The sequence below is a fragment of the Wolffia australiana genome, chromosome 6 (genome assembly GCF_029677425.1).
Source record: "Wolffia australiana isolate 7733 chromosome 6, ASM2967742v1".
Lineage (NCBI taxonomy): Eukaryota > Viridiplantae > Streptophyta > Magnoliopsida > Alismatales > Araceae > Wolffia > Wolffia australiana.
In genome coordinates this window covers 11,988,708-12,060,796 of record NC_135840.1, presented here as the reverse complement: position 1 = coordinate 12,060,796, position 72,089 = coordinate 11,988,708, and the positions used below count along the sequence as shown (strand labels likewise).

The window sequence follows — 72,089 nt, the reverse complement described above, 5'->3', positions numbered from 1 at the left end:
CACTCATCTCCATGACGGATTGGAAATCTGTACATAACGGGTATCTTATTAATGGTTCGACTATCAATACAGGTGCCAACTCCCATCCTTTTTGGGACCTAACAGTGCAGGGACGGTGCATAGGCTAAGGCTCTCTTGGATAAATCCCTTGTCCAATAGTTCTTGGACATGACGTTGAAGTCCTTATATTGTGTGAGATCCATACGATGTGAGGAATATTTGGAAAGGATGAACCGAAATAAAATCAATTGCATGCTGAATATCACGCATACAGGGTAGGGTGTTGGGTTAATCCTCGGGAAAGACGCTCTCAAATTCAGCTAGTAATTTAGAGACCTCCAATGGTGGTGGAGTGGATTTTTCTGGAGAATGATCAGGGATCATGGCTAGACAGATGGACAGCTCACTATCTAAGTCCTTTTGAAATTTGCGCCCGTTGAGGATACATAGACCTAATGACATAGATTTCGGTGTAGGTTTCTTAGGATTTCGGGTATAAGGATGCCATGTGATTTTCTTAACCTTATAAATGAACGAACAAGTGTTACTCCTATAAAAAATATGTACAACATTATCATAAAGCCAAGGACAGCCAAATATAATGCTTCCAACCTCCATGGGTAACACATCACACAATACCTCTTCCATGTATGATTGTACTTTGAGAGGAATGAGGTATTGATTCTTCACATGGATTGATGTATCATCGATCCGTAATACATCATAGGGATCAATCAATGGTAACCCTAAACGTGAAGTCATAATATCGAATATAGCATTGATACAACTGCCACTATCTATGTTCATTTTGCACATCTTATCACCGATCTTAAAATAAGTGTAAAATATGGACGTCCTTAATGTAGAGTCATCAGTAGATGGTTGAGTCAGGGTGCAGCGAACAAAACCCCTAACTGAACTAGATAGATCGCGTTGTGGGACGGATGGTGGGCAGTCAGTGATACCAAAGATACTCACCAAACCATCTTCATGCACGAATTCATCTACTGCATAGTTCTCGACCCTATATGCTTCCTCATCGATAGGTTGTTCTTCCAAGGTCGGCTCACCCTCGATGGACTCATGTCCTATGTGCAAGGCCCGAGTGGGGCACTAGGAGGCTCTATGACCACTTCCCTGACACATAAAGCATGTTAAGCCAGACGGGTCGATTTGTGCTAGGTTAGATTGCGGTGGGGCCAATGTAGTAGAGCCAAGGGAGGAAGTGGTACAACTGTTGGGTTGTAGCGTAGTAGAGGATTGTGGTGTAGGGGCAGGAACACGGTGCTCAGCGGGAATGCGATTCAAAGTGGGCACTGGTGCTGGGAGAGCGAGAGGCGGGGTACGTGAAGCGGATCTGTAAGAGTAGGAGGGATAGGCACGATCGGTAAGGGTGGGGTGGCCACTAACTATAGGAGTGTTATATAGAGTTTGGCAGAGCTCAAGATCCTCTATAATCTGCTAGGCCTGCTCAAGTGTGGCAGCCTTCCGAACAAGTAACTCCATCTCCAAATATGGATTAAGTCCTGTTCTAGATCGGGGTATCACAACTCGGGGATTCTCCTGAACTCGACACCTCATGTAAATCTCTTCAAATTGGGTAATGTAATCAGAAATGGGGCGTCCACCCTGTTGTAACTTATGCCAATGATCCTTGGAGATTATCTAAATAAGCAATAGGGACATATTTCTCATGTGATTTGTCTTTCATTTGGGACCACGAGTCTATTGGTGCCTCATGTCGATTATTGATTGAAAATTTAAGGTTCTCCCAAAATTTTTTGCCTTGATCCCCTAACTTCATTTTGGCATATTGAACTTTCTGCCACTCAAGCATATTATACCATTTGAAATAAGTGTTGAGCTTAGACTCCCAATCAAAATATTCCTTAGGGTCCCTAGACCCCTCATAATATGGGACATCGACTTTGACACTCCTTTGAATCTGATGACAATGATTGTCGTGATCTGGATGATGGTAATCACGAGGTGGTACCCGATCCTTGGGAGGATAGGGATTGTCTGGTTCAAGACGATTCCCATTCCAACCTCTGTGGCTATCTTCAAGCGGATAGGGATAATTCCGTGGGGGATGATTCCTATCAAAACATGGGATCCTATCCTCTGTCGGAAAGTAATCATCACGAGGAGGATGATTTCTATCTTGTACCAGGTTTCTATCCTTAGGCGGATAGGGATCATCCCTCAGAGGACGATTCCTATCACGGCCCAGGGCTCTATTCTCAGATGGATAGAAATCATCTCGATGTTCCTATCGTGGCCTGGTGTTCTAACCTTAAGAAGATTCAGATTGTCTTACTCTGGATGATTCTGATTATGACCCCCTGATCTGTTCTCGGGTCGATATGGATCAGCATGTTCTTGATGATTTCTATCGTACTCTCAAGGTCTAGGCTCAGGCAGGTACGGATCATTGTGATCACGACGATTCCTATCACGATCGCGATTCTCTAATTGGTAAGTTAGCTCTCTAACTGTATCAATAAAATGGGTTAGACGGTTGTCCATGTTGGTTAGTCGTGCGTTTACATCACCAAAACTGTTCTGGATGGCGTCTAACATGCGGTTGACATCCCCACATGATGAGGATGGTGTAACAGGTGGAGACTAGTCTTCGATAGGGATAGAGACCTCACGATTGCCTAGGGAAGGTTCTGCCATTGTGGCGAAAATATGTTTGCCTGAACAAAGATGCAAGCAAATGAAATGAAGATGGTTGATGTCTACAAATTCAAAGTGGGTAGGCTAACACCAGTTAGGCTCTGATAGCAATTTGATGCAGGATGACTATGATGTAGGACGACTAGGGGCTACAGATGCAGGATGATGAGGGGAAACTGGGTACTAGGACGATCTAAGTTTGGGGTAGGATAAAACAGACAACGAATCACACGATCGAATCCAAGGATTTAAACCCGGTGAAAATATTGATGATGCAGCCCCTTTCCTCATCGTGGGCGGAAGTATTATCTTACAACCACCACGGTGAAACAAAGCACCAAGGTCAAAAAATTTGAACGAACGATCACTAGAAGATTCAAAGGGCTATTCAGTCAAATCGCTTCAAGATTCAAAATCCAAAACTAATTTGACGGTGGTGGATAAACACTCGAAGAATAGTGGATGAAGAACACGATCACCAAAGAGTGCAGAAAGTACCTCAATACCAGACTAGTGCGTCGTGACGATGCAGGAAATTCTAAACGTGTCGTTAGCGGGGCAATTGACGTACGGTTTGCCATGGTGTTGCGGATCCAACTGCGCGGTCACTTGGCGGGGGGTCAACAGGGAGTCGCCCCCTTGCAGGGCTCTAGGCAGCGCCCCGAAACCTAAACAGTATATGAGGCGTGCACTTGCTGAACAAAGGATCTGAAGCACGGGATGCTGAATATGGGGGTTGCGTGGGCGGGGGGCTGAGATTGCGCGGGTGTGAGTGTGCGCGAACGGCAGCCGGGAGCGCATAGGCACGAGCAGCGGACGTGTGCACTCGAGCATGGTTGATGGCCGGGAGCACATGATAAATCCAAAATGATAGTAATATACATGTGCAATTCTAGCTAATTTATCTACTTCTTTATCTTTATCTGCATATATTATTAACAATTATGTTTAGTTGTGAAATATCATGAAATAAAATCCCCGTTTTCTAATTTTTGAGTTAATTATTGTCATTTTTGGGACTAGCCCCATGTAACTCAATGAGTTAAGTGGAATGAATCTCACTCTCTTCTTAGTTTTCGTGGAAGATGCAGGAATTAGGTGAAACTTTCATGAATAAAGGGGATAATTAAATGAAGTAGAAGCTATTTGGCCCAAAGGAGCAGGCCCAGCCATGACGTTGGGCCAAGAAAGAAGGCCCAAATCACGACAGCTAGCTGTAGGCTAAAGCCCCACTAACAAAGCTCCATTAAGCCCACTATGAGAGGTATCTTGGGCCAAAGAAAGGAGGGCAAGGGGAATGTCCAGTCATGATTATTTATGAGCATTTAATGTGCTTGGATGCTGATTGGAGGACACCCTTGACGTGGATCCAAGCAAGCGAGAAAGATACAGCCATTCAATCCATAAATCCTCGAAGGGTGGAGACTTAAAGATAGCATTTTTAATGCTAATTAAGGAAAGAAGTCTTGAACGTCCCTGGGGTATTTAAAAGGTCTCAGTGCTGATTGGAGGACCATAATGGATATGGATCATAACTCAGAAAGGAATATCTTGCCATCTGTTGTATTTAAAATCCAATGGCTCTCAATTGCTCTCCCCTTCACCCTATTGTAATATTCATCTTGTGATTTAATCCAAAGTAATGTTTGGTGGCTTAAGTGCAATTGAGTCATAGATCCATCCACCTTAGTGAGTACCAGGCTGACAAGGATGCCTCCAGGGCTGAAGAAGCTCGTGGAAAGGAGCATAAGAAGTCCCTTAGGCATTGGAGGGTGTGACCAAGAGGTTATCTTCTTATTTCTCCTTTTTCACTCTTACTTGTTCGTTTTTTTTTTTAATTAGTCTTGGAGAAGCTACCTAATATCCAGACGGTTCCAACGCATCCAACCACGCTCAAAAGTTCATTCTAGAACTCATTCTAGAGTGAAGTTAGTGCAGGCCATTGTTCTCTCTCCTCCGCCAAGCCACTTTCCCCATTTAGCATCCGAACCTAGCCATATTTTGACTAAGTCCAGAGCGCCAGGCTGTTTCATTTCCTAATTTATTTTGGCCTAAAACTAATCCTTATAAATCCCAAAAATTTATTTTTTGCTTACTAATATTTTTATAAAATATTTTAATTATATTTTAAATTTCATTATATTTGTGCTTTAGTTTCTATTTTTATTAGTTATTTATCTTTTTAGGTAGTAAACCCGCTTCTAAAATACATAAAAAATTATAACTAAAGTACAAATTCATTAGGAAAAACCGTTGCTCCCTGTGGATCGACCCTTACTTTCCCTAGTAAGGTTATTATAAATTTGTGTTGTTTTAATTCTCATAAACCACCAACACTAATTAGTGAAGTTAAATCATCACTAGTTACATCAAAAATCTGAATCATCGGCACAGAGACGTAAGCTGTAGCCTTCGGCACTCGGGCACAGGTGGCGGCCAGGAGCGGCGAGCATGGATGGTAGCCAGGCCAGGCGTGCGCAACCAGGTGCGCTTGGGCACAGGTGACAGCCGAGATCGTGCAGGTGCGTAAAAAAGGCCTGTGCGCCTGGGCGTGGTGGATGTGTGCGATCGGGCGTGTGCCTGGGTGATTCTTGCGGATGGCACAAGAAGGGACATAGGCGGAGGCGTGGGCTGGAGGCTGAAGGTCTTCCCTCAACAGGGGCGGCGGCAGTAGGATGCGGTGGTGGCTCAAGAGGGACGACAGCTAGGGCAAAACTTTCTTCTAGAGAAGAAACTTCAATTCAAAAAAAAATCACTTAGTGTTTTCTTACAACTTTGGCCTATATATAGGCCTTGGATGAAAGAGAAGATAAGAGAAAATGGACGATGTGTCAACATGTCACATCAAAGGGCAGTTCTGGAGCTGGTGTTGACGACGTGTCAAGACACGGGATGTCTCGTGTGGAGGTGGAGGCATGTCTGGTTCCAATGCGCAGTTGTGATCGCCACCAAATAGCGTGCAGGCTTTGCAAGCTCTTTTGTCTACTCACGAGATACTGAAGTCTAGATCAGGAGACTCGTTAGTTTTAAGTGGTATGAGCAAGGAGAAAGATCTAGATGTTATTTATGCAATTCAAGCAAGCCATGATTACCATATTACAATAGCACTCTTTATTCAATCTAGGACATGTGTTGGTCTTTCCATGCACAAAACATTTTTTTTGTATATTCATTCGTGATGATAATGAGTGCTCTAATTTTTGGCCTTTTTAATTCAATACTAGTAATTGATACCACCACTTCCCCAGAATAATGCCCAGAGATTGTGGATATTGATAAGCCGAAAATAGGGGTAAAAATTATGAATTTTTAGGCCTTGTCGTTGTGAATTTTGGCTTAAACAATAAAATTTATAAAAACTCTACTTAAGATGTATAGTGATAAGTATGAGTGTCGTCCAAGGGAAGCGAGTAAGAAATTCAATTTGATGATCTTTTTGGTGTTTTAATCCTAATTTGAGTGAATTTAATCTTCAATGAGGATCAAGTCACCCTAATTAGATGAGAATTTAGAAAGGGGGGTAGAAGAGGTGAGATGAGTAGAAGAATTATGGACTCTAAATCGGCTTCTTTGATCCTAATGAAAGGATCCAAGAGGTCAATTAGAGAGGTTAAAAGGGAATTTTTAAATTGAGTTTGGTTTGTTTTTGCAACTTTGGTAATTCAGAACTGAAATGGGTAATTCAATCTCCTAAGAATTTAATTTTTTTAGAGTTTTTCTTTGGTAATGCAACTGAATGCCTGGGTAAATCCCTCAATTTTTCCTCTCAATCCTAATTAGGGCTTGTACATGCCGCTCAAGCCAGGCAATTTAGAAGTTCAGATTAGAATCGAGAAGAAGAAACAAACAACTTAATCAATTTCATTCAAAATGCATCAAAGTTCAAATATAACGAAGGGAAAAAGTACCAGATAACTTGATCCAGGGTGGGACTCCTCTCTGTCTTGCAGCTGTGAAAGAGAACCATCAAGAATGACCCCCTCCTTCTCGAAATTTGGCTTTTATACCTAGGTAAAATGGAACAAATGACCATTTTATCCTTAATGAGTAATTAGTCTATATCTATCAACAAGCTTGCTCTTGATGATCCAACCGTACAGATAGAAAGAGGGGATCAAGACAAACAAATCCATAAAAAATCATCTCAATCGGACTTTTGGATCAAAAGTTATGAATAAATGAAGTTAAACCAATGTTAACCATTGGATTAATTCATTTATTAATTAATTTATTTTTTTTAACCGCAGGCTGACGTGTCGCCCGTCTATTGGAGGCGACTTTTCAAATTCCTCAGGCGGGTTCTCTCTCCTTGCGCCACGTACCCCCCTGGCAAAAATAAGAAAACAAACAAAAATTCAAAAAAGTTCATTTTTTATACGTTTGGATACGCACGTAACGTGCGTTTATTCATTACTCAGTCCATTTCTACTTCGCCACGTCACCGCCCGTGCGTGCGCGTTGTACGCGCAGAGCAGGCGGTGAACTTACCTCTTGCAGCTGATGTGTGCGCGACGCCGTTGGATTCTCATCGACCGGCCCTCATAGCTCCACGTTGACACCGGACTTATCCTTTCGCCCTTTTTTTCATCGAACCCTTTAATAAAACGTGAATTTGCAAATGGACGCCCCCCAAAAATATTTATAACTATACCCCTTTTCGCATCCTCTCTCCTCCGCTTTTCTCTGAAATATTATAACAATTAATAATACATTTGCAATTAAACCCTGAACTATTTTAAATTGGATCTTTACGCCTCCAGTGGCGACCGAGAGCTGTTTTCAGGGTCTTTTTACAACAAAAGTTTGCAAAAAGGCCCTTGAAAGTTCAAAAATAGTAAAAATACTTTTTTTCTGTTATAATATACCTTTTTTTCTTAGAATAAATGCATTTCCTCTTCAAATAAATCTCAGAAAAATCCTAAAAATTCGTAAAAAATTCTAGAAAATTCTAGAAAATTCACTGATTCATTCCCATGCTGATAAATGTCAAAATAAAATATTAATTATGCCATTTTCATTCAAAAATAGTTATTTTGAGCTTCAATAATTCCTTTAAAATTCATATAATTAACAGAAAATTTGGGAATAATCAGAAATTACTTGAAAACACTATTTACATGTAAATATATGATAACAACCCCATTTTAAGCTGTTTAAATGCATAAAATTGTGCTAATAACATGAGATAAAGACCGAATTTAGGGTGTTATCAGATTTCGATTAAGGAATGTAGTGTCAAGATTCATATCATAATGTATCTTGATTAACAAACAGCAACAAGAATAGAAAATATATTTCAGAAAGGTGGCAAGTAAACGACAATATTCGACTCAAACAGATTCCCTCTGGCTCATGGCTCGCAATGCTTCCGCATTCAGTCACTTGACCACTGGTTCTTGACAAATCTCTATGTCTTATTCTTCCTGCTCGATGAAGCTATTAAAGAACATTCCCACGTACAACCCCGCACATGTCCATAACAGCCCTTTTTGTCTTTCTATCATTCTTTGATACTTACTTGTGAAAAATGCATCAATATTCTCCCCCTCTATTAAGTTTGTTCTCAAGCTTGAAGTTTGGAAAATGTTTCTGCAATCAATCAACTTGCTCCCAATTGGCTTCATCATGAGAAAGGTTTGACCACTTAACTAATAACTCAGGTCCCCAAGAAGTCACCCTTGTTTGAAAAATGTCCTCTTGGTAGACTTCATGGAGGATAGTATATGGGCTGAAAAAGTTTGGACCAATTTTTTCAAAAGGCATCCTAGCTAACGATTTTATATGATAAGGCCTAATCTTTAAGTACTTTTTGTCGCCCTCTTGGAAGTGTTCATTGCATCTGTGCTTATCAGTCTGCAACTTCATTCTCGTCTGAGATTTATTTAGATAGGCTTTCAAAATAGTAAGGATGTTGTCACGTTCTACCAATAGATTATGAATAGAATCCACCGGTGTTGGAGGTGACCCACAACAAAGTAAATTAGGAGATTCTCGGCCATAAACTGCTTTAAATGGTGTCATTCCAATTGATGTGTTATATGATGTGTCGTAATGATATTCTGCCCTATGCAACCAATTTTGCCACCTGTTGGAATTTCCTAAAGAGAAACAATGAAGATAACACTCTAACCCTTTGTTTGTGACTTCAGTTTGTCCATCCGTTTTTGGATGATAAGATGAACTATACTTTAACTGTGTATCCTATAGACGATGAAGTTCCTTTCAGAAAAAGGCTGGTAAATAAATTGCTTAAATGGTCCACAATGACTAGACTCGTGTAGTAGACATTTGAAGTAGGCAATTCTTCTATGAAATACATTGATATATCCTCCCATAATTTTGGTCGGAATAACTAATGGTTGTAACAACCCAGCTGGAGAAGGTTAGATGATTTGTTCGTCTGAAAAATGGGGCATTGAGTCACATATATTTTTATGGTTTTTTGCATTCCCTGCAAAAAAAAAGTAGTTGAAAAATGTGCTTGAAGGTGCGTAGATTCCCTGCAAACTGGGAATCGGGAAATTCCCTTATGACTACTGGCATTAGAAAGAATCTTGCCTTTGTAATATAATAAGTATTGGTTTATGGCGTACTTAGGGTAGGAACTAAGCTCCACTTTGACAATATTTTTAATATTGTTCTACTTGGTATCATTCCTTATTTGTTCATCGATCATGGGCTTGTCCTTCTAATTAAGTACTGTAACTGATGCACAAAACTCTTTGTCAACCCCAACTGATCTCAACAAGGAATCAGCTACAATATTGTTTTTCCCTGCCTTATTATATAATTAAAAATTGATTTGAAAAAACTTGGCCAAAAACTTGTGATAGTGTAAAGGAATATCCTTTTGCTCTGTTAAAACTTAAAGGCTGAACTGGTCTTTAAAAATAAATAATTTCTGGAATATTAGATAGTGTTTTATTTTTGAACTTCCCATACTACTGTTAATAAGTCTCGTTCATAGGCTGATTTAAAACGGGAATTTGGAGATCAGAATTGGCTATAATAAGCAATAGGTTGGGATTTTTGGAGCAACACTGCCCCAACTGAATAACTTGAAGCGTTGGTCTCAACCATTGAGGGAAAAGAAAAATCTGGCAGGCGCAATATTGGTGTGGAGGTTATTTCTGTCTTTAATTCTTGAAATGCCTTTTCAGCTTATTCATTCCAAATAAAATAATTATTTTCAAACAAAGTAGTTAATGGTTGAGCAATGGCTGCACAGCGATAAACAAATCGCCTGTAATATTTACATAAGCCCAAAATTCCCCTCAACTGCTTGACTGTAGTGGGGATTTTCCACATTGTAATAACTTCACTTTTACTTGGATCAGTTGACACCCCTTGCGTAGAAATACAATGTCCCAAATATTCAATGTGTGTTTGTCCAAATTGACTCTTCTTGGGTTAATCTGTAATCTTTTTCTTCCAATAATTCGCATATAGTGGCCAGATGTTTTTCATGACTTCTCATATCAGTGCTGAATATTAATAAGTAATCAAAACAAAAAACCAAAACAAAATTCCTCATATGCTGCTTGAATATGGAATTCATTAAAATTTGAAACGTGGACAACGCGTTGAATAAACAAAAAGGCATCACATTGAACTCCAAGGCCCCTTGATGTTTTTTGAAATAATTTTCATGGATATCTCTTAGTGTTTTATCCACCTCTATAATTGAATGGCATGAATGTATTTATATGGATATCCCTTCTTATCGCATTTACAAACTGCCTCTATATAAATTCTTCATTTGATAGCATTTTTATTTTTCCTATACCATTTTTCATTAAAAAGTCTTCTGAAACCTGAACCAATCAGGTGTTGGAAGAAGTACCTTGTAAATGATTATTTTGACCAAATAGCTATGTAGCCATGGGCAATCGGTTGTGAGTAATAATAGATCCCGATGAAGTAGATGCTTAAGCCTTTTCTTTAGTATCCATCACTTGTTGATTAGACTTCCCTTCGAACAAAAAATCCATAATCTCTTAAATATGCTGAGTCCTGTATTTATGAAGCTCAACTCTAATTTCTGGTTTCAAAACTCTCCAATAGGCAGTTTCATGGACATTTGACGATAAATGCGATGAGAAGGCAGCTTACTCTTCAAATTGAGCTCTTTAATAAAAAATAATGCTTGTATGTTGGAAATTCATCAATTGCTCACATAGAAATTTAAAATAAAATATATATCAGAATTCAAAAAATTACCAGAAACCTAATGAATGACGAAAACTGAAATTTTCTTTAGTGCAAAGAAACCGCCCTTGCGCTGGTCCCTCCATATGTAATGACACCAGCTGTAACTTCTCCGAATATGAAACTCTATTTACCTTAAAGATTCATTCAACATAATTAAGCCATGCTTGGGGATGCACACCATTGAAATGTGATAAATCAGATTTGTGAAAATTTGACATGCTCTCCACCATTGTATGTTGATTCAAAGTAATATACTCAAATTTCTATACCATCTGCTGTAGTTTCTGCGTAAATTTGTTGGCCGCACTACTTGGGCAATGTTGCAAGTTTTTTGTAACCATATAAATCATCATTATTTTTAAGAAACAATTCAGATTGTACTATGTGAACTGTCAAATACCAACTCAGATCTCAGAGATCTATGAAATTTCTAATCCAACGGAATTTGTGAATTGATCTATCATATCATTTTCCTCTTTTCGTCATATTTGTAGAGAATTTGGCTTTTCTCGTGTTGAGATAAATATACTTGTAAACTTTATCATTTTCTTCCTTATGATGTTTGATATAACCCTTTTTTTCAAGTTGATCTATTCCTCGGGAAGGCCTACTCATATTGGGGTCATGTCGATTATGTTGTTGTTGTCTATGCCCAAGTTATCTATACAGATCCAAATGATTTCCGTTTATACCTTGGGAAGGTATACCATTTTTTCTCTACTGTTATTAGATCTCTTATGAACAAACTATTATAATTTTCTCAACAAAGTTAACCTGGATTATGGATTTGACATTAACACTTGTAAAGAGATAATTTTGACATCGGCATTTATATTTTTCATAGAATCATTTGAAACTAGCTTCAAGCTTAAAAAAGTATTTCAAGGTTTAGGTTCATGCAATCTACAGTTAGTCTAGTTGATTGCTGTTTATTCTACTTAATTGTTATATGTACCTCTAGGCCCCAAGTTTTGGTCATGTCCCATGTTTTCATCCCAAAACTTTGATGCGACCTTTGTATGGCATATCTTCTTTGATCTAATCCTAAGAGTGGTCAGCATATATAAATACACATTGATTCTTCTAATGTCTCAACAATCCAATGAGAGGGGGACTAGGCTGATGAGACTAAAAGGATAAATATTCACAGCGTTTGGAAGAAGGGAAATGAGTAGGGAGCAGGGACAGCTTGGGATTGTGTGTTGGGGGGAAGGGGGAGGGGGTTGCACCTCCACTCCACATAGAGAGAGAGATGTGATTTTATTCAGCCAATGAAAATCTTGTAAATCATTCCTTCAACCTGAGATTAAGTGCTTAAGAGGTCCCCTAGTCGACAGTGGGAACCTATTAGATGGTCGGGCGCCATCTATGGGCTGTGTAAGATTTATGAATGCTGCCTTTTTTTCGTTGAACCTTTCGTCGAGCCACATGTCCTTGGAGTAGAAATTTTTTTATCAAATCGATACATTTGCTTGAATCCGTATTGGATATTTTTGTGACATTTCTTGCAGCGCAAACTAGAAAATCTTTCATGACTTGAGTAGTTCTTCCTGCAATCCAACGGTGTCTTCCTTGATTGTCTCCAGATGAGTCTCTTAATGACTCCTAGCTATCTTTCCAATGGAATATCAATATTTCAAAATAGTGAACAAACCTGCCTTGGAGAGACAGATTGTTAATTCAGCAGCCTCCATACTGGGAGGTTCTACTGCCTGCCATTTCTGAGTTGAGCCCAGAACACTTGCATACTGGTTCAGAGATCACATTTGTTGGACATAAGGTTAATTGGTAATTTGTAATAAGCATTCCCACTCGATATCCTTCATTGTAACCTGAGGTGGTGTTTTCCTCTTCCATCATCTCAGCTCCCACGCCCAATCGATTTCTTCTGCCCCTTGATTCTCTTGCCTCTTGTGTTCACTTTGTTCTGACCCAACAGATTTATACATTTACAATAGGTGTGCAAGAACTGAATGATGCACTTGCGCACATACAATAGTGTCAGCCAAGGTGTCTATTATGTCATTGGATCAATCCAATAACAAAGGATCCCATTGATTTTATCCCATCAAGCGGGTAATTCTTTGCTGGATTGGCTGATCGTACTGATCAAATTTGACAGATCTATCTGATATCTACCCCATTCATTGGACATTATTTTTATGTCACTTCCACACCATATCTCATTGCGTGTGTATTTTATCAGGCCCTAATATTTTGGATTAGATCAAGGGACAAAGAATAACTGGTCGACAAGCTGGATGAGATTGATGAGTTCCTCTCGAGACCTAGTGACATCAAAGAAGTCATCAACCACAATAGTGAGGACCCCACTTTTAGCACATGACAATCTGGCATCAGCCATTTGAGGCTCCTACATGGTTCCAGCAGCAGAAAAGTAGCAATACAACAACTTCTGTCGAGTGCCCTTAAGCTGATCAATTATGTTTTCTTTAATCCATGTATTGACGTAAAGAAAGGCGTCACAATCTGATAGCAATACAGAAAGAGACCATATAGTAGATCTGCTCAGACATCACCTCTTAAGTTGCTCAAGTTCTTTCTAGTATATGTTCCGGCTACCATCAAACTCTTCGACCAAAAACACTAGGATATCCTTAGTAAGATCATTATGCAACCTTTGATAATGCATTATTAAAAACGATTAGTTATAAACCAAAGCTATTTTTGAATAAAAAATTATATCACTTACCAACGATGGAAATTTTGTCTCTAGATTGATACGTTTTCAACAGTGTAATATTTCGTCTATGAACATGACGATTTAAAGTGGCAAAAGGAGAGTTTTTTATCGCAAATTCCACCTAAAGACTGTCATAAATGAAAATATAAAATCAGATGACACAAGAAAAGAGTCAAGAAAAGTGCTTCCAATCCATGATAACGATGATGGCGATGATGATGGCGATGAATTGTCTTTGTCTTTGTTGTACGTCCAAACTATCCCATGAAAAACTCATCATCCTCTTACCATCGTCTAGTCATTGTCTCATCCTTGCCATGCCATTTGTCTTGTATCAGCAAAAACTTGATGATGATGATGAATTATTCATCGTGGGCCAGCCCTATCAACAAATATCACTGACATCCTCTTACTTACCTCTTTATGATTTCTGTTTTCTCCATATTTTGTTATCTCTTTAGAAAGAAAATTGCTAGCACGGATGCCCAGATCCTTTAGGGAAAGCTTTCCAGAAAATGTAAGCTGGGCAGCCTTGTACAGCTCTAGAACTGCCTGGGATTTTTGCTGAAATCCATCCATTGAATCATGGAAGTACTTGACCATATGAGCCATTGGACCTGGATTTGATCAGATGTTCTGGGGAAAAGCAGAATCTAAAATCAAAAAAAGCCATTATTAATAAAAACATACTAGCGGACACTCTATATCTGTGCTTTGGAGTAGACAGAACGCCAAAGCATAAGTCGTGAGGCTTGATGTTTGTCCCGTCCATCTGTTGTTCAATTTTGGGGATGTCGTACATGATAAGGATAATGTGTTGTTAAATTTTGCGAATCCAGGTACAAAATAAGAGGGGATATGAAATGATTCCCGATACTCCTAGGGATCAGCTTCATCTTTCAGCCATTAGGCTCATGTATGTCTTCCCTTCCAAATTTTCCTTTAAATGCCACGGCCCTTCCCTTAGGAGGGCAGACAGAAAGCTATCTTAGTGGCTGTTCGTGTCTTTTCTCCCCTCTATGTCCAAGTCCTGTCCCCCCTACGATCTACATCCTCGTGATCGTCTCTTTTTCACAACATCTTCTAGTGGCTTATCTCTGGTTTATCCATCCCTTCTCTATTGAGGCCTCTTCCCTGAACATCTCCCTTGACCCGTAACCCATTGATTACATTCCAAATGAGGTTTTAGGTATTGGAATTACACAAAGATGATACATCCTACTGGGAACATATCAATTGGTATCGGAGAAAATTTGAATTATTTATACCATAATCTAGAGATGGTGGAATTTCCCAAAAAAGAAAAAAAATTCTGATATTTGTGAACCTCTCCAACTCTATTTCTCACAGCAAAATACCTCTCTCCAGTTCCACGTGGCCCACAGGTAGATGTAGACCCATGTCCATGGCTAATTTCATCATGAGAGGAAAAATTATATAAAATCCAATAGGGGGCACAAGTTTGTCATCCCTGATTGCAAACCAACCAGAAGGAATATACTGGATTCCTGCATGGAGAATCATGTGCCATAAGCGAAGTGATTTTTTTGAAGGGGTTGATCAAGAACCTGGAGCCATACCTTTATCACTCATTTGCTCTCCAAGGTTCCATTTTTTAAGAGTACTCACACATGCTAGAGTCAAAGAAAGAGCATATTTATCAGGAAAGGATGATGATCATGAGAACCCCATGAGCCATCCATTTGCTGATTCTTTTGAATACAGTCAATACACTAAGGAAATACTGGAATCTTCCTTGAAGATTCCGTAGGGGTCAACATAGCCACCCAGGCAGTGTCATAACCTGAGACAGAAATCTCACCACTCTAGAGGCTATCTTAATGGCTGTTCGCTAGCAATTGGTATCAGAGCCAAGTATAATTATTTATATCATAATCCAGAGATGGTGGAGTTTCCCAAAAACGAAAAAAGAAATATTTATGCTGTTTGTGAACCTTTCCAACTCCATTTCTCGCAGCAGTAGAACTCTCTCCAGCTCCACTTGGCCCAGAGGTAGATGCAAACCCATGTCCATTGCTAATTTTATCATGCCAGGAAAAGTTATATAAAATCCAACAGGGTCTCAAGTTTGTCATCCCAGATTGCAGACCAATTAGACTGGATATACTGGATTCCTATAGAGAGAAGCATGTGCCGTAAGAGAAATGATTTTTTTAAGGGGCTGATCAAGAATCTAGCACAATACCGTGATCTATCATTTGCTCTCCACATTTTTCAAGAGTAACCACACATGCCAGAGCTGAAGAAAGAGCATATTTTATAAGAAAAGGATGATGATCGTGAGAAACCCATGAGCCATCCAGTTGCTGATTCTTTAGAATACAGTCAATGCACTATGGAAACAGTGGAATCTTCTTTGATGATTCGGTAGAGGTCAGCATAGCCATCCAGGCAGTGTCATAACCTGAGACAGAAATCTCACCACTCTGGAGGCCCCTCTTGATTCTTCCAATCTTTCTCTGAAGAGCCTAAAAATAATTCTAATAAATTAATAGTGTCACAAAAAAACTATGATAAAGCAAAGTTGTATGTCTCGTAGGAGGGTATCAGGAGAAAACATTGAACTTACTGAAGAGGCAGTGCCTTCGCTCTTACTCATTGATACAGATGGTGCAGCCACTAGAAACAGAAAAAAAAACATATGTGAGTTATTCTCAAGGACAAGAGTATAAAACTCTTCAAGCATATCATCTAACAAGAAGCAACAGCAGGAGTGAGAAGCTTATAGATGAATCATCCAAATAAATTCTAACAAATGTTCTTCCAAATGAATTGGCTTCATGGATCCAAAAATTAAACCGGATAATCTTTCATTGTCATCCATCAGCAAGAACCCAATCAGAGTCAAGGGAGGTAAAATTAGGTTGATGGGTACCCTTAAAATAAGAAAAACAATTAAAATCCATCCAATTAGACTTTATAGAACTTATTCAAAAACTGTTCAGGTTTAGTAATACGAAAATTAAACAGGCTAATCTATCATCATCATCCATCAGCAAGAACTTAATCTGAGTCAAGGAAGATAATACTAAGTTGATAAGTAACACTAAAATGAAAAGAAAACAATTTAAATCCCTCCAATTAGATTCTAAACAATTTTTTCAAAAACTAATCAGCTTTAACAATCCATAAATTAAATGGGATAATTCTATCATCATACATCAACGAGAACCAAATATGATTCAAGGAAGACAAAATTATGTTGATAAGTACTATTAAAATGAAAAAAACAATTAAAATACTTCAAACAATAAAAAAAAATTATTCAAAAACAAATCAGCTTCAATGATCCAAAGATTAAACGAGATACTTTAATCAACATCATCCGTCGGCGAGAATTCAACCAAAGTCAAGGAAGATAAAAGTAAGTTGACAGTACCATTAAAATGAAAAAACAATTAAAATCCTTCCGATTAGATTGCCAATAATTTGCTCAAAAACTAATCAGTTTCTACAATCCAAAAATCAAATGGGATAATATATCATCGTCATCCGCAATCGAGAACTGAACCAAACTCAAGGAAGATAAAATTCAGTTTATGAATAGCATTAAAATAAAGAAACAGTTAAAATCATGCCCATTAGATTCTAAAGGATTTATTCACAAACTAATCAACTTCAGCGATCCAGATATTAAACGGGATATTTTTAATGAATGTGATTCCTCAGCAAGAATCGAACCAAACTCATACGATATTAAATTAAGTTCATAAGTACATTAAAATGAAATAAAAATTACAATCCATCCAATTAGATATTAAAGAATTTATTGAAAAACTAATCAGCTTCAACCATCCAAACATTAATTTGGAAAATCTATCATCTTCATCCATTAGTGGGAACCCATTCAAAGTTAAAAAAAGATAAAATTTGGTTGATAAGAACCATTAAAATAAAAAGGAGTTAAAATCCATTCAATTAGACTTTGTTAAGAATTTATTCAAAAACTAGTAAGCTTCAACAATCCTATGACTAAACGAGATAATTCTATCATCAGCATCCATCAGAAAGAACCCAATCAAACTCAAGGAAGATAAATTTAAGTTGATAGGTACCATTAAAATAAAAAACAATTAAAATGTTTTCAATTAGATTTCAACGAACTTATTCAAAAACTAATTAGTTTCATGGATCAAAAAATTAAACCAGATAATCTATCATTGTCATCCGTCAGCGAGAACACACTAAAACCCAATCTGAGTCAATGAAGATAAAATAAAGTTTATAAGTAACACTAAAATTAAAAAAATTAAAATCCTTCTGATTAGATTCTAATGAATTTATTCAAAAAATAATCAGATGCAACAATCCAAAAGTTAAACAGGAAAATCTATCATTGTCATCCATCAGTCAGCACCCAATCAGATTTAAGGAAGATACAGTTTAGTTGATAAGTACCCTTAAAAAATCCTTCCAATTAGATTCCAAAGAATTTATTCAAAAACTAATCAGCATTACTGATAAAAAAATAGTCTGGAAACTCTTTCATCGTCACCCATCAGCGATCGCCCAATCAGATTCAAGGATGATAAAATTAAGTTGATAAGTAACCTCATAATAAAAACACAATTAAAATCTTCCAATTAGATTCTAAAGAATTTATTCAAAAGTAATTAAATTCAATGATCCAAACCTTAAACGGGAAAATCTATCATCGCCATCCATCAATGAGAACCCAATCAAAGTCAAGAAAGATAAAATTATGTTGATAAGTACCATTAAAATAAAAAACAATTAAATCCTTCTGATTATATTATAAAGAATTTTTTTAACAATTAATCAGGTTTAACGATCGAAAAATTAAAACGGAATAATCTATCATCATCATCCATCAGGGAGAACCCAATCAGAGTCAAGGAAGGTAAATGTAAATTTGATGTAGGATGACGCCGTAGTTGTCGTCCTGAGGGGGGTATCAGCGAGGGCGATGCTCGGATACCAAGGGAGATGATACGTGGACATCGTCAAAGATGTCATCCATCGGTGTGGATCTGTTTAGACGCCACTATGTGATGCGATGGAAATGCTAGGTGACAGTATGTGCAGGCCCCGACTCGTCGGGTACGCTTGGCTCTGTGCTCTGGGGTGGGCAATCGATCACGGTGACGGTGACCTTCTGACCCTCATCGGAGCAACGAAGGAGTCAACGGCACCAAGCGGATTAAATCCGTCGGTGCTCTCATGTAACGGACGGGCTCCGCCCGTACCTAGGATAGACGCTCAATGGACTCTCTCGTGTCCGTGTATACTCTCACCTACTCTATCCCGAGTGTAGTGGAGTGCAATCAAAGGACATATATGACAACGCGCAGGCTAGAGGAGTGAGGTACCTCTTGGCGACGTCGTCCTGGAGTCGTATGCCTGTCGATGCAGAGTGCCGGTGAATGGGGTCGGTGGAGCTGTGCCGGTTGCGGCACGACGTCACTCGATTGGTGGCATGGCGCAGCTCAAGAGTGGTGACACTAGAGCAAAGCTGGAAGGAGTGAGGCGACGCGGCGTGGATCATGGTGCGCGGCTGCCAAAGTGAACAGCAGTGGTGATCGGCGCACGATGTGACGTGCGAGGTGCGGCGCACACCGTTGGCATCAAGGAGTGCGAGTGAAGATGGCACGGACAGCACCGTAGTGTGAAAATGGCTCATCGCCGGTGCGAGTGACGGCGACAACGAATATGGCTTGATGCGGCATCTCGAGCGTTGGCGTGGGCGACGGCAGCACGGACGGCGGCCTATGGTTGAAGCACGGGGCACGACGTACAGGCCTGCGGAGGTCCGGCGTTGGTGGGAATCCGACGATGGCACAGATCGGCCTTGGGCGGCCGCTGGCGGCCGTGGATGGCCGAGAGCGGCTGCAGCTGCACCCTCGACTACGGCTGGCACAGCGACGGGTTGCAACTACGACTACGGCTAATCCCTCGTCTGGCGCTGGCGCAGCCGCGACTTGCAGCTGCGGCTATGGTCATGGCCGATGACGACTGTGGCTTGCGGTAACAGCTGTTTACGGCTGCGGTTGCGATCAGCTGTGGCTGCGACTGGCGAAGACCGCGGGTTGTGGTTGCGGCAGCGATTAGCTGTGGTCGCGATCGGCTACGGCCATGGGTTGTAGCCGTGATCGGCGGTGGTTATGGCTCGGGCGACGGAGGGGTGACCGCCCTAGGGTTCCACTAACAGGATACGGCGGCTACAGCGGCCCCAAGGTCACCACTAGTGGCCGGTGACTGGATCTCGGGCGACGGCAGCGCGGGGCTAACGACGTCATCGCAGGCATGGGCTAGGGCTTGTTGGCAGAGTGCTGACGAAATGGGACTCAGCAGAATAGGAGACGAGCGCGGCTGTCGGCCCCATTCTCGTTCTGCCCTTCTCTCTCTCACTCTCTTTTTTTTCCTTTTTTTTCTTCCTTTTTTTCTTCTTCCTCTCACGAGAGAACAGAACAGGAATCTTTTCTTTCCAAAAATTCAAAGTCTATCTATCTTTTTAGGGCATCCTTTCCTTCCCTTATGTAGGGAGGGTGATGGGCCCTAAGGAGGGACCAAAAGAGGGGGGAACCCAATAGGAAAGGGGCCCCCTCTTAAGATCACTAAGACAAATGTCTTAAAACAAAACAAAAGGAAGAGGGTTCGAAGGGGAAAAGACAAAACAAAAAGGGCCTTTGCGAGGATAATGGCCCGACAAAATCGAAACTATCTAGATACCTTTGCCCTCGCCTTGGCGGGGCGATCTGGCGAGGTTCGAGCCGGCAGTGTAGCCACGATGGCGGGGGCTTTGGCATCATCCTTGATGGAGCGGGGTCTCGTGCTCCATCAACATTGATGTGTCATTAAAATAATAAAACAATTAAAATCCTTCCAATTAGATTCTAAAGAATTTACTCAAAAAATAATCAGGTTCAACAATCAAAAATTAAACGGGATATCTTGATCAACTTCATCCATCAGCGAGAGGCGAACCAAAGCTAAAGAAGATAAAATTAGCTTGATTGATAACCACCCTTAAAAAAAAAAACAATTAATTTTTTTAAATAAAATGCTAAAAACAATTCAAAAACTAATCAGCTTAAATTATCCGAAGATTAAATGGAAAAATATATAATCGCCATCCATCTGTGAAAACCCAGTCAAAGTCAAAGAAGATAACTTTAAGTAGATACATACCATTAAAATAAAAAAACAATTAAAATATTTCAAATTAGATTTTTTAAAAAAATTGAAAAACTAATCAGCTTCAATGGGAAATTTTAATCTACATCATCCATCTGCGGGAATTGAATCAAACTCAAGGAAGAAAAAATTGAGATGATAAGTACAATTAAAATAAAAAAACAGAGGAAAAATAATCACTATGCAACGAGAAAATTAAAACGGATGGGAGATTGCAAAGAAGGCGAGGAGTAGATAGACAATCTTGCCTGAAGAAAGCATGCCAACACGCGGCTTCCTCCTCACCAAATGCCATGGATTGATCAGAGAAGCGATTAGTGAGAAAGCTATTACTCTCTAGGGGGAAGGACACGACACAACTTTTATAAAGAAAAAATATGCGCCTAATTAATCAACAGGAAAAATCCAAAAAATAATTTCTCTCAAGCGATAACCACAAATTTTTATAGAAATCCCGCCTGAAGAAGGCACGCCGACATGCGGTTTCATCTTCACCAAATGCCTTGAATTGGTCGGAGAAGCAATTAGTGAGAAAGCCATTACTCTCCAGCAGAAAGAACACGACACAGCTTTTATAGTGAAAAAGAACGTGCACCAAACTAATCTTAAGGACAAATCCACAAAATAACTTCTCTTGAGGGATAACCTCAAATTCTTTATAAAAAAATTTAAAAAGCATTCTTACTAAAAAATATGAAGAAAATGTGAATTGCAAGATTTCAAGCGTAGTTCATGGCGTGAGCAGGAGCTCCTCTGGCCATGAAGAATGCTTCTCGATCCAGCCTACTTCGAACTACGATTCTAACGGGGATGTGCTACTTCAATTCTTTGTTTGTTTATTTGATGGGAAATGCTTCCCTTTCTCTCCTCTCTCTCCCTCTCTCTCTTCCCTTTCTTTTCTCTTCTTCTCTCTCGTGTTCATTTTTCTCTCTCCTCATTCAACTTCTTTCTTTGACTTCGCTTCTCCACCTCTTCTCTTTCTTTCTATCCATTCTCTCACCCTCTTAACTGCCCACTATTGTTGACTATTCAACCATTCTCTCCCCTCTCTAACCCTCTCTCTCTCCCTCTCTCTCTCTCCCTCTCTCTTTCTCTCTCTTCTACAACTTCCGAATTAACTTTTCTCCATCATCTCTCCCTCAACTTTCCCCCCAACTTCCTCTAAGTGAACCACTATTATTTCCACCGCTTTCTCTTAAACCACCACTTCAAATTGACAGTTTATTTTCTTTGTAACTACATGTTTTCTTTTCAATTAAAAGGGCCATGAGCATGCTTGAATGGACAATTTTGCTTGAGAATTATTGTGAATTTTTGTTCTGTGAGAAAAGAGTGATTCCTTGGTGATTACTTCTGGCAATAACGGCAATGGACAACGGATCGACAACGGAATGAGTACGTGGCTTGTTTTCTTTAACATCTTCAACTCTTCTTGGGTTTCTCCTTTCTCTTTCTCCATACTTTATCCTCCCCATCACTTACCGATCATCTTATCTCTACCATCCCTATCATTGAATACTTTCCTTCAGATTAACCCATCATCTTCACCTAGTTCAACTTGTCCTCCATTTTCACTTTACCAATTCCCACACCTTATCCCATCCAATTCATCCGACTTCACATTTCGCTTTCACTCCTTTCACTTTACCCATCAGTATTCTCTAGTGCCGATCAAATCACACACTTCCATTTATCCGTCTTCCCACACATTCCCTATATTCATTCGCATCACCCGTGGAGCTGCAGATCAACGTAAATCAAGGCCATTCAACATCAAGATATTCAAGCTATTGGCTCCCATCTCTCAGGTACCTTGAGACACCTTAACGTTTCAGATATTTATGGTTCATGATAACTATTAATTTTCTCTAATGAAAGTTACTTTATAATTTCCATTGTTAAGCTTTAGACGACCACTTAAAACACCATACTTCCATTGGTTATTAAATTATAATATTATCAACGTGCCTAACAGAACCCCTGCTCCATTTACGAAGTTCCTTCCTATAAGATTAAACCGAATTTGGACCACCCTTAAGGACAAATAATTCACATTATATTTGTATTATTTACTAAATTCACGAATCAAATTTTGTGTCCCGCATCAGTATTTCTTCCATTTATTCATATTCATTGTATGGTGTATAGCTGTTCCCTCGTCCAAAGAATCCCCATAATTTCTCGTAAGTGAGATATTTTTCCACACCAACTCACGATTAAATATTCTTCCAACAACATTCCCAACGGCAATCTGCTCCTTCAATTCGTCCTTTCTGTATTTCTTCCACGTCTTCAGATTCATCGTATGTCTTTTCCTCCCTCTGTCTTCCAAAGAATCCCCATAATTTCTCGTCAACGAGATGTTCTTTCACACCAACGCCCAATGGGGCCTTCTTCCGACTAAACTTTCGATGGTGATCTGCTGCTTGAATCATTCGTTCGCACATTTCTTTCAATTTTCAGATTCATCGTATGTCATTTCCACTTCTTTACTTGTTCTTCCACACCAACAGCCTACGTTGAAATTAGGAATTTTGCGGCAAAAAAACTGTTTGAGACGAAGCGCGAGAATGCAGGTAATTTTGTGATGATCTTCAACTTTTATGCATAGGGAGAGAATTGGACGCAAGTGGGTACAATTATAGAAACCGTAAGAGGTTAGAACTTGCGAAAGAACACGGGCAGTAGCTTGATTGATCGTGAGTTGTTAAGATTTATGAATTCTCGGAAGATTTTCTGAGCCAAATGGGCCTAGAAAGAGTTAAGCCTAAAATGGGACCGATGGACCAGTCTAACAAAGATTCTGAGTTAAATGTAATTGTTTGATCACTTCAGAAAGAATATTTTATTTATTTGACAAACTTAGGTTGGATGGATAAATGAAATTTATACCCTTATAGATGAGATATGTAGATTTTTAACGAGATTTCGATACATATTTGTAGATTGTGTAATTTGGATATTGTGATAGAAACCATCATTATATAAAACCATCACAGTGGGAGAAAAATGCAATTGAAAGATGGTGGTTGATAATTGAGATTGTATAGGTAATTTATGAATAATTAAAATATAGATAATGTGAGACTTATATTGAGATAGTATTTCAAAATATCCAGACAAAAAATAACTCTTTTAAGTTACAATATTTGAGTGGAAAGATCAAATTTTGAATCAAATTTCTAATTAGGACTGAAATTAGTGTAGGATATTTTATTTTTGATGTGTAACTTCAAAAGAAACTAATAAAAGGACTAAAACAATATAGTAAGATTTTCATATTGAGATAGAACTGATAGACATCAAATATAGTAGAATTATGTTTTGGATATGAAACTAGACTAAATAATTTCACTACTTTTTTCCTAATAAGCTGAGCACAATAATGGATTTATATATGGCCTGCAAACCAATCTCACATTTTGTATCTTGTTCAGAAATCGTTAATAAAAATCATAGTTATTATTATGCACACTCAACTCATATACTGAAGTTGAAGGATAGGTCGAATCACAAGTGAATTATGCTGAGATGAAGTATGGAGAGTATTTATCCCTAAATCATATTTTATGCATTCTAATTTATCGGATATGTTAGAAGGACATCCAAATATATGTAGAACAAGATAATATATGCTTATTCTGATTTGTGTGAAGACACTACGGACAGACAGTGGATGCTCTCTAGGGAAATAATTCATTAAATTGATTTGCATGAATCATTCGATGGTTTTGTATCTAACTGTTGACCATGTTTATTCATGTCATGGTAGAGAAATTTTTCTTTATGCCTAAGATATCAAAGACATTTTTTGGATGCATAGTTTTATTTTGAAAATGACATACCATTCTTCAACTATTAGATTTCGAATAGTCTAATCTTGGATGAAACAATCAGATTTGGAAATCACAACATGGAGTTAGTTGGACAAGAGCAAACCAAGTTCACCATTTTATGGTGGACAAACCAATCACGTAGGATAAGATCCAAGGATTAAACCAGAACAGGACGAGAGAAAGTTTTTAAATATTTATCTATAACTTTTTAGTTATAGATTAAACATCATTCCCAGTTATGCTTCCCACCTTCCAATCCCATTTATGCTTCATGCCAACTCTCTGCTACTCTGGCCCCCCTTCCTTCTCCATCCTAGGAGGAGGAGCTCATATGGTGTTGACAACGGTGAAGGTTCCATGAGACTCAGAGAGCTAGAGGGCATGGCCAAACTGGTCATTCTAGTTGTAGAAGAGCATCGAAAGGTTTGGCTTGATGATAGCAATAGTGCTGGTTAGACCCATATCAGATGTTTGCTTTTAGCTTAGCATCGGGAGTGAGCTGGTTGTTAGGGGTGGGCAATGTGAGGACAGTGCAATTGGGCTTGAAGATTGCATCATGCTTGTCGTAATCATTGGCGTGCACTCACTTGATGTTGTAGAGATCTTCTCCGGAGATGGTTCAAAGAACTCATCACAAGGTCTTCGTCTATGAAATGCTTTTTCCTACTCTTTTCACCCCAATTATTAACAATGATGAATGACAGGCGTGGAAATAGAAAAACCCAAAAAGAGAGCGAGAGAGAGGGGGAGAGAGAGAGAGAGAAAGAGGCAGAACCGGAAGGGAAGATGGATTGATAGCTAGAGGTTCGAAAGCTGGTTATGTTGATTATCAACATAACCATCAATATGATTTTCTTTACTTAGGCTTATCAAGCTTACCAGACTAACACTAGACCAGGATCATACAACCTGAAACAGATTTTGATATCATATTCTCAAATAAATTAATTTTTCTTATTGGGCATGTAGTTTTCATGAATTTTTTGATATTATATTCATGAAGATATTAATTTTATAAGTCAAAAGTAAATAGTTATTATATTTTAATGGTTTACTATAATTTAATATATTTATTACTTTTTTGCCTTAAGACTTTGCCCCACTACATATCACCATTCAGTTGGGGCATTATGGCACACGAGTCACAATGGCATATGCCCCAATCATTAACTGACATTTTCCACTTAATCTATTTTCAAGGGTGGCATGGACCAAAATAAAAAAGACATGATTTAAATAATAATAAAATTAATGTGATAATTGAGATTGAAATAAATAAAAAATATGTTTTCAAGTCAATATTTATGGCGCTACACATGGCACGAATGTGTAATACTGCCACTGGTTTACAACATATGCGATGCTGAATTGGCGCATAGAAACACATCTCCACATCACATAATCATAGTTGATTTTTGAGTCTTCTCCAATGAAAATGACACACGTCAATGTCATTGAAGGGAAAAAATAAAAGAAAATAAAAGAGAGAAGATGTGTGATGAGTCACTGATGAACTCTAAATCCATCATGAAATTATGCATATTCTGATTCCAATTTTAGGATCATTTTACATATTGCATCATCATCTTTATATCAATGTTAATCTCACAAATCAAAAATATTCACCGGCTAAAAATACATTGTAATGTAATTTATGCACAAATCACAAGTTTTCAATTATTATTGGGATAGTTTCTTTCTAGTACTTTGTAGAAAAAAAATTTAATTCAAAGATCCAAAAAAAGGAGGGTTGAGTGAACAGACAAGCCAAGCACTAGCAGCACTCAAGCCTACAGCCCACAAGAGCCGTTGTGCCTAAGGAGATGCATCAGCGTCCCATAGAGACCCCTACAAATGAGGCCTGAAGGAGTCCACACAGCCCATAGCCGGACAGGCACGCAAGAGGAGAAGGGTGTAGTTAATTCAAAGGGTATCAATAGTTGACTTTTATATTGATAATTCAATTTGTATGTTATATATATTGGATAATGACGAAGGTGAATATGGGTGAAATTTTTTCCTTGTTATTTTTGCTCCAATCAATAAAATTTAATTTTTTTAAACTTACTCACAATTGTACAGTGTTGAGTAAGGTCGTGTCCACATGAATTGACACTTAGAGATAGAATTCAGATGAGTAGGAGAGAAAACAATGCAGTATTTAATGTATAAGAGAGAACAAGGAAGAATTTAATAATAATGATTTATAAAGGAAGTCCGCTCTACCAATTTTATTTAGATCTCAAATTTGATAGATACGTAGGGGACGTATATTCATGATTTTAGGAATTTTTTGGAGAAATTTTTGAGGACATTTTGTACCAGCAAATGCAGGGTCAAATATTGATTTTTTGTGTTTGTTAAAATGCATAAAAGAAGATATCTCATTTTCATGTATTTATACAATGAATGAAATCAAAATTTTTATGTATTTTTACCAGATCATGTATATATATTAGGAATTATATCTTCCTGAATTTTATTATATTTTTTAGAGATTTTTAATTGGGGTAAAAGTATTTAAAATGGTGGTTTAAAAATCGTTTTAAATAGCACACTAAGTGTTCAAAGAAATGCCTGAAAGAGTTTCCGGTTCCCCCCCCCCCCTTTATGTTTTTATTCAAAATTGATTTCACTCAATTTAGAGGGAATGGTTTTATGATTTTAGTCTTCAATCGGTGATTCTGCTAAAATTATAAATCAAATAAACTTTTAACAAGAAGAATCAAAACACTTACCGGATTTGTGCACCAGATCGGAGTTGCTGATGGCTCTAGACTCCTCTCCGGCCGTGCAGTCCTTCAGGTAAGCATTTTTCTCCATATTCACTTCTTCTCCCTCAGTAATCTCCCTTCATATCACTGCGCTGTCACCGCCGTTGACTGAGAGACTTCAGAGAAACAAAGAAAGAAGAGAGAGGATCTTCTCCTATGTCAGTGTTGTTTCAAAATGTTGATTCAAATTTGGCAGTGAAAGATTAGCGTTCAGTACCATACAATGAGTGATGTAACACGGTGATAGCCGGGATTGACGGCACGTGTTACGTCACAGAAATGCGCTGAGGTGATCTTAATGATGCCGATGGATGCAATTTTAAGAAACTATATCGAGCAAAAGGACGGTCCTACTAAAGTGAACAATGCAATAAATCCCTAGGAAAATGAATAGGTATGATAGACTCCAGATGACCCGCAGGATCCACGATCAAGACTACAATGGAGAGGCGTGTTACGGCACATCAGAGTTAACCTTTAACGTCAACAACCTACTGGTCAATCGCAAGAACTCCCTACTCTCAACAATAGTGGCTATCCTATCCAATCATAATAGTAATTCGGCAGAGGAAATGATAGTTGAGAACGGCACTAAAAGAAGTAATAATACTAGAAATGACTAGGGGGAAATCAAAAATAGAACCTGGAATAATTGCTTCCCAAGTACATGCACGGACGGATGACACCTGATAAGCGATTAGCGGACGGCGGCCTGGTGTGGGAGCGCCGATGGGTGGTTGAGCCGGGGCAGCATGCAAATCAGGAGTATTGCAGGTGATGATACAGCACCTGTTGGCGCAACGCAAAGAGCGCTCAGCAAACAGTTGCTTAAGCGGGTGCGGGTGCGGCGATGGTGAATGGAAGAACCAGACCGATTCTCAAACCTTGCCGTTTCTTGATACTTAACCGCCAGGAAACGCTGAATCTTGATGGTGATCCTCCAAGAACAAGAACAAGAATCCTCGAGATCGAACGTAACACGGAGTGTTCTCGACATGCACAATTCGTGGTCGAGGAACACGATCCCACGATCTAAAGCTAGAAACTAACTATTCACTCCATGAAAGAAAAGAGGGCTAAAAGAAACGAGATCGATTTGATTTTCAAAGTCTCGAGTCTGTCCCTCCCTTGGGCATACCTTTCCCGTATATAGGAAGGGTGCCAAGAGACCGTCCTTAGAGGAGGAAACCGTCGCGAGACGAGGTCCTCCTCTTTACATGTATTTCAAAAAAAGAAATGAAAACATGGACGAGGCCCAAAACAATGGCCCAGTCCAATTGTTCTGAAAATTACAAGTAAATGAAATAATAAAGAAAACTTACGATAGATCATGACGAGTACTTGAATCCTGGGTTGCGGACGTCGGCACGAGCAGCTCGATGTGGTGGCGCTCGTCTAGTGCTGGTGTCAGTGCGATGGTCCCCCATCAATGAGATTTTATAGTGTATAACTTTGCTAAAGTTTCCCTCGGCGATGTGGGATCATTTCTCTTCACCTTTTGGCGGCGAGGAGGTGGCGATTTCCCTCGTCACCCTAATTTGGTTGCCAGCGACAGAGAGGGCAACCATAGGGGGAAACAGATCATTGGTGATCTAAGACCGTTGGATATTCTATTGGAGGGCTCAACGGCTACAATTAAATCATAGTCGTGGACCCTCTTAAGATTCCGTGGACCCTGCTCCATCAGTGGTGCTACGTCAGCATCTCTCGCCCTTGTGCCTTACTCCAATTCGTCTGCATCAACACTCCAGGATGAGTTTTCATCTAGAATAAAAGAAAATAAAAGAAGATAAAATATAAAGATGATCATAACCGTTCGATCTTCCCAAAAAAGATCGATGGTCAAGATTATAAGATTGCTTTTAAGTAAAGCCCATTTCATTAATCAACAATTTTCATACTGTGTTTATCAATGCAAAAACTCCTTAAAAATATGGCATTTTACATCATGACTGAATAATTGCATGAAAATGGAATTTAACATTAAAATGCATGTTCATTTCATTATATGACTTCATAAATCCTTGAAAATGTTGATTTGCATCCATGATATGTGGTTTATCAGATCACGCCTAGCATACTGCTTTCAACTCTGAATGGGGCCAGGTCAATGAGATAAGAAACAGATCACAGCCCAATGGGACTTAATATGAATAGAATTAGGAAGAAATTTTGATCAGGCTTTAAGCCGACCTACACCCATGCACGCGTTTTATCGAGCTCTTTTAAGTGAGCATATATAAACTTAGCCGTCCAAAGCTGAAATAGGATGACCTTCTTAAGGACGATCGGTCGGATCTTCTTAAGGACAATTCAATAGTGATATCCATCTCATATTTTGAATTCTCTTTATTTTTATGTTTAGGTTTCTGATCAGCTGCGACTGATGACAAGGTCGCCGCCAGACCATGAGCTGGTGGGCCAAGTGAGGTGCAAATCAGAGCATGAGCTGATGACGAGACGACTGACAAATCTACTAAGTAGCAAGGTAGGGTACACCATTTAGGAATGGATCCACTGTTGTGATTTAACCACAACCATTAACCCCTTCTTATGTAGATCAACTAGTTGGAGAACGGAGACCCCCCTCACCACCCTGATCGTCATCCCCATCAGTTGAGCGACCAAGGCTATTGATGACGGGGATCCTATAGTAATCCAACAGCTCGAAAAATCCATTGGATCCTGCACCGTTGAATGAAGGGACAAGAGAGCTTCTCTCTTGACCCTATAATTTGATTTCTTGGGCTTAACACCCCATATTTCGTTGCATGAAAAGAGGAGATGGCAGAGGTCACTTTTCATAGCTTGAGGTGAGCGTCGGGGTCGTGATGGCTCTGCCATCGATTAAATAGCTCAGGGAGGCTCTGGAGAATGGCTAGGAAGAGAGTGATCTGCACCAGCAAAGAGGAGACAGAAGGGGGAAGTTGTACACCAACAGTAGGGATTTGTGATTGGCATCCCCAACCACATTCTTTGATTCATGGTAGAGTGGATATGTTTTCTAGCTTGATCTGATTAAAAGTTGATCTATAAACATAATATAGTTTACATATTTTGTTTTAGTCTTGTGGCTGCTTTGAGGCATTCTGTCAAACACCTGTAGGGTGTCCATAGAATTACCCAATTGTTTTCTTGTTTTTCTTCCATAAAAATATTTAAAATATCAGTTAAAAGATATTAACTTATGTAATTCATATTATTATAATCCTAAGATAATCATAAATATATAAAGCATGAAATATGCACTGCTATTCATCTTATTAAATATGTTATTTCTCCTACCTCTTCTTGATTGCTCTCTAGAGACCTAGTTAAGTAAACTATTATAAGACATCGGCGCCAATTAACCAATTAATTGTATTCTAAATCAGATGACCCCTATTCTATCCTCCCTTTCTCTTACTCCTAAGATCTAATTATACATAGTATATATATATATATATATATATATATATATTCCTCTTATTGAATCTATAAATCAGTTAATAATCTTGTATTACCCTTATCATAAGTGGTACCTATTTCTTCTTTCTGATTCTTCTTGCCTTTAATTAAAATAAATACTCATATTAATAAAATCATTACACCTTATTAAAAATTAAAATACTCTTCACCATATAATTAAATCTTGATATCAATTATTATTACATCAGCATACTATCTAATGTAAACCTTAATATTTATTAAATGGCATCCTACCTCGTACTAATAGTATTTTATAATTCTATCTATCTTACTTATCTTTAATTATTCTTCACTATGTACATTAACCTCACTCTAAGTATTAGTTTTTTAAATTCATTTAAAGCATCCTACTTCTTTAATGTCTTTAATATCTAAAAAACATATAAATAACTTATTTTATTATCTCTCTGTCATCTACTTCTGTCTCAAACCATTTTCTATTCATTACGATTACAGATTATCTTAGTTCTCTCATTTATTATATTTTTTCTTGACGTTTTTAATATTTTTCTAACTCTTGACCATTATAAGTTAAGTAATGATTTTTAGAATTAAAAGAATATATGTACAATTTATTTTGTATTTAAAATTTATTTTTTTAATGAGGTGGCTTCTGCGCCAATCATTTGCTATAGAAAAACTATGGCGTCGCAATTTGTGATGCCATTGTTCCCCAATCAGAAAATTTGATATAAGTTAATTATGGCCTCGCGATGCGTGATGCCATGATTGACGAATCACTCTCTCTATTATTATGTGGGGTGCGCGGTTTGAGAAAAAAAGGTATTTTTTTCCTTGGGGTATTACTGTGGGGTGGGGTGGGCGCCCGACTGCCATGCCAAGGCGCCATCAACGACAGCCAGCGTTGAACATCCTGGGTGGAAATATTGCTCGTTTCTTTATCGTGTTTTCATTTCTTTTGCCCTCTTTGTCTAGTCGCATTTATGTTTTTCTCGGTCTCCTCTAGTCCCCTACGTCGTGTTGCGTCCGTCATTTCGTCCATCGTTATGTGTGCATTTTTTTAGTCCAATTTTGTAAGGGGTCCTTAACTTATTTTGGGCCCCTTCCCCCTATCCCTTATATTTTTTTATGTCATTTCATTTGATTGTAATGGGGGCCTATTATATAAGGCTCCCTCTTAATGGACTATCCCCCCCCTTATGGACCCATTAGGGCCCATTCAATTTCCCTATTTAATGGAATGGGTGGTGCCATAATACAATTAGACCAGTCTTTATCATTGTTAAGGAATTTTTGCTGCCGCTGGTCTCACCATGAGAGAAGAAACAAAGGAGAAGAGAGGAACAGGAAGAAGCTGAAGCAAAAGAGGAAAGAGGAAGGAGGGAATAGGAAGGAAAAGTTGGGGAAAGACAGAGAGGTAGAGGAAAGGAATTTGCCCAACTTCCCCTCTCCCGTTCAACCCCCCCCCCAATTCCCGACCGCCAATTTGGGTGGATTGCACCTCCTCACCGTCCTAACCGATCGTCATGCAAGCTAGCAAGAAAATGGAGAAGAAGGTCCAGAAGATAAAGGAAAAGGGGGAGAAGAAGAGAGAAAAGGAGAGGCACGTCAGCCCTCTCCCTTTCCCTCTCATCTCTCTACACCTTTAACTTTGGAACCATGAGCAATATGCTGCCGTCTGTGAGAATTCTGTCATGGAGTTGAAGAAGGAGAATGGGAGAGAAGGAAAAGGATAAGAGGGAAAAGAGGGAGAGGCGATCGTGCTCACGACTCCCCCACCCCTTTTGCAATACCTGTTCCTATCACATGCCAGTGAAACGGGCGACGCTCGCCAACGGTTCCTCCATCCGTCGACGACCATCCTATTCTCCTTTTGGCGGCCCACGCAATGGTCCATCATAACTGTTTTGATGTCGGACGTCGTTGAGGGCGTTGTCTGGTCAGCACAAGTATGATGGCTCGATACCGATAAAAGATAGTGGTATAGAATGTCGACGGTGTCATGGTCCGATGGATAAACCCTAGCAGGTTGATGTGACTACAATGCAATGAATGAGGCATCTAGGTGTCCTACGTGCAAGTGCTGACTAGCAGGAGGTGCCGAATTCTGAGTCTAACAGAGTCGCTAGTGACAGCAGAGGTGACCTCTCGAGCCTCGTTAGAGGTGACGAGGATGACTATGGCACTGAATGGAATCAATCTGTTGGGGCCAACACGTGACGCACAGGCTCAGCCAGTATTAGTAAGATGCTCAAGATTATCATAGTTCACGCTCAGCCTTTCTCTCTCTCCTAAATCTAACCCGAGCACGGTGGAGGCAATCAGAAAGTATACTACAGTAAATAATATAATGGGTGAGAAGGGAGGCAACCTACCTTATCGGGGGTGTGGGCTAGAGTCCTTTCTGCATCGATGCGTTTGGGCCAATCACAGGCGGTGTCAGAGGCGAGAGGTGATGGAGAAGGAACCGGAAAGGATCGACAGCCTTCAGACTGGAGCTGACAATCAGGATTCAGCAATGGGAAGACTGGCAGCAAAGTGGTGCACGGAGGAACCAAGCTGATTTGTTTTGCACCTTGGTGGAATCAGTACTCCCAGAGGGGAGTGGCCAGTAGGATGACGCACCGGTGAATGGGATCTTTGACTCGCACTTACAATTCCATGTCCATAAGTAAGAAGAACCATCATGGCAGAAGCGTGGTGCTGCTGCTAACCGGTTGCTTCGTAGAGCCGCAAAGGGGCAGGCTAGAGGGAAAGAAGTACCGTCACAAGATCCCACTCACAAGTTCCTGGATGGGGAAAAGTTCATGCCTGGAACGCCTGGTGAATCGCCATGGATCCCTCGCTGCGAGTCAGATAGCAACTCCAGCATCATTGGGCTAGACACGGTGTATCAGATCAATGCCTCCAATCGGTCAGAATGGCAGCCAGGACGAAGGCCCGGTCAACAGGAGTCGATCAGGCATCGACATGTGACTCCTCAAGCAAATGAGGTCGACCAAAAGGATCGCATCCTGCGATCAACGATCAGTAGTATTCACATCCCGACCGTAGTACGATCAGTCAGTTCTCAATCTGCTGGCTTTCTGACCAACCCGACTGAGCATCCTGGAAAGGGGAAGACTGGAGCACAGCAAGGAGTCAACAGCCAAGAGACTCGTCCAGGTCACCGCGTAGAAGACTGAAACAGAGTTAGGGCGAGCGCGTGTGTTGCACCGACTGGAGATCCGACCACACCGCGGCTGTTCCACCACCTGGATGGAGGAAGAGGTATGGTCAAGGAGAGGGAGGTAGGGCGATGCTGTTGGGAAGCAAATGCGTCCTCCTTCTCCACCTAGACTCCCCCTTTTTCTCTCCACGCCAACCCTCGAACAGCCTTCTCCTTATTCTTCTTCTTGGAGGCGGGACTTGCTCCCTCCTTCAACAACACATATTCTTTAGAAAAACAAGTCCAAGAACTCTAAGGCACCCTTCTTCCCTCGTAAAGGAGGGATAAATGGGCCCTAAGAGGACACAAGAGAGAGAGAGAGAGTGGGGAGAGACTGATCCACTAAGAGGCCCTTATAGAATGGGTCCCCTATTACAACAGAATAAGAATGGGACCCTCGTCCCCTACATAGGCAATTACCTCCTGCAGTATACAGTCAACTTTCTCGTGCCAATCGGGCAAAACAATCGAGGAGTGGTCGTGAGAAACTCACTCACACTGAGGGGGTGTAGAGAGGCCCGGTCAGAGGGAGAGAAGGGGCTCGGTAGGGAGCCAGGTCCGCCACGATTATTGTGGAGCTGATTCCTGACGTAGGGGGAATTTTGACGACATAGGGGTTATCGCCCACTCTTCCAGGGATCCAGAACAGGCCGACGCTACGAATGTATAGCTTTGTAGCTGTCCTGGGAAAATATCTCTTTGGCCTGAGTCTCACCATCACTTGGTCTCCCACATCGAAAACTCGGGGTTGGCGGTGCAAGTCGGCTGCCTGCTAGTACAATGCATTTTGGCTAGTGATCCTATCATTGATATGCTTATGCAATGATGAGACATGTTGGGCGAATGCAAGACCATCCTTGGATACCCTAACATGACGGTCTACGGGTGGTAGATCGAGTGGGCGACGAGGGAATTGGCCATAGCTGATCTCAAAGTGGCTCAACTAGGTGGTTCTATTCACCGAGGAGGTATAAGCAAACTCGGCACTGGAGATTATCAAATCCCATGTCGCAAGGTGTTCGCCAACTAGGTGGCAGAGTAGGTTACCCAAACTTTGATTAACCACCTTCGTCGGACCGTCGGTTTGAGGGTGGTAGGTCGTTGAGAATTTGAGTCTCGTACTAAGGAGACTCCATTGTGTCTTCCACAAATAGTTTGTAAAGCAAACTCTCAGTCAAATACGATCGAAGTTGGAAAGCCTTGTAGGCGCACAATTTCTCGGAAGAATAATTGTGCCACCTACATGGCGTCAGATATCTTCGCGCATGGCACGAAGTGCACCATCTTCAAAAACCTGTCGACGATGACCATGATAGAATTGTGGCATCGTGCGGTCAAGGGTAACACAAGACAAATTCCAGGCTGACATTGTCCCATGGACGCTTTTGCACTGGCAGTAGTGTATATAACCCCGCACTCTTCTTGACCTGCTTTGCCAGGGCAAAGATGCAACTTTGGGCAACAATGTTGCCAGTGTCACGCTTGAGAGAGGGCCAATAGACCTGGTACTCAACGACCGTGGTAGCCTTGTCGCGGCCAAAGTGGCTGCTAAGATTGCCACCGTGACATTCCCTCACAAGGAAGTCACGAAGAGATGTGCGCGGCATGCATAACCTGTTTCAGTAGAACAAGAAGCCATCGGTGATGACATAATCCGTAAATCACAGAACATTTCTCGTTGGACCTCTGTGATGATAGGCCCAAAATTGGGGCAGCTGGCATACCCTTCCCAGATGGTCGTGAACCTGAGGATCTTCACCTTCATTGACTGAGCACGTGGGCTCTCTGACTGAGCGCATCAGCAACAACGTTGTCCTTGGCCTTCGTGTGGTTGGTGACGAAAGAGAAATCCTGTAGATACTCAACCCACCTTGCGTGCCGATCGCTCAACTTCTGCTGGGAGTAGAGATACTTGAGTGCTTCGTGGTCTGAAAAGAGTACAAACTCATTTTTACAGAAGCTAGTGTTTCAGTGCCTGGACAACCGCGTAGAACTCCTTATCGTAGGTTGAATAACGGAGTTATGTGTCATTCAGATTTTGGCTGAAATACTCAATGGGGTGCCCTTCCTGGCTGAGCACACCTCCAATTTTGATGCCCAAAGCGTCGTAGGTGACTTCAAAGCCCTTCCCAAAATCGGGTAGGTGGAGGACTAGCACCTAGGTCATCATGTGCTTTACACGCTGGAAAGCTCGGTCTGCTGCCTAAGTCCATGAGAACGGCTCCACCTTGAGGAAGTCAGTGATGGGAGCCATGACAGAACTAAAGTTCTGTATAAAATGCCGGTAGAACATGGTGAGTCCTATGAAGCTCTGTACGTCGTGGACCTTAGCCGGCGGGGGCCACACTGTGATGGCTCGGACCTTTTCCGGATCCGTAGCAACACCCTGGGCAGACACGATGAATCCAAGGGAGGCAACTTTCGAGGTGAGAAAGCTACACTTCTTTGGATGAGCGTACAGCTGCTTACGCAGAAGGATGGTGCAAACCTGCTGGAGGTGGTCGAGATGCTCCCCTCGTGTGAGGCTGTGTATGAGAATGTCCTCAACGTAAACAATGACAAACTCCCAATAAATGCATGCAATACTCGTTCATTAGCCGTTGGAAGGTACTCAGCACATTGGAGACGCCGAAGGGCATGACTTTCCACTTGTATAACCCATCCTTTATCTTAAAGGTGTTCTCCCATTCGTCCCCAGAATGAATCCAAACCTAATGGTATCCGCTTGGGAGATCTATTCGAAAACACAGTGGATCCGGCCATCATATCGAAAAGGTCCTGAATCAGGGGAATGGGAAAATAGTACTTGTCCGCAACACATGTGCCACATCTCATCCTTCTTTGGAGCTACGGTTGACTCATCTAGGAAGACGTCGTTGAATTTACATACGCAGGTTATAAGCCATAAAAATAGGAGTGAATTTTATAAATGCATAAACCCGCGTCGTTGTCAATTTTAGCTTATACAATAAAATTTATAAAACCCTACTTAAGATGTGTAGTGATAAGTACGAGTATCGTCCAAAGGAAGCTAATAAGGAATCCAATTGATGTTCTTCTTGAATAATTTGAACCTAATTGGGGTTAATTTAATCTTCACAGAGATCAAGATAACTTAATTAGAGGAGAAATTTATAAAGGGGGTAGAATAGATGAGAGGAGTAGAAGAAATAAGGGGCTCTAAATTGAATTAATTGATCCAATTGAAAGGATCAAAGAATTCCGTTACAGAGATTAAGAATAAAATTTAGATTTTTTTTGGTTGGTTATGTAGGTTTGATCATTCAGGAATGACTACTCTATTGGATAGCAAAATGCAAAATTTAATTTCCTAGAAAGTTAACCCTTTTATAAGTTTTTTTTATAGTTTACTTGATATGCACTTGTAATATCTAGGTAAATCTCTTAATTTTTCCTCTCAATCGTAGTCAGGGCTTGTACATGACACTCAAGCCAGGCAATTTACAAGTTCAGACAAAAATCAAGATGAATGATTAAGCGATTCAACTAACATCCAAAATACACAAAAAATTCAAATATAAAGAAGGGAAAAGTACCAAGCTGGAGCTCCTCTCTATCTTGCAGCTAAAATACAGAACCATCAAGAATGACCCCCTCCTCTCAAAATTCGGCCTTTTATACTTAGGTTAAATGGTACAAAATACCATTTTACCCCTAATTAGTAATTAATTTTTATCAATGTAGGTCTGATCTGAATGTTCCAACCATACAGATAGAAAGAGGGGAGCAAGACAAGCAAATCCATAAAGAAATCATCTCAATCGGACTTTAGGATCAAAAGTTATTAATAAATGAATTTAAACCAACATTAGCCATTGGATTTAAATTCATTTATTTACTAATTTCTTTTTTAACACGCCATGATGTGTCATCTTCTCATTAGCGGGCACATTTTGAATTCCTTTTTTCGGTTTGATCTCTGAGCGCCACGTACCCCCTGCAAAAAAAAATAAACAAAAAGATTAAAAAAATGCAAGCGGTACATATGCTACGGATATGAACGTGTGTTTTTCAACGCACAGACAATTCAAAACATGCCACGTCACCGCCCGCGCGTGCATGTTGTATGAACCACGCGGGCGGGTAACTTACCTCTCGGTGTCCTCCCTCATCAAGCGCCGTTGGATTCGTAACCCACGGCTGAGATGAGGCCACGTTGATTGCCCGAAAGTCTCTCCGCTGGTTTTGCCATAAAGTCCTTCTTAAAATGGAAAATTGCCGCCTGACGCCCCCCAAGAATAATTATGTATATGCCCTCGTGCATTCTCTCTCCTCTGATTTTTCCTGAAATTACAAAAGTACCATGCATATTTTCAATTAAGTCCCTGCCAAATTTACATAATTGTGTCTATGCCACTACCGAGAGCTTTTTTAGAGATATAATTGCAACGCGTCTTTACAAAAAGCCCCTCAAAGTTGTCAAATGGCTTTAACACTCATTTTTGCCTTATAAACATATCCTTTTCCTCTTTAAAAATTCATTTCTTCCTCAAATAAAACCCAAAAAAATCCAATAAAATCCTAAAATTTGTACAAAATTCCAGAAAATTCAGTAATTCATCCCCACACTAATTAACCTCAAAATTAAATTTTAAACCTGTCATTTTAATTTAAAATAATCATTTCAATCTTAAATATTTCTCAGAAATTTCATAAAATTAACAGAAGATTGGGGAAAAATCAGAAATCACTTGGAAACATTAATTACATAAAAATATATGATAACAACCCCATTTTAAACTCTATAAATACATAAATTTATGCTAATAGATTGAAGTAAAGACCGAATTTTGGATGTTATAGTAGGGCTTCAATCTCGGGTGGTCGGGGGGCTACGGGTGGTTCTGTGGGAATGTCGAGGGTGACAGAAAGGGGCATCGGCGTGTCATCCCTCTCGCGGCCCAAGCCTCGAGCAACAAAGGGGCCTCAAACGACCACTAACCCTATGTGGTTGATCGGGGTAGGCTTGTTTGCCAATTTTAGGGTGTTCGGGTACCATATGATACTTCGTCCCTGGTATATGAACAAACATGTGTGCGTCCTTCCGGCTAGAGTGACGTCGTGGTCATATAACCAGGGATGGACTAGAATAATGCTTCCTACTCTCATAGGAAATATGTCACATAGGACGCTTTCATCATAGGTGCTGACCTCCAACAGAACGCGACACTGACACTTCACCAATAATGATGAAGCATCCATCCACGACATGTCGTAGGGAGTTGGGTGTGGGATGGCTGCTAACCCTAGTCGGGTGACCATCGTATTAGAAATGGTGTTGATGCAACTCCCGATATCCACGATCAACTTACACACCTTGTCATTGATCATGATTTAGGTGTAGAAGGTCGAGGTGCGAAGAGACACGTCAGCCATCAGTTCAGGTCTCCGCTCTATCGGTGCAGGCCAACTAGGTGGGGTGGTTCAGGGTGGTGGCCGCGCCCTACTAGTGCTAGGTTGGTCAATGGCTATGTTGGCTAGCAATCGGCAGGCGGCTCGCGGAGCGGGTGGTGGAGTTGCACAAGACTTAGTAATATGTATGTACCCAACCTGTCCATCGGGTTCCTCATACTCTTGTGTGATCTCCTCATCCACATGGCAGTGGTTGTCATGTGATGGAACCATGTCGTCCAACTGGCCGGGGTCGACATCCTGTATGCTGATCGGTAGTGCTGACGAGGGGCACTAGTTGGCTTAGTGCCCCTTCCATAGCACTTGAAGCACGTAACGTGTACTTGAATTACAATGATGCCACGGGCCAGAGTATCACTCATGGCTGCCCAAGCAGATGTGGTGGCAATTCCTTGCCGACCTAGTGTTCTAGGAATCCCGTACAATAATGGACGGCATGACTCGAGCAGGTGTAGTTCAAACGGGCATGACTAGAGGTGCGGTGTGAGTCGCATGCTCGGTGGACTCGTTGCCTGATGCTCCATATGCTCCACTAGGTGGTAGGCCTCGTCGACCTTTCCCAGGTTACATTTAAGAATATTGTTGCATAGGGTCGGCCGTAGCCCATGGGCGAATAGATCAATGATGATTCACAAGTCCTCTATGAATCGACACCGCATCCGGCATTCCTCGAACGCCTCTATGTATTTTGTCACGGTGAGTCGACCTTGCCTAAGATCGAGCCATGCGACGAATAGAAACATCTGATACTATCGAGGCACATACTTACTCCTCAATTTCTGTGCCATATTGGCCCAAGATGTGATGGGCCATCCTTGTCGCTCAACGGTGACACGCTCATTTTCCCAGAAGATCTTGGCCTGTCTGCCAAGTCTCGTCTTCGCATATTCGACGCACAAGTCATCATCCATGCGATACCACCAAAAGTAGGAGTTCATGCTTGACTCCCACTTGATGAACTCCTTGGGTTTTCTCGACCCCTTGCAGATGGCGAGATTGGCACACCCTCTTTTGGATCCAGGCGCGGTGCTCTTCTCGTCGGCATTTGTTGTCGGCGAGGCGCCATTCGGCTGTCCGGTAGTCCTCTTGATGCGAGTCAACACATCATCAATGCGGGGTCAGGCTGTGGTCATGGTCATCCCAGTGTCGAGAATGATCGTCGCATAGTGCGTGGATGTCAGGTATCACACATGGAGTGTCGTGGGGAAGCTCGTCAGGTTCCTTGTACCAGCGGTGGTGGGGCTGGACTTAGTCGTCACGATGGGCCTATAAGATCTGTGTCATGTCTATGATCGTAGGGCTGGATGTGGTCATCACGATGGGCCAGTAGGTCGGTGTCATACCCATGATCATAGCACCGGATGTATTCGTCCCGGCGGGCCGGTCGATCGGTCTTGTATCCTCGACCTTTGCGACAGACATGTTTGTTTCAGCAAACCAGTAGGTCGGCTACGTAACCACGGTCGTCATGCCAGACATCATCATCTCGGCAAGCCGGTGGGTCAGCCTGGTATCCTTGATCGTGGGGCCGGACGAGTTTGTCTCGGCGGATCGGTAGGTCAGCCTGGTAACAACGATCCTCATATCGGACGTAGTCATCTCGATAAGCATGTAAGTCGGCCTCGTACCCTCAATCATGATGTCGAACATGTTTGCCTCTACGGGCCGATAGGTTGGCAGTGTAACCATGATCATCGTGCCAGACGTAGTCGTCTCGGCGGGCTGGTAGGTCGGCCTCGGGTCTTCGGTCATATGGTCAGAGGTGTTCATCTCGGCGAACCGGTAAGTCATACTCGTACCCACAATCGGAGTCGTTCCATGGGTATCGTCTATCCCAAGCACGGACATCCTTGGGATTGCGTCGGGGATGTCGGGAGAGATGTCGGTCTCGAAGCCCCTCGTCTAGCCTCTGGTCGTGCTCCACATACTCGTCATCATCGTAGGGACTCTTAGACGTTATGGGTGTCACACGACCCGGGGCAGGTAACGAGCTCGCTCTTTGGACATGGGTGCCGGTACGACGGTGGGTACTAGAGGTGTTGGACATGTGAGCATCTGCTCCACACGCTCGGCGATGGCAGCCATGGTGTAGAGACACGCTCCTTGCTCCTTAGACGGGTCCTCACAGGGTTGGTGTTGTTGGGGCGATCCTCCTCGGCCGCTTCCTGCTCCTCGGCCATGTCCTGCTCCTCGGTGGCATCTTACTCCTCAGCCACATGCGGCGGCAGCCCAGGGTATGGCCTCGTCAATAAGAGCTTTCCCATTTGGATGACGACTCATTGTCACCCATCCTCATTGTCACTAGGTTACGAGGCACCTAGTGACCATGGGGAACCATGTGGGGACCGCCGATGTCAATGGTGGGCGCGGGTCTACCCACGTGGATCGGGCGGTTCAACGACACCCGCATTGGCGGTTGCAGTCTGTCCGGGCTCAGAAGGAGGCGGTGGTGGGTCATCTTTGGGCGTCGGGGGATAGGGTTTGGAGAGGTTCCTAGGATGGCCTCTCTCATCAGGCGATGGTTAGGTCCATCGCGGGGAAGTAGACCCTCCATGTTTAGCCTTCCAGTTCAATCGCGTCTCTATGGCCATGTTCCCTAGGGGTACCTAGATGGTTTTGTGAAAACACAATGTGATGCAAGAATGATGGCTATGCGGGGTTGGAGACGTGTTGTGAATGTCCACAAGCTGGCTTTGATACCAATTTCATGTTGGACGTCATTGAGGACATCATCTGGTCAGCACCGAGTTCGGTACTGACGGATAAACCCTAGCGGGTGTATGTGACTATGATGCAATGAATGAGGTGTCTAGGTGTTTTACGTGCAAGTGCCGAGTGGCAGGAGGTGCCGAATTGCGAGTCCGATGGAGTCACCCAATGACGGCAAAGGTGACCTCTCAAGCCTCGTCAGAGGGAATGCGAACGACTACATCATCGAATGGAATCAATCTATTGGGGCCCACACTTGATGGGTGGGCTCGACCCATACCAATAAGACACTCAAGACTATTGTAGTTCACTCTCATCCTTTCTCTCTCACCAAAATCTAACCTGAGCGTGGTGGAGGCAATCAGAAAGTATACTACAGTAAATAATATGAAGGGTGAACATGGAGGCGACGTACCTCATTAGGGTTGCGGGCCAAAGTCTTTTCTACATCAATGCATCTGGGGCAAGCGCTGGTGGTGTCAGAGACGAGAGGTGCCAGAGACGGAACCGGCAAGGGTTGACAGCCTTCAAACTACAGCTGAAAATCAAGATTCAGCTGTGGGAGGACTGGCGGCAAAGTGCGTAGCAGCAAAACCTGATAGGTTATATCCAACGATGGAGCAGTAAAGTAATACTGGTTGCACCGAGTGCACGGGCGAGCGCACAAGTGGGCGCAAAGTGCACGGGCAGGGCGAGGGCACGCTGGCAGGACGCGGATGCACAAGGGGGGCGCAAGAGTGCGGGCAAAGCATGGGTGCACAGGCAGGGCACAGGTGTGCGACAAGGTGTGAGCGCGCGAGCAGGGCATAGGTGCACTTGTAGGGTACAGGCGCGCGATAAGGCACGGGCACGTGAACAGGGCACATAAACACGGGTAGGTACGGGCGCATAGGCGGGGTGTGGACGTGCAGGCAGATGCGAGCACACAGGCAGGGTGAAGACGTGTGAGCAGGTCTAGGTGTGCGGTCAAGGCACGGGCAAGGCGTGGGCGCACGGGCACAGTGCAGGTGCGAGGACAAAGTCAGTTGTGGGCACACGGGTAAGGACATCTGGCAGCAGCGATTGCAATGGCTATGATGAAGGCACCATCGACGGTGTCGGCGGCAGCAACGGACAAATGGCGTAGGCTCCAAGAAGGGATCCAAGAAGATGTTTCTTGAATGATTCTTGGCAAGAGCTGATCAAGAACTTATGATTCTGGATGGCAATGTCAATCAGATGATGATAGAGAGGGCGCGTTGGGGAAAATCCACGGTAATATCTGACGTGGAAAGGTTGCCACGATCTCCCACGATCTATCTAGAAAAGCTATCTACGGGATGGAAAGAGGGAAACTAAGAAAAGAAACTCAAAGTTTCAAATTTCAATTCAACTTCTTTAGAAGGGGTCCTCTTGGGCATGCCAGCCTTTATATAGGGACGAAGGCATGCTTGATTGGCCATAACGGGAAGGAACTGACTCTTGACGAGTGACCTTCCCAAAACAACGAAAAGAAACCCTACAAAAGGACAAGGCCCAAAACATAGATAGGCATGTCCACAACCCTATTCGCTGACTTGTCATTAAGGAGAGTGCTTGAACGACAGGTTGCAGGTGTCGACTCGAGCTGCTTGATGAAGTTGTTGGCACCAAAGACGTCTTGTGGACGGACGCTTATACTTTGACTATGGCCAACATGTCTCTAATCATGGGATTCCAAATGGTCTTAGTTTGGGTACATGAAAAAGTTCACGAAGACGATTGAGTGGTCAAGATGGGATCGCCCACCCACGGTATAAAAAGTGACATATCAAGGAAGATGATGCAATGAAGTTCTTGGCGAAGGCAATGGAATTTCAGAAAAGAGTTATCCGATGAGTTCAGTACTAACTCAAATGATAGTTGATAGTTGATCATACCCGAAGTCATCCAAGGAGTGTCAAGTGGATATGGGACTATACGTGCACGGTAACCAATGACTAACAGGTTCCATGAGTTAGTCGATATACACTCCTTCGTATCTTCTAGAGAACGGCGTGTAGCTTGGCACCCCATGTGTTGGAGACTCGACCTATCGATTGGGTTAAATTGATCCGACATCAATTAATCTATATGTTGATATAGTTAATTAATTTGGAAGGGCAATAAAGGTTATTGCTGATAAATCCAAAATGAAAGTAATATATATGTGCATTTCTAGCTAATTTATCTACTTTATCTTTATCTTCATATACTATCAACATTTATGCTAAGTTGTGAAAAATCATGAATAACAACACATTGTTCTAATTTTGAGTTAATTATTGTCATTTGTGGGACTAACCCCACTTAACTCAATGAGTTAAGTTGAATGAATCTCCCTCTCTTTTTAGTTTATGTAGAAGATGCTAGAATTAGGTGAAACTTTCAGGACTAAAGGGGATAATTAAATGAAGTAGAAGCTATTTGGCCCAACAGAGCAAGCCCAGCCACGACCCTAAGCCAAGAAAGGAGGCCCAAATCAAGACAGTTGGCTCTAGTCTAAAGGCCCACCAAGGAAGCTCCATTAAGCCCACTATGGGAGGCATCTTGGGCCAAAGAAAGGAGGGCAAGGGGAACGTCCATTCATGACTATTTATGAGCATTTAAGGTTCTTGGATGCTGATTGGAGGACACCCTTGGACGTAGATCCAAGCCAGAGAATAAGATCCAGCCATTTAATCCATAAATCGTCCAAGGGTGGAAACTTAAAGATAGCACCTTTAATGCAAATTAAGGAAAGAAGTCTTGAATGCCCCTTGGGTAAATTCAAAGGTCTCGATGCTGATTGGAGGACCATAATGGACCTGGATCATGACCCAAAGAAGAAGATCTGGCCATCCAATGTATTAGAAATCTAATGTCTCTCATTTGCTCTCTATACCTATATAAACCCCTTCACCCTATTGTAATATTCATCTTGTGATTCAATACAAAGTAATTTTTGGTGGCCTAAGTGCAATTGATTCATAGATCCATTCACCTTAGTAAGTGCCAGGCTGAGCAGGAAGCATCCAGGGATGAAGAAGCTGGGAAAGGAAAAGAAGAAGTCCCTTGGGCCTTGGAGGGTGTGACAAAGAGGTTACCTTCTTCTTTCTCCTTTTTAAGCCTTAGCTGTTCGTCTTTTGTCTTTTCATTAGTCTTGGAGCAGCTAGTCAACATCCAGACGGTTCCAATGCATCTAATCACGGTCAAAAATTCATTCGCAAACTCATTCTAAAATGAAGTTAGTGCTTGCCCATTTTTCTCTCTCCTCTGCCAAGCCACTTGTCCCATTTAGCATCCGGACTTGGCAAAATTTTGACTAAGTTTGGAGCACCAGCTTCTTTCATTTTATATTTTATTTTGGCTTTAAAATATTCCTTAAAATCCCAAAAATTCATTTTTTGCCTACTAATATTTTTATAAATATTTTAATTATATTTTAAAATTCATTGTTTATATTTTTATTAGTTATTTATCTTCATAGGTAGTAAACCCACTTCTCAAATTCATAAAAAAGTTATAACTAAAGACAAATTCATTAGGAAAAACCCTTGCTCCTTGTGGATCGACCCGTACTCTCCCTACACTAGTAAGGTTATTAAAAAAATTTGTTGTTTTAATTAGGATAAATCATCGCTAATTACCTCTAAAATCTGAATTATCAATTGGGCCACTAGAATTATTAACTAAACTTATACATGGACTTAAAGGGTCACACGCAAATGGTCTTTTGGACGTGAAGGATATTCTTAAGTTTTGGAGATTTTATGAAAAATACCCACTTAGTATAAATAGGGGAAGGCCTTGAACGAAATTCACCCAGGCCAGAATTGTTGAGGGGCCTTTCCCCTTCTTCTCCCTTCTCCCCACACCCCTCTCCATTCCCAATGCAATCAGGACGGCATAATGGTGACAACAGAGATTGAGAGGGGCTCGTCAAAAAGATGGAGGTTCGACATGCAAAGGATCGCGAGGATACATCTAGAGGTTGTGCACTTGGGAAGCTCGACTCATCTCGCTCCCAGATCCAAGAAAACACGGATGTGATCAGTGCAAAGGTGCTTCGTTTCATGGTTTTATCGAGCCATATGATTTTGTAAAAGTCTTCCGATTCGTATCGTTTTGTTTTCTACATCTAGATCTAGACCTCTAGAACCCAACAATAGTTCTAGTTGTGCAATATTAAAAATCACAATCATTTGAATGTAACCTGGGGAATGATTTTCAGAAATGGTCATGACTAGTTCGTAATGTTAAGTACCTTAATTCATTCGAAAAAATTTTAAATACCATATAACCTCCTCTCTTTTTCTTTCAAAAACTGTCAACGCATTGAACTTCAGGGATTTCGAAAAATTAGTGAATTATGATTCCCGAAAAAAAATACTGATAAAAATGATACTTTGATTTGTAGTCAAACAATATTGTGCTGCTCTATACTACTTATCAAAAAAACTCTCATCAATAAATATGTTAGGTTCTGCTTTTCATTATTTAAGTACATATTAACAAAGGTGTAGTGAATTTTCCACTGACTTCATATAAATTTCCAATTAACCATACCGGTTTTAAAACACTAAATATCAAGATCAATTTCCAACTAAACCCCCTAAACTTATAAAACATGGATAAATAAAGTTCCAAATAAATGTTACCTTGAATGGGATCTTTGAGGACAATCACTTAAATGGGATCTTTGAGGACAGAATCAGCAGGCCCAAGCATCTCAGTGGGACACGAGAAGCCATCACTCTTGGAGTAGAAGAAATGGAAAAGCTTGCACATTTTCCAGAAAAAATCCTTGCAGCCTCTAGGAACAAGACTCCCTTCTTTTATCAGCACCAACTCAAAAAGCTCTTCACTTTCCCTCTCGACCCGCTGCCTCAGTTCTTGCTTTGCCTTGTCCACTGAGACTGCACCTCTGCTTTTTATGATGAGCAAAGAGACACTATTGAGCTTCCCCTCCTTGTCCTCTCTCTGAGTAGTACATTATTAATTAGACTATCTTATTTTCATTAAATTATCAACAATATTTTATACTCTGAAAGCATGACAATATACTTTTTTTCCTTTTAGTATTAAGCTGTTCCAGAAATCTACACGAGGAAAAACCTAATCCACTACTTCAGGCTACGGATAAGAACATAGAACTTACAAAATTAAAACACGATCCTACCCAGTACATAAGACAATTGATTGAAACATAAGACAACTACAGCAAGTAGAATCAATAGACAATTGATCAAAACATAAGACATGAAACTCAGGAGAAAAACCTCACCTCAAAGCTTTGAATGTCATTGAGGAGACGACCACAAGTGGCAACGAGGTGATGCAGCTTGCTGCACTCTATGCTCTTAATGGTATCAGGGGAAATTTGTGGACCAATAAGATAGAGGGCTGGCAAGATGATGGGCCCTAGTGCAATTCACAGCCGCCCACTCTGCCTCTCTAAAAACAGATCTAAGTAAGTCACGCCACTGTAACCATAAGAATAAAGCAGAGTGTCATTTCATGATGACAGTTAACAATTGGTAACGTGTAATCATATGATTGGTTGGGGAAATAACATCACTTACTATGTTGATTATGTTTTCTGTGATGCTGTAACCTTGCTTCATGTAGACACTTACCCCAATCTCAGTAATTGTGGAACGCAATGCTGAATAAATGATCTTGACCTGATCAGAGAGGCAGTCTACTTCACAAGTTTCATCCCACCTTTGAGAGAATTGATATAATTTCTTAGGATGTTGGGAAGTTTTGAGCAAAACTGACAAGCATTATAACATTCTAGAGACTGAAACTTGAATCATCAGATTACATCATGGGGTCAACATTTTTAGTAAACATAAAATGAGGCTGTTAGAAGAAGGGCCATTATTGTAATTTCCATTTTTTAGGGTTCCCTTCCTATAAAAGGGTATGGAAACCTATCCCCATCTCATAAATACCATCTTCTTCACCCTTGATAAAAAAACCTCTCAAAAAATCTAAAATGCATAATTCCTTTTTTCTTGAATCTTCCACGGCATTTTCAGTTAACAGGGCGATATATTCTTCAATAATAAGGAAAGACGATGGGATAGTAAGAGATGAAAATGAAATTTGGGGTCCGACTTCAAAAAAAATGACATTGATTGTGAGATTTTTTAAGCCAACAGCGATAATCCAACATGACAGCACAATCTGGTATGTCAACTTCTAAATCATTCAAATACGTCTGACTTTCATCAGTGCACAAAATTTAAAAAAGAATTAATAGATTTGTAACAACTGAACTTTGCTAAAAAAGCTAACAATTATCTTTAAGGCATTTTCATCAAAAAAGTGGAAACTAATTTTTTTATCAAAGTTCCTCAACTTTGTTACAAATTGATGTTAAAAAAAATATGAGGGTTCAGTTTTGGTTTGATTAATTGCCAGACTCTAAGGGTGGCAGGCTTCCCACATTAGGGGGGGCTCAAAAATCAAGTCAAATCTGATCAATTTTTTTTTATCAATTGAACGATCTTGATTGGATCAAACAAATTGGATCAATCAAACAACAAAAGATCCCATAGATTTGATTCAATCAAGCGGGCAATTCATCGATGGATTGGCCTAAGACACCTAGGAACCATGATTCCGTCATGGTTCTAGTTGACCGTTTCTCGAAGATGGCACATTTTGTGCCATGTTCAAAAACATCCGATGGATCATACTGATCTATCTAATATCTACCCCATCATTGGACCTTATTTTTATGGAACTTCTACACCATATCTCATCCCGTATGTATTTTATCAGGCCCTAATATTTTGGATAAGATCAAGGGACAAAGAATTAGTGGTCGACAAGCTGGATGAGATTGATGAGTTCCTCTTGAGACCCAGTGACATTGAAGAAGTCATCAACCACGGTAGTGAGGACCCCACTTTTAGCACATGATAATCTGGCGTCAGCCATTTGAGGCTCATACAAGGTTGCAGCGGCAGAAAAGTAGCAATACATCAACTTCTGTCGAGTGCCCTTAAGCTGATCAATTCTGTTTTCTTTAATCCATCTATTGAGGTAAAAAAAGATGTCAACATTTGATATTCACAATCTGACAGAAATACAGAAAGAGACCGTACAGTAGATCTGCTCAGACATCACCTCTTAAGTTGCTCCAGTTCTTTCTGGTATATGTTCTGACTACTATTAAACTCGTCGACCACAAAGGCCAGGATATCCTTTGTAAGATCATTATGCAACCTTCAATAATGTATTATTACAAACTCTCAGTTACAAACCACATATATTTTTGAATAAACAAAAAAATATCACTTACCAACGATGGAATTTTTTCTCTCTAAATTGATCAGTTTTCAACAGTGTAATATTTCGTCTGTGAGTGAGACGATTAATACTGACAAAAGGAGAGGTTTTTATCGCATATTCCACCTGAAGAGTGTCATGAATGAAAATCTAAAATCAGATGACACAAAAAAAGAGTCAACAAAAGTGCTTCCCATCCATGATAATGATGATGATGGTGATGATGGCGATGAATTGTCATTGTAGTTGTTGTATGTCTAAAGTATCCCATGAAAATATCATCATCCTCTTGTCATCATCTGGTCATTGTCTCATCCTTCTCTTGACATTTGTCTTGTACCAGAAAAAACTTGATGATGATGATGATGAATTATTCATCGTGTACCAGCCCTATCTACATATATCAGCGACCTCCTCGTACTTACCTCTTCAAGATTTCCATTTTCTCCATATTTTGTTATTTCTTTAGAAAGAAAATTGATAGCCCAGAGGCCCATATCCTTCTGGGAAAGCTCGCCAGGGAATCTAAGCTGGGAAGCCTTGTAAAGCTCTAGAACTGCCTGAGAATTTTGCAGAAATCCATCCATTGAATCATCGAAGTACTCGACCATGTGAGCCATTGGACCTGGATTCAATAAGATATTCTGGAAAAAAGCAGAATCCAAAATCAAAAGAAACATTTATTAATCAAAAGCATACTAGCTGACACTCTATATCCGTGCATTCGGAGCAGACGGAATGCCAAAGCATAAGTCGTGAGGCATGATGTTATTGCTTCATCATTCTTCAGCCAGAGCCTGTATTCAGCAGAAATATCGACTGATCATAATGGCCAGAGAACAAAATAAAATATCTCCATTATTCCTTCATCCATTTTTGAGGAAAATAAAATATCTTTGTCTCTACCTGTGAGCCTCCTTCAAAATATCCTCTATTTCGCTTGTAAAATGATAAGCAACTCCAAGGTCATCAAGGAGATCAATAATTCGAATTTGAATCAAAATTTTGGAAGAGTACTGGTATGGAACTGTCAGAAACAATAAGGGAGAATCCAAAATAAATAAATTTTAGTATGCATATTACAAAAAAGCAACATAGGAATGTCACTTCATACCGCCATTCCCAAATGTCTGAAGAAGAGTACTTAAATATTCCAAACAATTAGGATTTTGGTAGTGAGCAAGGATCGCAGCAGTGGTGGATGGGGAGTCAAGGATAGACCCATTCTTTCGTTGATATTTTTTCAGTTTTTCCCACTCAGCCATTAAGTCCAATCCTTCCGACACAAGTGCCATATATATTTCTGCTCCTTGAGATGGGCTTTGTAATGTTCTATAAGAGAAAAAATGGTTCTCGTTACAATTATTGAAACTCAAAACATAAGATTATGATACAACACGCAAGTTCCTATCGGGTCGAGTACGGGAAAGACGGGAGAGACACATGAGTGGCCGTCAGCATAGGGACATGGAATGCCGAGGTGGACGTTGGCAAGACATGAGGCATGCAAAATGTACGTTGCCTAGAAGGAAGTCCAACATATTGAATGTCGCTGAAGAGAATATAGTAAATGTCGCCAGGGCGAACATCACATAAAACTTTGCCGAATTCATATGTGAGCATCCACATGATGGACTCGCTATACTTCCTTCTCTTTCCTCCTAGGGAAGGCTGCTATATTTAGAGGGAAATACAAGCATATTGAAAACTGACTAAATGCCCTTATCGGGCTGAAACAACTGAACTAGCCCTGGGTATGACAGGGAGATGGAGACAGTATCAATTTTCATTAGCACATCAAAGTGAAGAAATAAATAAACATCAGGAGAACAAATGAGAAAGAAAGAATTGGAGAACTTGAATGTGTAGGAACATATTTAGCACATGAAGCTGCATGAAATCTAAGAATAAAAACAAAGGTAAATAACGTGGCATTACATTGAATACACGTATGCATAAACATTTTCATCTTATATCAGTATACTCAATATTCATAACACATTCATCACATTTTGATGATAAAAAAGGCCTAATGGAGCATGAAATTTCAGTATCTGACAGCAATGGGTACATGTAGAGCTGGTAACTTGACAGCACACACCATGAATCCCATCCAGTCCCACACCCTACGATGTGGGATGGGATGCCAGTCCTGGAGGAGGACCTCATGGAATGGGGAAAGGCCTGATGGATTTTGATATTATTGAGGGGACGTTGCAAACACTGGGAGCCCTTGGACACCTCCAGGGGTGCATGTCGTGTCCTATCCCAGGATGCCGGACGTCAGTCCAGACAGAGCTTGTCCAGTCCATTTGTTGTTCAATTTTGGGACTATCATACATGATCAGGATAATTTGTTGTTCAATTTTGCAACTCCATGTAGAAAAGAAGAGGGAATATGATATGATTCCCGATCCTCCTAGGGGACAGGATCTTCTTTCAGCTGTTAGGGTCATGTATGTCTCCCCTTCCCATGTTTCCTTTAAATATGGCTGTTCGCTATCACTTGGTATCAGAGCCAAGTTGAATTATTTATATCATAATCCAGAGATGGTGGAGTTTCCCAAAAAAGAAAAAAATAAATATTTCTGATGTTTGTGAACCTTTCCAACTCCATTTCTCGCAGCAGGAGAACTCTCTCCAGCTCCACTTGGCCCAGAGGTAGATGCAAACCCATGTCCATTGCTAATTTTATCATGCCAGGAAAAGTTACATAAAATCCAACAGGGGTCTCAAGTTTGTCATCCCAGATTGCAGGCCAATTAGACTGGATATACTGGATTCCTGCAGAGAGAAGCATGTGCCGTAAGAGAAATGATTTGTTTAAGGGGCTGATCAAGAACCTGACGCAGTACCTTTATCTCTCATTTGCTCTCCAAGGTTCCTTTTTTTAAGAGCAATCACACATGCCAGAGTTGAAGAAAGAGCATATTTTATGAGAAAAGGATGATGATCGTGAGAAACCCATGAGCCATCCAATTGCTGATTATGTAGAATCCAGTCAATGCACTGAGGAAACAGTGGAATCTTCTTTGATGATTCTGTAGAGGTCAGCATAGCCACCCAGGCAGTGTCATAACCTGAGACAGAAATCTCACCACTCTGGAGGCCCCTCTTTATTCTTCCAATCTTTCTTTGAAAAGCCTAAAAATAATTCTAATAAATTCATAGTGTCACAAAAAAAAAACTATGATAAAGCAAAGTTGTCTGTCTCGTAGGAGGGTATCAGGAGAAAACATTGAACTTACTGAAGAGGCAGTGCCTTCGCTCTTACTCATTGATACAGATGGCGCAGACCCTAGAAACAGAAGAAAAATCATATGTGAGTTATTCTCAAGGACAAGAGTATAAAACTCTTCAAGCATAGGATTTAACAGGAAGAAATAGCAGGAGTGAGGAGCTAATAGATGAATCATCCAAATAAATTCTAAAGAATTTTTTTCCAAATGAATCAGCTTCATGGATCCAAAATTCCAAAAATTAAACGTCATCCATCAGCGAGGATCGAACCACGAAAAAGTAAGAAAAATTTGAGGAAAAAGATTAAAAAAAAAAAACAATTAAAATCCTTCCAATTAGATTCAATAGAATTTATTCAAAAACTAATCAGCTTCAACGACCCAAAAATTAAACGGGAAAATATATCATCGTCATCCGTCATCGAGAATTGAACAAAACTCAAGGAAGATAAAATTAAGTTGATAAGTACCATTAAAATTGAGAAAACAATTAAAATCCATCCTATTAGATTCTAATGAATTTATTCAAAAACTAATCAGCTTCAACGGTCCAAAAATTAAACTGGATATTTTAATGAACGTGATTCGTCAGCTAGGATCGAACTAAACTCAAGGAAGAAAAAATTGAGGCGATAAGTACAATTAAAATCGAAAAAAAAACAGACTAAAAATGGTCATTAAGAAACGAGAAAATCTCGCCTGAAGGAATTAAGAGAAGATCTCGCCTGAAGAAGGCACGCCGACACGCGGCTTCCTCCTCACCAAATGCCGTGGATTGGTCAGAGAAGCGATTAGTGAGGAAGTCGTTTTATAGTAAAAAAGAAGGTGCATTAAACATATCTTAAGGCTTAACTCTCCAGCCGGAAGAGCACGACACGGATTTTATAGTGAAAAAGAAGGTGCACCAAACAAATCTTAAGGCTTAACTCTCCAGCGTGAAGAACACGACACTGCTTTTATAGAGAAAAAAAAAGTGCGCCTAATTAATCTTCAGGATAAATCCACAAAATAGAGAAAAAAGAAGGTGCACCAAACAAATCTTAAGGCTCAACTCTCCAGCGGGAAGAACACGACACAGCTTTTATAGAGAAAAAAACACGTGCGCCTGATTAATCTTCAGGATAAATCCACAAAATAGAGAAAAAAGAAGGTGCACCAAACAAATCTTAAGGCTTAACTCTCCAGCGGGAAGAACACGACACAGCTTTTATAGAGAAAAAAAAAACGTGCGCCTAATTAATCTTCAGAATAAATCCACAAAATAACTTCTCTCGAGGGATAACCACAAAAATTTGTTTTATAGAAATTTTAAAAAGCGTTCTTACTAAATACTTTGAAGAAAATACGAATCGCGAGATTTCAAGCGTAGTCCATGGCGGGAGGAGGAGCTCCTCGCGCCATGAAGAATGCTTATCGATCCGGCCTTCTTGGAACTACGATTCTAACGGCGATCTGCTACTTCAATTCTTCTTTCGTGTATTTCTTCCACTTCTTCAGATTCATCGTAAGTTGTTTCGTCGCTCTCATCTCCGAAGAATCACCAAAATTTCTCGTCAACGAGATGTTTTTCCACAATCCACACAAACGCACGATTGGGTATTCTTCCAACTGCATTTCCAACGGCAATCTGCTCCTTCAATCCTTCGTTTCTGTATTTCTTCCACTTCTTCAGATTCGTCGTATATTGTTTCCTCACTCTGTCGTCCGAAGAATCCCCGAAATTTCTCGTCAACGAGATGTTCTTCCACACCAACGCCCAATTGGGCCTTCTTCCGACTAAAATTTCAATGGCGATCTGCTGCGTGAATCATTCGTTCGCACACCAACAGTGATTCATCGTATGTCGTTTCCACTTCTTCAGGTGTTCTTCCACACCAACAGCCTACGTTGAAATTGGGAATTTTGCGGCAAAAAAACTGTTTGAGACGGAGCGCGAGAATAAAGGTAATTTTGTGATGATCTTTAACTTTTATACAGAGGAAGAGAATTGGACGGAAGTGGGTACAATTAGAGAAACCGTAAAGGTTAAGAACTTGCGGAAGAACAAGGGCAGCGGCTCGATTGATCCTGAGTTGTTAAGATTTATGAATTCTTGGAAGATTTTCTGAGCCAAATGGGCCTAGAAAGCGAGTTAAGCCTAAAATGGGACCGATGGATAGTTTCAGATCGTCCCGGACGTGGACGATGGACGGGACGGGACGGGACGGGACGAATTCGTCCTGTCCGATGTTTTTCGTCCCACGATAAAAGAACGGTCCCATCCAATCATACCGGGACGATTTTTCGTCCCGTCCAGTCCTCCCCAGATGAATTTTCGTCCCGAAATTTGTCCCGGACGAAAAAAACCCATTTTATTTTTTTAATATATTAATATAGATTTTTTCAAGTTTTTTAGGGAATTACTGAGGAGATAAAACGCAAAGGAACATATGTACAATTATTTCTGAGTGGAGGCCATTTGCAGGCACGTAAAAATACAGGAACTTTGATGCAAAATTGTCACTGCGAGGCCATGTGGCAACATCTCAACTGTCGGATGTGAATCCAACGGTTTTCCGTCCAGATTCGTCAGTCCATCATGAGAGACCTCCGGACGGACGGATTTTTTGTCCCACAGGACGAAAACCATCCCGTCCGGTGGTCCCCGGGATGAATTTTTGTCCCAAAATTCGTCTGTATCCTCGGACGGGGCAATTTTTTCGTCCCACGCGTCCCTGCACTATATCGATGGACCCGTGTAACAAAGATTTTGAGTTAAATGTAATTGTTTGTTCACTTCAGAAAGAGTATTATATTTATTTGACTAACTTCGGTTGGATGTATAAATGAAATTTATACCCTTATAGATGAGATATGTAGATTATAACGAGATTTAGATACATATTTACAGATTGTGTAATTTGGATATTGTGATAGAAACCATCATGATATAAAATTATTGGAATCATAGTGGGATAAAATTTGGATTCAAAGACGATGGTTGATAATTGAGTTTGTATAGGTTTATAAATAATTAAAACATAGAGAATGTGAAACTTATATTGTGATAGTATTTAAAAATACCAATACAGAAAATATATCTTTTTAACTTACAATATTCGAGTGGAAAAATCAAAATTTGTATCAAATTTCTTATTACAATTGAGATTATTTTCAGAGATTTTCCTTTGGCTGTGTAACTTCAACACGAAACTGATAGGATGACTTATATAATCTAGTCAGAGTTTCATATTGAGATAGAACTGATAAGCATCAAAAATATTTGAGTTATTGTTTTGGATACTAAACTAGACTAAATAATTACACTATTTTTGTCCTAATAAGCTTAGCACAATAATGGGTTATATATATGGCCTGCAAACCGAAGTCATATTTTGTATCTTGTTTCAGAATTCGTTAGTATAAATCATATTTAATATTATGCACACTTAATTCATATTCTGAAACTCAAGGATAGGTTTAATCATGAGTGAATTATGCTGAGATGAAATATGGATAGTATTTATCTTTAACTCATATTTTAAGCATTCTGATTTATAGGATATTTTAGAGGGACATCCATATATATAGAAAGAAATAATAAATGATCATTCTCATTTATATGAAGATACTGCGGACAGACAGTGGATGCTCTTTAGGGATATAATTGATTAAATTGATTTGCATGAATCAGTGGATCATTTTATATCTAACTATTGACCAGGTTTAGTCATGTCATGGTTGAGTAATTTCTCTTCATGCCTAAGATATCAAAGACATTTTTTGGATGGAAAATTTTATTTTGAAAATGACACACCATTCTTCAATCATTAGATTCCAAATAGTCTAATCTTGGATGAAACAAACAGGTTTGGAATCACAACAGGTGTCTAGTTGAAGAAGAACAAACCAAGTTCACCATTTTAGGGTGGACCGACCAATCAAGTAGGATAAGACCCAAGAATTAAACCAGAACAGTACAAGAGAAATTTCTTAAATATTTATTCCACATTTTTTAGAAAAAGATCAAACATCATTCCCGCTTATGCTTCCCATCTCCCACTCCAACTTATTCTTCTCACTGCCACCTGGCTACTCTTCCCCCCTTCCTCCCCCATCCTAGAAGGAGGAACTCTAATGAGGACCATCTACTGCCGAAGACCCGATGTCAGCCGACATGGCAAGCCAGAGCCAACATCCAAGACCTGGGGTTCAGGTACACACCCTAGTCAACGGGGTGAATGGTTGAACTTATCTCCTTTTCTTTTTTCTTTTGAAATTACTTCCTACAAGTGCTGTAAGGAGGACCAAGTAGAGAGCCTGAACTTCTTCCCATTGGCCCTCCAATTCCATTTCATTGGGCCTCTTAAGTCCCAATTCGCTTTGGCCCATTAGGCCCTCTCAAAGACCCTAATCCTACCTATACAAAGGATAGGATAAGAAAGTTGATGGTAAGCTTGAATATTTTTTCTGTTGAATTGGGTATCTACCCTTCGTTCTCCTCACCCTCTTCCTCTCCCTTCTCCACCGATATCTTCTCTTCCCCCCCATCTTCTCTCTTCACTTTCACACCGATCTCTTTTCTCTTCCCTCCGGTCCTCTCCCTTCCTTCCCCACCGATCTCTTCTCGTCCCTCCGATCTCATCATTAGCTTTGATTGATTTCATCTTCACATCCTACAATCACATCATGTCTGTAGACTCTCTTATAACATCTTGTTCACGTCAGTCTTGTCATTATCTTGCTCATCATTCACCTTGTATGACTTGATCTTTACCTCACTGCCCTAAATTATTCTCATTACCATCATTTCATCCTTGCTCTCCCTAGATCTTCTCAAACTTAATTATTACCTTAGAGTATCTGATATCATCATTAATCATAGTAATAATAATCACTATCTTGCCTCCCATTTTCTCGTCACGACTCCATATTTTATATTTATCTCATATCATCACACTAATCACTAATTTAAGGATATTAAACCTTTGATCATCATTCCCCGTGGAGCCATTTGTACTCATCAGTAGCTTAATTTACTAATTCGATACATGCACATATTTTTCTGATATAAACTCAAAAATACCAACGATAAATTAAAATGCTATTTTTTAGCTTATCAGTTTGGTTCCGTACTTAAAACTGTGACCAGATTGAGAATCTAGAAGTATGTTGTTCCATATACAGATTGAGAATCTAAAACTGTAACTCTTAGAAGTACACATTCCATATCTTGTTCCACCTTCATAAATAGAACATATTCATTATAATGTACATGTGATGTTTATAAGGAAGTCCATGAATACACGATTAGACCTAGTGAATTAAAATGAGACCATAATACTAGTAAATGGATTTTTAGTAGAAAATTCATACACATTTTAGCATCATTATATGCATCATTTTACTTAAATTATCTCTATTCTACTATAATTTTACTCTGTGCATTATTTCATGAAAATTCTGAAAAGTTCCATATCTCATTTGAAAAATACTTATGACTGCTAAAAAGGGGTTTATTATTTCATTTGAAAAATACTGATGACCGTTAAAAAGGGGGGTGTTTCCAGAATAAGGGACCAAGCAACGGCCCTCAAGACAGCCGCCAAGCTAGCAAGCCCAATGGGATCCCTCTGGCTCAGCTGCCAACGAATTTTGTCGCACAAGGAGCCAAGAGAGTAGGCTAGTAGCGAGATCACGAGAGGCCCACAGACGTCAAGGTCACGCCCAAAGGAGGCCCTTTGATTGGCTGGTGGACACTAACGCAGACAGGGGACCATCCAAATGGACAAATCGCAAAGGGAGAAGATGATGGGGCAGCTGACAAAGGTTGCCCATGTGGCAAGAGGGGTACACCGATCGGTATGGGCCCACGACAGAGATTTGATCAGTCGTTGAACCATATTGATGTCAGATGTCATTGATGGCATCGTGTGACGGGTAATTCACTAAGTGAAATGTAACTACGTGGATGCAAATGACCTAGGTGGAGTGTAGGTGCAAGCCCAAAGAGTGGGAATTTGCCGAGTTTCGAGCTCCAAAGCGGGCGATCGATTACGATGATAGTGACTTCTGACCCTCGCCAGAGTGATGAAGGCAACTATGGCGCTGAACGGAATAATTCTGTAGGGCTCGTACATAACGGACAGGCTCAACCCGTACCTAGGAAGACGCTCGACTCATAGTTTTCTCAATAATTTTCTCTCACCTAATCTAACCCGAGCACGGTGGAGTGCAGCTGAATATAGTATGAAAGACATAATTAAACTTATGAGCAAGGGGTACGGCATACCTCGTTAGTGGCGGCATTCGTCATCGGTGTCTTCGTCAGCAACAGACCAGTACAGGCAGGTAGATGAATGTGTGCCGTTGGGGAGGGTCACGGCGAGGCTCAACTGGCGGCAAATTCATCTTCGTGTAGGAGCATGATCGTCGGAGGAGTCAGAGGCACGGAGAGCAAGGAGACCAACGGCGAGGTGGCTCAAGCGACGATTGAACTCAATGGGCATGATATCATTATGGACGGTGTGTGCGGAGACAGTCAACAGACACGAGCAGCGGCAGCAGAGCAGGGAGCTGGGCAAGCAATTGCAGTGACAATGTGGTCAGGTAAATAGATGTGACAGCATCTCGCTTTTGACAGCTGCAACGACAACTTCAAGCGACAGTAGTGTCAGCTTTGAATTACGACAGTGGCCTCTTGATTGGCGGGCACCCTGTTTGGTGTTGGATCAGAGGCATGTCGCAACAGGCATGTAGCAGCTAGGCATCATGATGCCGATGCCTTTGATAGAGGCCAACAATGCAGTCGCAGCCGTGGGATTGTCATTGAGCGTGGTAGCATACACAGTGTTCAAACGCAGATCAATGGCCGTCCAGATCATAGTACACAATGGCCAGTCGTAGACCTCTATCGTTTGTTGTCGGTCGTGGTTCACGATGACCAGTTGAGATGGTTCACCGCTGGTCGTAGGCCACGCGATGACCCACCATTATGCCGCGATGGTTGCAGCGGGTGTGGCCAAATGATCGCACAAGTTCGGTGCAATATGCATTCGTTGACCGGAGCGGTCACCCATCGACCAGATCTCCGCACACGAACACGCGTTATGTGCGAGCCGCGTGTAGGGCACGAGACCGTTGATCAGTTACTCGTCGTCTATGGAGAACCTTCCCGGCCACACGGCATAGAGAATCACTTGGCGGCGTGCCAAGATGGTTCCCAACAGAGACCAGTGGAGAAGCTATCGATCAACCGAAGACACTCATCGGGATGTTACCAGTGCGCAGATGAGCAACCAGAGGGGAAACCAGTGAGCAGCCGGTGGCGCTCAATGGGCGGATACTAGAGCGGAGGTGTTAACACCCAACGGTGCTTCCTTGTCTATTCTGCCTTCTCCTCTTTCCCCTCTTCTTTATCTCATGGTGAGAACCTGGAATTCTGAACGATAACTGCCAAGATACAATTTCAGATCTGACTGTGAACATGGTCCCCTTACAATGAGTCCAACAAGGGGATTCCAATAAGAGACCCCCCGTTTACAACATAAATAAGGAAATTACGAGTTTAAACCAAGTGAAAATAAAATGAGGTAGACGAATACAAAAACACGAGGATATAGATGTGCCACGACGCGTAGGTTGTACTCGTCATGATGAATACAAAACAGAAAATTAAACAAACGAAAAAAGATAACTAAAATGCAAACATGTGCTCTACCCGGGATACTTAAACTTGGGCATCTTCACTGATGCTTTGGCATGCCAATCGAGCTGGACACGGACCGGCGGTGATGCTGATGATGACGATGACAGCTCTGATGACTTTCCGTTGACGTCATTTGGTCACGCTCCATCACATATGAAGGAAAAATCAGATGGTGGGGGGATAATCTCGACATTCTTCACCCCGGTCGTCCTCCTCCTCGGGCGTTTGGCAGAGGCCACCAACAAGGGGACCACTTGCCGATCAAATGGCCCTATAGGGGTCAATGGATCAAGCCTTCCACTCTAAGGGGTCAAGAGAAACTCTCTCGACCCTTTGAAGGGGATTTTGGCATCTGATTTCTTATCTCTCGTCGTAGGAACGGAAATAGAGGCAGAGGTCCCTTATGATCTTGTAAGCAAGATGACGGCGTCGTTACATCGCTGGTAGTTGCAGAGGACTCAGGAAGGCTTCGGGGAAGAGCCAGGATTGCTTTATTCAATTGCAGCTTCGGATAGAAGAGAGGGGGAAGATGAACACCGACACTAGGCGGTGGCAATCGGCGCCCCCCCTCCCATTCTTCGATTCAGGGAAAAATCTGGTAGATTTGAGCTTTTCTCTATTGACCTTTGGTAGTTTGATACTTTATGTTTGATTAAAGGTTGTTCAATTAGAAATCTAGTTCATCTCAAGCACAATTCATCACCAGGATACAATTTGGGCATAGTATCGAACACCTGGTGTGTTCGATTAATTAGTCCAATCTATGGGTTCAAAATTGATGATGAAAAGATCACTAACTCGTTCGTTTGTAAGGTCAGTATGGACTTAATCAACAAATTGGTTACCTTACCAGTAGTAATTATTAAGGGTGGATCCCACAAGGAGCTAGGTAGCTAATTAGGATGAATTTCAATATGAATTTTAAGTTCCAGGATTTTATAAGTCTCTTTGATAAGGTTTTTATTTGTTAAGAGAGTTTATTTTCAGAGAAAAAACATGCATAGTATTTTTACTAGGTATGGAAATATTTTCATAAAGAGTCAAGGCAGAGAATATTTTTGAATTTTTTTCAAAAATTTGTATCTTCACTAGAGAGAGATAAAAAATTCTGAAGTTAATAAGATTATAATTCACTTATCCGGTTTAGAGTTGTTGAATTGGTTGATAGAGAGTTGTCTGAATTGTTACCGAACGATTCCCAAAAATTTAAGTGAAGAAAGAGTGGCATGCACAGCCTTTGGGAGCTCCGCCGCTGATTGCGCGGGCTGAAGTGCCCACTTGTGCACTGGGCTTTGTCATTCCGCCGCTAGTTGCGCCCATGGAGGTGCTCTCACCTTCAGCGGACCAAAACGACAATATCTGGAGTTCTAGAAGTCATTTTGACACATGTGAGTAGACGTTGGAAAGCTCAGGACATTGGCTATCTGCTTAAGTATAGAGAAGAATCTTAGGAAAATACTGGGAGTAAGTAGAACAAGAATCAGAGAAGAACCTTTTTGTCACACCCAAGGGGCCCAAGGTGATCTCTTCAGCTCCATACCAACTGGGTTCAAACTCTAGGACACTCCCAGAAAACTCCTTGCACCTCCAAGATGAAGGTGGACCCAGGAACAAGCTCAACAGATGGAGACAGTGGAACAAAGCAATACTCAATTATTGGATGCCCTCAAGGAGGGTGAGGGGGGCCCTTTTATAGTGTTACATGTGTTTCTTTCAGTCATACTTGGAGGTTGGATCATGGATAAATGTCCAGGGTTGAGTTCTTGAGGCCTAAATCCAGGTGATCAGACCCCAACCAATCAGATATTTCCCTCATGTCAAATTTGGAAGGAAAAGAACAAGTTGGTTTGAGTTATTTACAAATCATCCCTAGCCCTTGGATTTGAGCTGGAATGGATGGATGGATGGATGGGTTCCACCACATGAATCCTGGACTGGATCCCAACTCTGGACTCTCCACCAAATAATAACTGCCCGCTGGAGTCCTCCTCAGGTATCATGATCATCCTCAAAGCCTCCAAGGATCTTCTAGAAGGTTTTCTTCAAGCTCCTTCACAACAAGCCTATCGGCTGAGTCAGCTCTACTGAATAGCATGCATCTTTTTTTTTCATAGTCCTCTTGATCTGAAACTTTTTTCCCAAGCCTCAAGACTCATGACTTGACTTCCTCATAAATTTTCATAATTTTTATGACCACCAAAAGTCAACCTTTGACCTGAAAAGTCAACAGACTAGGGAAATTGTTAGATTCATATCCCACTTGACTCACTGAGCTAGTGGCGTTTAGAAATATCCTTGAAATCCTCTTAAACATTTATCCCAAACTATGTAACTTGGTAAAATATATGTCAGAGCATTGATGCAAACCTTAATTGAGTAGGAAAATGTAGCTTTTTTATCATTGGAAAAAGTGGAAGGCATGATCTCATTACTACGTAAAATAATAGTTGTTGGTAGCGTTGAACTAAATTTCAAGGCAGTTAGGATGAACAATGCATGAAAATGACTACCTTATTTGACCTTATCATCGATAATTCATCTTCTATTTCATATAAGTGCATTTTTGAAACCTTATTGAATGTTGAATCTATATCTTTATCTACCAGACTTATTACAGGCAATTTGTCAAACACCTCACGGGCATTTGACATAATTTATCTTCTCAATTCAATTTTCTAACACAAATCAATGTAATAAAATTACATAGATTATCACTATCGGGAATTTCGTCGAGCACCTCAAGGGCGTTCGACAGGACTGCCTGTTAACCACATACTTTCCACTATAAATAGATGTATAAAAACTATTTAAGGCATATAACATCAAAAAAAGTATATAGTTCTCTTAATTATTCCTCCTTTTAAGCATTTGGTCGAACACCTCTCGAGTGTTTGACTAATTCAAGTTTTACTCCAAACTTTGCCCCTAAAAATGCATATAAGAATATCAATAAAATTTAATACATACACATCAACATATAGTAACTACTAAACACTTTTAAATTTCTCTTATAACTACCTTTTAGTAAAAATATTAGTCATTGTTAAAATTCTTATTAATATCTTTACTACCTCTTAACTTTCTTCTAAGGTTTTCAAAAAGTGGTGTACCTTATTGCATCAGGTGACTTTGGCCACTTAGTTTCTGTAATGCATTCCAAATAGTTAAATATTATAGTATAATACATAAACCGCTGATCCCTCCTAATAGAGTTCACTGGAATACACTCACATTGTTTGGGTAAGAGAGAATCATGATAGCCTTTTTATAGCTTACTGCTAATCATGAAAACCTGATAATTCTAAAGACCATAACCTGTGTTTATATTGATTATTCTTACATTGTTTGCCATAAAAAATATTTCTAATGCAGGTCGCCATCTTATGATGCAGATAGGAGCATACTGGTAGGTGCCATGACAGCAGAATATGACACCTTAAGCCCTTTGGATTGTATCTGGAAGCTATGGAGGGGCTCCAGAAAATCTGAAGCTCTCTCTATGGTTCAGGGACCTGGAAGCCCAGGTAAGCAGCTTGAGAACAAGATGTAAGTAGCCCTAATTTGTATGCCATTTATAGGGACAAACCATAAACTCCCTTTAGCATGCTAAAGGGGGTTTAAGGTTCCCATAGAGTCGTCTCCTATGTGTAATTGTCTCCCATGGAAAAGATGATGATGCCCTTACACGAGAATAGCCAACAAGGAGACTTCTTAATCACAAGTCTTGCAGAATACATAGAGACCATATGTCAAATAAGTCATTTTTTGAACAAATAAAATTTAGATCCTTGAAGGTGTTGAAGTATTTGTTTTCAATTGTATATATTCTTTTTCAGAATTACCTTTATGGAAAATGGTAGCAGAGGGGTACAGTTTGATTCATTTAGTTGAAAAAAACCATAGAAGGAGACTTTAAGCATGTGGTCAAAATATTCATATTTAGAGGATACTCAAGAAGGACATCAAAATATTCATATTCGAAGGATACTCAAGAAGGACATCAAAATATCCTGATAGAATAGCATAATCTAGCCTCACTCATATAATAAGTATGGAAGGTGCTATAGCCATTAGTGTGCAGACACTAAGGATTGATAGTGGGTGCTTTATAGTGGAAAGGGTACACTAAATTGATCTGTAGAATCCCTAAATGGTATTTATCAAACTGTCAATCATGTTTATTCACATCATGGTCGTGTAAGTGGTCCTTAGACCTGATGATGTCGGACGTCGTCCAGTCGACACGAAATATGATGGCTCGGTACCAAAGATAGGTGGGGGTATCGAACGCTGACAGTGTCATCGTCCAACATATAAACCCTAATGGGTAAGTGTAACTACAATGCGAAAATGAATGTCCTACGTGTTGTACATGTAGGCTCCGACTCAAGGAAGGGGCCAAGCTCCAAGCTTCGACAAGTCGCCGGTGATGCAGGATGATAGGGTTGACAGGGGTAGGGTAGACTAACTCAACTAGGGATGGATAAAACAGACCACAAATCACACGATCGGATTCAAAGATTTAAGTCCAGTGTAAGTACTGATGTTGCAGCTGATAACATGCAAATTAATATACTTAATTACTGAATTATACATTCTATTTATGTGTTTTAATGGTCATATTTGCATGTTATCATGATAAAATACATTGAAATCAGTTAACATGTCGTTTTTCTATTATTTCATATTTTTTATCATTTTTTACATGGAATTTGACATTGTTTCAGTGAAGAAATATTTTTACATGATTTTATTTGCTTGGTTTAAGGTCAGTAAATCATCTCCTGATTTTTCTGAATTTTTCCCATATTTTTATGAATTTTTCTGAATTTTTCTGACCATTATTTAGGCAAGAAATGATTTTTATTTAATTAAATAATATATTGATTATTTATTTTGCATTTTAAATGCATTTAAAATGAATATCCACGTCATTCGCCCAAAATTCGGGCGAATGAAGGGATATATTAATTAAATAAGAAAGGAGAGAAGAGAGGAGAGAGATAGGAAAAGTCAAATAGAGTGATTAAAAGAGAGAGAGAGAAAAGCGGAAGACAGAGGAGAGAGAGTAGAGCGGCTAGAGAGGAGAGAGAAGAATAGATATTTAATAGGAGGAGAGAGATTTGAAAAGTCAGAAAAAGCGGCTAGAGAGGAGAGAGAAAACAAAGGCGGAAGAGAGAGAAGATAGAAAAGTCAGGAAAAGCGGCTAGGAGGAGAGAGATTAAAAAAAAAACGGAAGAGAGAGAGAATAAAATAAAACAAAGAGAGATGCATATTTGGTCGGTGGGCCGCGTGCAATAATTGCACGCGGCCACCGACGTATTTTGTTAAATTAAAAGATGCCAAATGGCGTCGATTTCCGCTTAAAAGCAATCAAACGGCGTCGATTTTCCGCGTACGCGGAAATCGACGCCGATCATTGGCGTTTATTTAAAACAATGATTTTTTTCTTTTTCTCTCTCTCTTCTAACCAAGCGAAAAAGCACTATTTTGTCCTTTTCTGTTTTCTTAAAAAGCAGCGAAAAAGTGCGGCCGACGCGGACAACGAGGGTGCACGTGTCCCGAAACACGGAAAGCGAGAAAATCAAGCCCAGCCAATAGGAAATTCCGATTTTTTAGAGAAAATAAAAGAGATCCAACGGCCCACATTTGATCTCACTAAAACTGCGATATCTTGAGATCTACAACTCCAATTGGGCTGAAATTTTGAGGGCAGGTTCGTCTTTTCCTCCTCTACAATCTGGATGGTTGGATCTTTAAATAGAGGTCAGAAAAAAGGCGAAATTCACTTTTGGAGGCTCTCCCAAGCAATTGGCCAGGAAGGACACAGGAGGCATTCTGGAAGTCGTCAGATCTGGATCTCTTTATCAAATTTGTAAGTTTCTGAATTGTATTTGATCATCTTCTAGAACGATTCGAAAACGCCTTGGCATGGGCGAAATGTACATGCCTTAGATTCATGTTTTGAATGCATCAGCACTTCTTTTTGATTTGGATTTGAGATCTGACTTTTGATAATTCATTCTTAATCATTTTAGGACATTTCTGCTTCATTACATTTTTAATTTAGGGTCGAAATTGGGGCTTTCCCCAATTTCTTCACTTTCTCTCTAGGTTGATTTGATTTTTCTCTCTCTAGATTTCGGATTTTATTGTTTAGGAATTTAATTTAATATATAAAAACCCAAAATAAAATTTGAACAGAAAATTCATCCATTTTGAACTCCAATTCAAAAATCACTTTCTTGATTATTAAATTCCCAATTTTAATTCTGAAAATTATTATAAATTTTATTAAATTGGGAAATTAATAATTTATATTTTTATGAGCTTAAAATAATAATAATATTCTTATCTGGAATTATCTGACCGAAATCAAAATTAAGTTTTACTTAATTTTGATTATTTTAAGAATATTATTTAATATTAATTGAATTAAATATTGCAAAATTCAAAATTACTTGACTTGATTCATAACAATTGTTTGAAAATTCTGAATTGTTGCCTCCTTGCGGATCGACCCCTTGCTTGCTCTATATTCTTATTTAGTAATTAAGGGAATTATAAATTTATTGCATAAGTCTAAAAAGCGCAACGACCACGTAATTTTACGTGATTTTTCGGCTTATCAGCAGCCCCTTTCCTTGTCGAGGGCGGGAGTACTGTCTTACAACCACTGCGGTAAAAACAAGGCCACAATTTCAATAAATTCAAATGGGCGATCGCTAGAAGATTCCAAGGCCTAATCAACTAATTGCTAGAAGATTCAAAATCCCAAAACTAATCCAATGGCGGTGGACAAACAATCGAAGAATACTGGACAAAGAACACTAGTACCAAAGAGTGTAGAAAGTACCTCGGCACTAGAGTAGTGTGTCATCACGATGCGTGAAATTCTCGACGCGTCGTTGGCAGGGGCGTGTGACGTGCGCTTCGATAGGGTGTCGCGGATCCAATTGCGCATTCATTTGGCGAGGGGTCAGGGGGGAGTCGCCCCCTTGCGGGGTTTGGGGCAACACCCCAAATCCTAAACGGTATGCGCGGTGACAAGTGGCTGCGTGGACGATTTGGGGTAGGCAGCTGTACACGAAGATGATTGCAAGCGGCGGTAGCGAGGTCAGGAGGCGGCGCTCAGTGCGCACAGCAGCGCGGGAACGCGGTAGGTGCAAGCCAGCAGCCGTGCACATGCGGGCGCAAATGGTCTGCCAGGCAGGGCGGATAGCCCTCCAGGGGTGGCGGTCGTGCGTGTGCAAGCACGAGCGGCGGTCACCCACACGTGGGCATGAACAACGGCCAGGCGTGCGTAGGCGCAGGCGATTGGCAGGCTGGGCAGATGAGCCTGCACGCAGCTGCGCAGGGAGGCGGCCATGTGCGTGCAGACACGAACAGCGAGCGATGATAATCTTCTCTTGATGGCAATGGTGGCAGTGAGCAGCGACGGCGGTGGCTCGGAAGGGAAGAGGGCTAGGGCAAAATTTCCTCAAGAAGAAAGAAATTTCAATTCTTAAGAAAATTCACCAAGTGTTTCTTACAACATTGGTCTATGTATAGGCCTTGGAGGAAAGAGAAAATAGGATAACTGTTAATTGAAAATTCTAATATTTAAATGACGATGGCGACGTGTCAATGTGTCACATTAAAGGATAGTTCTGAAGCTAGCTTTGACGACGTGTCATGACGCGGGATATCTCGTTTGAAGGTGGAAGCACGTCTAGTGCTAATGCATTTTTGTGGTCGCCACCAGCCTGGTGACGGAAACGGTGGCCTCCCGAACCTTGTCACACCGATGAGGACGGTTACAATCGAACAGAATCAATCCATAGGGCTCACACGTAATGGACAGACTCGTCCGTACTAGTAAGACGCACAAAATAAGGTTGTGGTTTTCTCTCAGATACCACTCTCACCTATGTAGCCCGAGCACTGGTGGAGTCAAGACGAAAATTTACTGCAAGAGATAATTAAACAAGCGACAGGAGAGGACGGTGTACCTCGTCGATGTGGCTCGTGGTGCAGAATTTGTCAATGGTCGGCAACGATCGAAGCACGTGGGGGCCGAGTGGCGCCACAGAGCGGATGGCGGCTCGAAGAGCAAAGATGATGCCGGAGTGATGGTAAAGGTCGGAGGAGGAGAGGAAGATGAGAACGGCAGTGGTCGTGGCTCAAGCCAGTAAACAGTTTTGCCGATGTGGCTCAAGGCGGCACAGCACCGACAAGATGGTCGGCTAAGGCAAACGGGGTGACAACGGACTGATTCACATTTGTGAGCAAATACCCGAGCAATCGTGCTACGGCTGTCGGGGCAATGTGGGGGCCTAAGAAACTCACACGGTCCCGTAAGGATAATTACGTCAGTAATTAGCATCCTGATGTGGTGCGAGTAGCTGTTGAGGCTCAACTCAATGGCAACTAGGGTTGAGCACTTGGCGTGCACGATGATGGCAGAAGGCAGAGGCGTTGACTCCCACAGGTACACCCATAACAACTCTATCATTGTCGGAGATTGTGGTCTGATTGTTCGGTCCCCGGAGGTGGGGCGGCACCAAACTCACAGAAGACAACTGGTCTGACGGGTCTGGGACAGCCGTCCGAGATGATGATTGGCTGAATTCTTTCGCGCCCACATCGGTCGGATCGGTCGGATCAGTCGGCCGAATCGGTCACGAAAGGGGGCTACTGAGCGATCGGGGAATCGGTTCACAAGGCGTACCTCCACATGATCGATCGGGGAGCAGCTGCATCCACAGACTCAGTCGGGAATGTTTGTGGTCAACCCAAAGTGAGACAGCGAGAGCTGGCGGCAATTTCTTGCGCCCTAGCGAAAAACAGCGGCCGATGTGGTTGCAAATTGACGCTACCAAATGATCAGGGGATTAATTCAACATGGTAATCCTCTATGAATGGCTCAATCAAAAGCATTCGATGCCGATCTGGAGTTGAGATGACGGGAATCAAATTTCACGAATTAGGCAGCAGGGATTCTGTAACAAGTGGAGATTTGCTTCCCCTATTCTTCCCGATCTTCCTCTTCTCCCCTCCCTCTCTGAAATCTCTTCTCTGATGAAGGGGGAGACCAGAGAAATAACAAACAACTTTTCTTCTTGTTCTTCCTGGTTTTGCTCTTAGCGCGCCCCCCTCTTCCCTTATAAAGGAGGAAGAAATGGGCCCTAAAGTGGGTCAACAAGGGGGAAGTCTGGTCCATTAAGGGGGCCTTATACAATGGGCCCCCATTACAAAGAAGAAAGGGGAAATTTAAAACATAAAAAGAAAAAGAGAAAGGGGAAAGGACTAGGGGCCCCTTCCCATGACGACGAAGACACACATATGTGACGCATCGCGCATGCAATGAAAACAAAATGACCAATAAGAAAAAACATAAAATACGACTAAGAAATGACAAAAATCAAAAGGTGATAATGAGCATGCTTTCACCCGGTGGTCGATAATGGTGGCCGGCGGTGTGGACGACGTCGTTGATGATCCTTGAATGTGTGCGCCATCACCTAAGACACCAAAGACGTCTTGATGGTGCATGCCATCAAAAGTCGTCATCGACGTCATCTACGCCGCGCGCCCTCGACGTTGAACACCCGGTGAAGCTGCTCAAATTACCCTTTCTATTTTCTCATCTCTCTCTCTCTCTCTCTCTCTCTCTCTCTCTCTCTCTCTCTCTCTCTCTCTCTCTCTCTCTCTCTCTCTCTCTCTCTCTCTCTCTCTCTCTCTCTCTCTCGCTCGCTCTCTCTCTCTCTCTCTCTCTCCCTCTCTCTCTCTCTCTCTCTCTCTCTCTCTCTCTCTCTCTCTCTCTCTCTCTCTCTCTCTCTCGCTCTCCCTCGCTCTCTCTCTCTCTCTCTCTCTCTCTCTCTCTCTCTCTCTCTCTCTCTCTCTCTCTCTCTCTCTCTCTCTCTCTCTCTCTCTCTCTCTCTCTCTCTCTCTCTCTCTCTCTCTTTCTCTCTCTCTCTCTCCCTCTCTCTCTCTCTCTCTCTCTCTCTCTCTCTCTCTCTCTCTCTCTCTCTCTCTCTCTCTCTCTCTCTATGTGATGTCGGACGTCATCTAGGACATTGTCCATTCGGCACCAAGTATGATGGCTTGGTACTGATAAGGGATGGTGGTATCGAACGTCGATGGTGTCGTCATCCAATAGGTAACCCTAACGGGTCGATGTAAGTATGATACGCAAAAATGAGTGCCCTACGTGTCGTACATGCATGCTCTGACCCGAGGGAGGCGCCAAGCTCCAAGCTTGGACGGGGTCGCCGGGTGACGGCGACGGTGGCCTCTCGAACCTTGTTGGAGCGACAAAGGCGTCTATGGCCGAACGGAATCTATCTGTAGGGCTCACACGTAACGGATAGTCACGTCCGTACCGGTACGACACTCAAGTATCATAGTTTCTCTCAAACCTCTCTCACCTACCTAGACCGAGCGCAGAGGAATCAAGAAAAACATTATACTGCAACAAGTAAATAAATGAGCAATGGTAGAGGATGGCGTACCTCGTCGGCGTGGCTCACGGTGCAAAAATTCATCAACGGTCAGTGGCGATCAAAGCGGGTGGGGCGGAGAGGCGCCAAAGAGCGGACGGTGGCTCAACGAGCAAGGATGATGCTGGAGCAACGGTAAAGGTCGGGGAGGAGAGGAAACGAGAGCTGCAAGGGTTGCAGCTCTAGCCAGCAACTGATTATTGTCGGCACAATGGTGCTTGTCGTACTACACCGACATGGTGGGACAGCTGCGGTGAGCGAGCGGCAATGAGTTGAGTCACCTTCGAGATGAAATACTTGTCCGGTTGCGTGATGACTTGCGGGTGGTGTGGGCGGTTGACCGAGATCACACAACACCAGGAGAACGCTAGCTCCAGGACAGTGACTCCCGGCGTAGTGTGGCTGCTTAGCTTCTCAAGGTCGGAGTCTTGGGAGACCGATAGCTTCTCACGGCTTGCTGCCTTCGGGCCAACGGTGGAAGGATGGTCCAACTCCTTCGGGCTGATGTTATTAGGCCGTCCCTCAGGTGTCGACAGCCACAGTCCAGTGTCTGGCCTTCTCGAGTTGGCCGTTGATGATTCCAGGAGTCTTAATGTGCCGGGCTGAAGGGTTGACAAAGTTGGGAGGAGGCAGCAAGATCGATCCCAAGGGCTTGCCGCGTCAACAACCACAGGACTGACTCAGGCCAGCCAACATCGTCCTCCCAGAAGACAGGAATCTTCCAATGGCCCCAATTCTTGCTGGTCGCCCTGGTACGGCGAGAATAGATCGTTAGACCCGGGGGATTCTGATGCGCTTGTTAACGTCTGTAGGCGGCTCAAGATTTCGTTCGTCCAGCGAATTTGACCAGCATTTTTTCCCCACACTGAATCATTGAGTCTGATTTTGTTCGTACATACACAGCCATGAAGAAATCCCTCCTTGCGACGGCATCGATCGGGCAATCGCCAAGGAAAATTCCCCAGCAATTGTAGCAGCCGTCAGGCAAACGGGGCTCAAACTTTGCCTAGTGAGAAGCTAATTCATCCACCCTGCGAGTAGGTTGTAGACTTCCCAGCGAGCAGGTAGTTTTCTCCTTCCTATTCCCCTACCGATTTTTCTCTTCTCCCCTCCTTTCTGCTATCTCTTCTCTAAAGAAGGGGGAGACCAGAGCGAAGAACAACGTGAACTCTTTTCTTTTACTTCCTAATCTGAATGTTTAGGGCGCCCTCTGTTCCCTTATAAAGGGGAGAGGTCAAT

The 72,089-nt window shown here is 41.3% G+C and overlaps 2 protein-coding genes and 2 long non-coding RNA genes across 11 annotated transcripts; 1 reads left to right on the top strand and 3 right to left on the bottom strand.

Moving 5' to 3' along the window:
- Positions 1–15,460: 15,460 nt before the first annotated feature.
- Positions 15,461–21,258, bottom strand: LOC144704485 (uncharacterized). The gene is made up of 4 exons (XR_013581822.1): positions 20,309–21,258; positions 16,188–16,237; positions 15,804–16,086; positions 15,461–15,732 (listed from the first exon to the last, which is right to left on the bottom strand). It is a non-coding gene; the product is annotated as an uncharacterized LOC144704485 (long non-coding RNA).
- Positions 21,259–37,524: 16,266 nt separating this feature from the next.
- LOC144704319 (uncharacterized) lies at positions 37,525–46,934 on the bottom strand. The gene is made up of 3 exons (XR_013581790.1): positions 46,800–46,934; positions 38,134–38,325; positions 37,525–37,978 (listed from the first exon to the last, which is right to left on the bottom strand). It is a non-coding gene; the product is annotated as an uncharacterized LOC144704319 (long non-coding RNA).
- A 6-nt stretch (positions 46,935–46,940) lies between these two features.
- On the bottom strand, positions 46,941–53,534 carry LOC144704316 (ent-kaurene synthase-like 1). 6 transcript variants are annotated; one of them, XR_013581787.1, is made up of 14 exons: positions 53,408–53,528; positions 52,692–52,741; positions 52,299–52,587; positions 52,047–52,227; positions 50,558–50,775; positions 50,350–50,470; positions 50,143–50,240; positions 49,869–50,068; positions 49,457–49,569; positions 49,282–49,380; positions 49,062–49,189; positions 47,724–47,865; positions 47,426–47,624; positions 46,941–47,065 (listed from the first exon to the last, which is right to left on the bottom strand). XR_013581787.1 is itself a non-coding variant. In XM_078576700.1 (12 exons), the coding sequence occupies exons 4-12, from the start codon at positions 52,309–52,311 to the stop codon at positions 48,970–48,972; spliced, it is 1,263 nt and encodes a 420-aa protein (XP_078432826.1). In that variant the 5' UTR covers positions 52,312–52,452; positions 52,542–52,599; positions 52,692–52,741; positions 53,382–53,512; the 3' UTR covers positions 47,730–48,969. The 6 variants fall into 6 exon arrangements, 5 of the variants coding, with proteins under 5 accessions (XP_078432826.1, XP_078432824.1, XP_078432823.1 ...); XM_078576700.1 differs by lacking the exons at positions 46,941–47,065; positions 47,426–47,624 and having other exon boundaries at positions 47,730–49,189; positions 52,299–52,452; positions 52,542–52,599; positions 53,382–53,512; XM_078576698.1 differs by lacking the exons at positions 46,941–47,065; positions 47,426–47,624 and having other exon boundaries at positions 47,730–49,189; positions 53,382–53,534.
- A 496-nt stretch (positions 53,535–54,030) lies between these two features.
- On the top strand, positions 54,031–55,428 carry LOC144704317 (uncharacterized). Of its 3 annotated transcripts, none has more exons than XR_013581789.1 (3): positions 54,031–54,186; positions 54,544–54,626; positions 55,078–55,428. XR_013581789.1 is itself a non-coding variant. In XM_078576703.1 (3 exons), exons 1-3 carry the CDS (start codon positions 54,055–54,057, stop codon positions 55,152–55,154), a joined length of 315 nt encoding a protein of 104 aa, XP_078432829.1. In that variant the 5' UTR covers positions 54,031–54,054; the 3' UTR covers positions 55,155–55,428. The 3 variants fall into 3 exon arrangements, 2 of the variants coding, with proteins under 2 accessions (XP_078432829.1, XP_078432828.1); XM_078576703.1 differs by having other exon boundaries at positions 54,031–54,278; positions 55,147–55,428; XM_078576702.1 differs by having other exon boundaries at positions 54,031–54,278.
- Positions 55,429–72,089: the final 16,661 nt, after the last annotated feature.

Coding starts and splice junctions, on each gene's coding strand:
- LOC144704316 (XM_078576697.1), bottom strand. CDS start 53,513: ATGCACCTTCTTTTTTACTATAAAACGACTTCCTCACTAATCGCTTCT. Junction 52,588..52,691: donor GCGAAGGCACTGCCTCTTCA/GTAAGTTCAATG, acceptor AATTATTTTTAG/GCTTTTCAAAGAAAGATTGG. Junction 50,471..50,557: donor TCAGACATTTGGGAATGGCG/GTATGAAGTGAC, acceptor TGTTTCTGACAG/TTCCATACCAGTACTCTTCC.
- LOC144704317 (XM_078576702.1), top strand. CDS start 54,055: ATGGCGGGAGGAGGAGCTCCTCGCGCCATGAAGAATGCTTATCGATCC. Junction 54,279..54,543: donor CCACACAAACGCACGATTGG/GTATTCTTCCAA, acceptor CCACTTCTTCAG/GTGTTCTTCCACACCAACAG.